This window comes from Lissotriton vulgaris, chromosome 2_1, assembly GCF_964263255.1.
Source record: "Lissotriton vulgaris chromosome 2_1, aLisVul1.2, whole genome shotgun sequence".
Classification (NCBI taxonomy): Eukaryota; Metazoa; Chordata; class Amphibia; order Caudata; family Salamandridae; genus Lissotriton; species Lissotriton vulgaris.
Genome location: NC_141687.1, coordinates 198,858,707 through 198,930,378, shown reverse-complemented (window position 1 = coordinate 198,930,378; position 71,672 = coordinate 198,858,707).

Below are 71,672 nucleotides of genomic sequence, written 5' to 3'. Positions count from 1 at the left end.
TGCTATCAATACCACCTCCTGAGCATCTTAGTGCCATTTAGCAGCCAATAACCACTGCCAAGAGGCATCATCTGCATATTTAAGGTTAACAAGGGATCCATTGTGGGTCTTGATATCCCAGTTCAGTTGGTCCTTTTGTAAAGCACTGTGTCTGGAACCTTTAGCCCAATTAGATGATGTGATGTGAACCAGGAATGCAAATCCATGAAAATACGGTATTCAAAGATACATGCGAAACATTGAAACCTGGCTTGTCTGATGACGTGGAGATATCTGGTAACCTTATCCATGGTGCACCCAATTCAAATGGTCTCATTTACTCGCTTGCCTATCTCAAGAGCTGCCATGGAGGAGTCGGCTAGGTGGCAGAGGACATTGGGTCCGCATTTTCTCAGGATTAGGAATCCGCCCTTCTCAGCTGGAGGAGGCAGAGTGTGATTCCATAGCTTTCCTATCCTTGGCATCTCACCTAAGGGGTTACATGGAAGAACATAGGGTATAGGCTCTAAATGTGCAAATGTTATCTTATGTTAACCTAATCTGCAGTGTGCTTCTGCATTTGCATGGCCTCATAGTGGTTTTGGAATCTGGGCATTCTTATCACGTGCTTCTTGAATTTTCACAATGGTGGGTGGCTGTTGTCACTGTATTTGGTATGGTTTGCTAAGTGGAGAGTGATCTTTTCGATTTATTGTGTAGTGATGGCTTCTGTTGGTTCAGTGGGATGAATACTCTTTGTCCAATTATAAAGGGATCTTTATGATGTGGTGTGTTTGAGTGTGTCTGCCTTAGGATGGGTACATTCATTTCATCCCCAAGGGTGAGCAACAGTCCATTGCCCACCTGCAAGTGTCTCGGCAGCAGCATGAACACAATCTGCGTTCTCCCATAAGCATCGCTTTGATTTACTGAGAGGAGATGGGACCTCAAGCGTTTTGTCATTGGGTAGAGTGGGTAAAAGAGTATTCACCACACAACACTCTCCCTGTCTTGAGAGTCCTCAGCAGTGACAGCACATCTCAGTGTCTATTTATTAATGGTATCTCTTCGGATCGGCACTTCGCGCTACAGCAATGACAGTTCGCAGTGACCACTGATGCAAAGCTCCAGCAACAACCATCCACAACGCCTAACCAGATCTTTGCACTACAGCAAAGGCTGTCTGCGTTGCCTGGACTGCTCTTTAAGCTACATCGATGACCATCCGTTAAGTTATCCCTTCAATTTGCAGTCCCTTCCACTGCAAACAGAACTCTTTGCGTTGGACTTTGAAGGTAACTCTTTCAGCAGGACTAACCAGGTGTCTATATCCAGGTCACACTCCATTGTGGTTAGCCTGAACGTGTGACTTTCACTTGATTTTGCAGGATCAGATAATCGTGAGTAGCACTATGTGCTTTTAAAGCGAGCACTAGGGGAGGATGGACGGAGCGCTGAAACTTTTCAGACACTCACCCCCAGTCACAGATCTGGGTTGAATCCATCATCATTTTTTAGCTCACTTCGCCACCCCAGTTCAGACACAGCTATATGCAGATCAGTCTTTACCCTGTGCTTCATGGGAACAGTCCACCCCAAACTGCCAAGCCATGTCTTCCCTGGACCGGAAACAAGCATCCTGGGACAGGTTTCGGGTTAAGAGTGTGGTTTTTTTTCTTGGGCTGTGATCTCTCTTCATTACTGTTTGAAGTGCTTAATACATACTTTACACATTGGCTCTAAGTTAAGCTTGACTCCTTTTGTGCCAAGCTACCAGAGGGTTAAGCAATGGGTTAATCGGGGTTTGCTTGTTTTGCACCCTGACAGAGATTGTGGTTGCTGCTTGAGTGAGGTTTCACCCTCCTTAACTACTAAACCAATTTACAACAGGGATGTTATATCTAGGTGAAAGTTTAAATGAACAAAACTACTGAAATTCACCATTTATAGTTATCTCAAGTAATTATAACTCATGCCATAAAGTAGCTATAGCTTGTGCCTTCGCCATGCACTACTAATGACCTCATATCACTCACGAAATGTAATGACGTCCTTGATGACATCACAGCAATATCTGAAATTACATGATTGATGAGACCACTTCACGGCGGGTGCTCGTGTTATGGTTACTTTAGGACACGAGTTATAGTTAATTGAGATAACTATAATTTGTGAATTTCAGCTGCTTTGTCAATCAATCAATCAATCCATATTTATATAGCCAGGCTTATTGCCCTGGGGGATATCCAGGTGGTGAGGAATAAAGAGTCTTAGTCAAAGAGCCAGGTCTTGAGTCCCTTCCTGAAGTCGAGTGAGAAGGAGGTTCGTAGGTGGAGTGGGAGGTTGTTCCAGGAATTGGCGGCAAGGTAGAAGAAAGAACAAATTCCGCTGGGGCCCCACCAGGTGTGCGGGATGAGTTGCCGTTGGGTGTCAGGAGGTGGCTGAGGCCGGTTGGCTGTGGGTCAAAGTATTTGTAGATGTCTGCTATCTTATTGTGGAAGTAGTCCGCTAGGGAGTCGCAGAGGGCTTGTGAAGGGCGAATTGTGGTCTGATAGAAGACGGGCAGGAGAATTCTTTGATGATACTGAATAGTTCTTTTGTGTTATTGGCACTGCTTCAATGTGGGATGATTGGTGTGTCTTTGATGGCTTTCTTGAAGCAGTGGTGGTATTTGCTGAAGGCAGATTTGAAGGTAGTGAGGTCTGAGGGATTCCAGCTTTAGCGGCACACTCTCTCCAGTCTCTTGCACTCAAGTTTGAAGGCGGGAGTTTGGGGGTGAAGCAGCTGACATGTTTGCTGGGTTTCCTGGTTTTGGGCTTTTTCATGGGTGCAATTGTGTTGGTGCAGTTACAGAATCAGCAGAGATTTTTTGGACAGCTAGCTCCAGGGAGGCATGGAGGTGGGTCATGATGAGCCTGCCATGGTGAAGTGGACGATGCTGGGGTCTGTCCTGGTGTGTTCGGTGGTGTTGCTGGATTTGATTCTATTCCTGGCTGTAAAAATTGGCTTCAGGGTGTGTCCTGCTCAGTGTGTGGGGCAGGTGATCAGCTGTCTGAGTCCGATGTTGCTAATGCTATCCAGGAATTTGGTGCGGAGTTGGTGTCATTAGGGTCGTCGAGGTGAAAGTTGAGGTTGCCGAGAAAGATGTAGTGCTTGGAGTTGATTGCCAGGGAGGCACTGAGTTTGGAGATTGCACTGTAGAAGCTGGTGCGGGGGAACAGGGGTCTGTAGGTGAAGGTTCATCTGATGGTAGAGTTCACGTTGATTCGGACTTGTAAGTTGTGGTGTTCCATGACTAATGAAATTCAGTTGTTGATTGTGGTGCATTGGAGTGTCTCCTTGTGGATAATGGCGATGCCCCCTTAATGTTTGTTGGGTTGTTCTCTGTGTATCATCTTGTAGCCCTTACAGCATTATGGTTGTTATGTATAGAGCTTAAGACGGTATGAGGCAGGTCTCTGTGATGAACATCACCTAGGGGCTGGAGGTGGTGATGGTGGCCTAGATTTTGGTGGCATGCTTGCAGTGGGATTAGACATGAAGCAGCATGTACTGGAACTGTTGCAAAGGTTTGGAGGTTGGCTGTGTAGGTGCAGCAGGGGGATCAGCGATGCAGGTGAACCAGCAGTGGTGGAAGGAGAGGGGTCTTCCCGTGTGTCTAAGAGAGGCGATGCATCAGCTGTTGTCATGGCCCATGGGTGCCAGGGCTAGGAGTTCAGAGGTGGGGATGGATGGCAGGAGAGCCAGGGTTCCTGGTGCTGTGCGTGGTCCAGGCCCAGACGGAAGCAGATAGGCTTGCAGTATTCCTCCAAGACATAAACTTGCCAAGGTTGGCGGCTGAGGACCACAAAATGTTAGAGGGAGACCTGACAGTGGGGGAAGTTATCAATCGGATCTCTATCCCTACAATCAGGAAAAAAAATGGGAACGAATGGCATACCAGTGGAGCTACTTAAATGCATGCTAGACAAAATGGCAGAACACCTTCTTGATATGTTTACGGAGGTCGGAGAGAATTTGCCGTACCCCAGTATCAAAAAGCGGCTGTGATCGTGGTCATTCCCAAAGAAGGTAAATCTCCAATAGACTGCTGATTCTACAGGCTGATCTCCCTGCTTCATTATGAAGTAAAAGTGTTGGCCAAGATCCCCTCCATACATTTATGCAAAGTGGTTATCTCTCTTAGACCAACCCGGGTATATGCCCCTTAGGTGCTCCAGTCTAAATCTCAAACTATTGCTCGGTATCCTCCAAATGACAAATTCAGGTACGTCTGATCCTGCAGCCCTTCTATCCCTGGATGCTAGTATGGCCTTTGAGAGTGTGGAATGGGGCTGCCTCTTCACCGTGCTGGGCCTCCTGGGCTTGGGTGAAACTTCTTTATCACCATCCTTTGGCAAGGGCAGGGGTCAACACCACAGTGTTGAGGGTGTACCCTCTGTCGAAAGGGAGGAGACAGGGTTGTCTACTGTCCCCAATAGTCTTTGCCTTGGCGCTGAAGCAGGTAGCGGCCTAGATGCAACAAGAACCCTTATATAGGGTATTCCGGTGGGTGGGAAATGGGAGTAACGTATTTCTCTATATGTGGAAGATATTTTCCTATATGTTCAGAAACCAAGACAACCAATATTTGATATTTAATATTTATTTACTTCTATAGTGCTGATTCACCCCTTGAGGGGTATCTCAGTGCCTAGGACAGTGTGACCCGGGACCAGACACGGGGAATCAGAAGAGAAAGGTTTTTAAAAGCTTCCTGAATAGAGGGAGGCTCTGACAATCGCAAAGATGGAGGGGCAGTTCATTCCAGAAAGTAGGGGCAAGATGTGAAAAAGCTTTGCCACCCTTGCGAGGCTTTTTAACTCTGGGAGTGCACAGAAGTAGCTTGGACCCTGATCTAAGGGTTGGCGGGGGAGTGTACTTGATGAGTTTGTCGGATAAATATGAACGCCCTTGACCATTAAGGGCTTTATAAGCAATACAGCCGATCTTGAACTACACCCACTTTGTCACAGGGAGCCAGTGGAGTTTATTAGGAAGGGGGGATGGAAGCCATTCTGGGAGGGGCATTAGCTACTAGTCGGGCAACTGTATTCTGTACAACCTGTAGCTTGTTTAAGGAGGTCTCGTTAGCCGAAGCTAAAAGTGCATTCCAATAGTCCAGGCAGCTCAATACCAGGGCTTGCGTCAACGTTTTTTTTGTTGAGGAAGGAAGTAGAGAGAAGACTCTTCTGAGTAGGCTGAGTGTATGGAAGCTGCTGCCAGCAATGGTTGTGGCGTGGGCATCGAATGTGAGATTGTGGTCAATACGGAATCCTAGATTCTTGGCTACTTCTTTGGGAGAGAGAGCCATGCCAAACTCCTCCGACCACCACCTGGGAGTCCTGCATATGTCTGCTCCTCCAAAGAGCATGATCTCTGATCTCTCGGCATTCAGTTAGAGGAAATTGGTCCTCATCCAATGATCTTCATGCCCTCAGAGGTGATTTGTATATTGGGGTTAGATTTATCGAAGGTGAGGAGGAGTTGGGTGTCGTCTGCTTAGGAGATGGGACTAAACCCAAAATTCCTTCTACGTTTGGCCAAGGGGGTAACATAAATGTTAAAGAGAGTGGGGCTCAGACATGAGCTCTTCGGTACCCCTTTGGTAACTTTGGTGGTCTTGGATCTAAAAGTTCCCAATGTGACTGTCTGGGTTCTGTCGGTAAGAAAGTCAGTCAACCATTTTAGTGCAACCTCCTGTACTCCAATGCCTTGAAGTCTCTCCAGTAGGATATGGTGAGAGATGGTGTCAAACACCACTGATAGGTCAAGCAGCACCAGCAGTGCAGTCTGACCATTATCCAGGGCCATTCTGATATGGTCCGTTACCTCAATTAAGGAGGACTCAGTGCTGTGTTTGGCCCCCCCTTCTAGAAAGAAAAATGCCCAGCAACTTGCCAGAGGCCCATTCCCATTTCTCCACCACTCTGCAAACGCACCTCCTGGTGCGCTGCTGGTTGGGGGATGAAGTTCCCTTGGCTGCTGAGGTTCCTTGGGAGCCAACAAGACCTACTGTTACCTCCAGTAAGTCCCAAACAGCAGGATTGCTGAAGACTTCTGAGGCCACGCCCCCTTTCTCTACCACTCTGCAAATGCGCCTCCTGGAACACTATGGGGCCCATTATGATGTCGGGCGGATTGCCCCCGACAGGCTTGCGGCAGCCACCGCCAGCCTGGCGTGGGCAATCTGCCCGATATTCACAATCGTTTTCGCCTCCCCGCCATATTAGTATGGCGTGGGGACCTCGGCGGACAGAAGGACCGTCTGCTGCTTTTCTGCCCCGGTCGCCTTGAGGCCGGGGCTGAAAAGGAATAATATGGTGGCGGTGTCTATCAGACACCGCCAGCCATATTATGATGGGCGTCTGTAGGTGCCTTTCCGGGGCGGTGATGCCGCCATGGAAAGGCAAGCGGTCTTCACTCTGGGGGCCCCTGTGGGCCACCAGAGTAAAGGAGAGGTGGGGGGGTGCACACAGGGGGTACCTGTTGTACCCCCCAGCATTTGCATAAACAAAGCGGCAGGCACCGCGCGGTGCCTGCCGCTTTGTTTATGCAAATGCAACAATGCATTTTGCAGAAAGCACCGCCCGCCACAATTGTAAAAATGCAGGATGTGCCCGCCACTGTGGCGGGCACATCCTAATACCCCCCACGGAACCCCCGCCCTTATGGCAGATGGTCCCACATTTCGACAGGATGGCAGGCGGACAAAGTCCGCCTGTCATCCTAATGAGCCCCTATGTGTTAGAGGATAAAATCCCCTTGACGTCTGAGAGTCCTTGGGGGGCAGAAACCCCTACTATTACCTCTAGTAAGTCCCACAATAGCTGGATTGCTGAGAGGTGGTCAGAGGCCATATCCCCTTTGCCCACCACTCTGCAAATGTGCCTTCTTGCGCACTACTAGTTGGAGGATCAAGTTCCATTGAATGCTCAGGGTCCTTGGGGGGACATTAAGCCCTCCTGTCACCTCCAATATGTCCAAAACAGCGGGACTGCTGAGAGGATGTCTGAGGCCATGCCCCCTTTGTCCACCACTCTATAAATGCACCTCCTGGTACACTGCTGGTGGAGGGATGAAGTTACCTTGGCTGCTGAGGTTCCTTTGGAGCCACCAAGACCTACTGTTACCTCCAGTAAGTCCCAAACAGCTGGATTACTGAGAGGACTTCTGAGGCCACGCCCTCTTTCGCCAACACTCTGCAAATGTGCCTCCTGGCACACTACGCGTTGGGGGATAAAGTCCCCTTGACTTCTGAGAGTCCGTGGGGGCCAGAAACCCCTCCTATTACATCCAGTAAGTCCTGCACAGTGGGATTGCTGATAGTTTTTTTGGAGGCCATGTCTCCTTTTACCACCACTCTGCAAAAGCGCCTCCTAGTGCACTGCTGTTTAGGGGATGATGTCCCCTTGGATGTTGAGGCTCCATGGGGGTCAGGAACCCCTTCTGTTACCTCCAGTAAGTCCCAGACAGCAGGATTGATGAGAGATGGTCAGAGCCCCCCCCCTTTTTCCTTCACACTGCAAACGCAATGAGTAGTTAAAAAACCATTAAAAATTCACGAAAAAAAAAACAATGATTACAGGGACTTTATAGTTAGGAATTACTATTTAAAAAATCTTTGAAATTCACACTAAAAACTAAGGTTTTTGAGCTAAATACAACCTTATACCCCCGCAATGCACTGTTTATGACTTCACATATTACATCACTAATGACATTGTCAGTGGCATCACTGATGACATTTCAAATTTCATCACTGATGACATCATCCACTGAATTACTGACGCACCCACTCACGCCCCATAGAACCTTTTATACACTGACTCCCACGCAAGCATTCATAAACCCATTCAAAGACCCATACCAGTACTTACATACCCACTCACTGATTAATAGATATACACACACATCCACTCACTCATCCATACAGCCACGCATACCCCCACTTAATTACTAATAAGCCACTGACATATCCACCCATACTTATATTCAAAGGGGAATGAATCGCTTGCATTAACAATCCAGATTGACGTTGGTGAGCGCAAGTGAGGAGAAAACTCTGCAAACTCCATGGAGCAGAGTTAACCGCTCGGCCCTAATAATATGTGAGGTCATGAGAAGTGCATTGTGGGGCCATAAGTTATAATCACCTTAGGTAATTATAACTGCTGAATTTCACTGGTTTTGTACAAGTTAAATCTGAATCTTACTTTAAATCCCTGTAATCTTTGTTTGTTTTTCAGTGAATTTCTAAGGTTTTTTAAACTTTTTAATCCTAAGTATAACCCTTCACCTTTGACAGTGACTGTGTAGATTTGTTAGTGGGTCTGTGAGTGCCTGTGTGAATGCCTGTGTGGGTCTGTGAGTCGGTATGTAAGTGCCTGTGTGACTGGGTGTGGGAGTGCCTTTGTGTGGCTGTGAGTGGGTCTCTGAGTAGTGCCTGTGAGTGGGCCTGGTAATGTTAATGTGTTTTTTTAAACTGAGCAATCACCATGAGGCTTCTTGGTGCCGTCATTATCCCTGTCTAAAACAATTTCATTAGAAGCCTGCAGGTAATGAGTTTAACCCAGATGACTATTAGCGAATTTGGCTGGAAAAAATGTTTTCAAGTCCTTCCTAAGGAAGTGATAAGACCAGAAAGAGGTGAATCACCAATAAACAGGGCTACTACCCCTTAACTAAATGAAGTACATGCTTCTTTGTTTGGTGGATATGTCCTTGTATTTCTCTACGTCAATAATGCATCCCCAAAATCGGCTGGAAATCTATTTAAGCTGTCCATTAGCACGGGAAAAGAGGGAAGATTTTTGCTTAATATTATGAAAGATTAGCCACATGGCTAGCCTCCCAGGCAGATTCCAGTCCTGGGGGCCCCATTCTATGGGACCTGCCCAAAATTCAATGGGGGAGGGAAGTCACAGGCCCCCCTCCCTGTGCTGATTTCAGGCCTGGTGATCCCATTCCAGACGGTGCCATGGCCAGGGCACCCAGTATGCATTTTGGGAACAACGGGACTCATGCCCCTACAGTTTCAGCCAGCTCACTGCCTCCTGTGGGAGCCTGCATTGCTCCTGCATGCAGGGAGCTGCTGGTAATGCAGCTCCTTGCATGTGGGAGCAATACTTTCATCTATTTCCCTGTCCAAATAGCAGTCCTTCATCCAGCATGCAGCACTTTGACAGCCCCCACTTGCTGGAAGCAGAGTGTTTGGTTTTGCTTCAAGCGAGAGCTGTCTGGAGAAAAAGCAAACAGCTATCTCCTGAGGGTGGGCGACTTAGGAATTAGCAGGAGCCCGACCTGAAGGGTGGCAGTGTACACGCAGCCACATCCTTAGTTCTATATGGGCTGGTCATGGGGTGGTGGTGGTCCCTGGGGCCATATATGGCCAGAGAGGGGGGGTGCCCTCTTTTTTAAAAGATTTGGCCCTGGGTAGGTGGTGGTCCCAGCATGAGCTGGCCATTATTCGGTTCAGTGACTTAATATCGAGGGACATAATATAGAATGCCATAAATATCGACTCTAAGGACAAAATATAGAATCCCTATCTACAAACAGGTAAGTACTAAAATATAGAATCAAAAATATAGAATGTTAAAAATATAGTTAACTAAAATATTGAATTTTTAAAATATATTAAACATAATATAAAAGTAATTCAATATTAAAACAATTAAATAAAAAACTTAAAATAGTGTAAAAAATCTTAAAATATAAACATAATAAATGTAATGTAAAAAAAAAGAGAATTTGTTGGATAGCAAGAGGGTAAAAATTATTATTCCCACATTCTAGTGAGTGCAATAGTAGGCAAAGCGTTGGATAGCGTAGGGGTAAAAATTACTATTCCCGCTCCAAAGAGTGCAACAGTAGGGAAAGCGTTAAATAGCGGAGGGGTAAAAATGACTATTCCCACTCCAGTGAGTGCAACAGTAGGGAAAACTTTGGATAGCATAGGGGTAAAAATTACTATTCCCACTCCAGTGAGTGCAACAGTAGGGAAAGCGTAGGATAGCGGGGGAGGGGAATTACTATTCCCACTTCAGAGAGTGCAACAGTAGGGAAAACGTTTGATAGCGGGTGGGTAAACATTTCTATTCCCACTCCAGTGAGTGCAACAGTAGGGAAAACGGATTGCATAGGGGTAAATATTACTATTCCCACTTCAAAAAGTGCAACAGTAGGGAAAGCGTAGGATAGCGGGTGGGAGTTAAAATTACTATTCCCACTCCAGTGAGTGCAACAGTAGGGTAAGCGTTGGATAGAGTTGGGGTAAAAATTACTATTCCCACAGTAGGTAAAGCTTTGGAATGTGTAGGGGTAAAAATTACTATTCCCACTTCAGAAAGTGCAACAGTAGGGAAAGTAGGGAAAGTAATAATTTATTATTAAAATAAAATGTAATTAATTATCAATACCAATAAAAAAAGAATTAAAAAGAATTACCAATTAATAAAAATTAATTGGCAATTAAAAAAATTGAATTACCCATTCATACTTAATTATCAATTAATTATCAATACATATAAATAACAATAAGTATTTACTTTATTACAATTAATTTACTTCCCACCATATTCCCCTGTAAACCCACAACCTGCTCCAAATAAAATACAATTAACATAATTATCACACGGAATTAAATTACACAAAAATTAAATTACAGAACATTCATTACTTGAAAAAAATTAACTTACATTACAAAATTAATAGATAATTGTAATACATATACTACCATACATAACACTAAAAATAAAAAAATCGATTTTTTAAATTCGATATTATGGAATTAGATATTTCATAAGCTAAATTTGATATTCTGGGCAGTCTATATTTTAGTAATTCGATATTCTTGGATGTCTATATTTTGGCCAGTCTATATTTTGGATTCGATATTTAGGGTGTTCACTCCATTATTCATGACCACTTCACAGGCCCGGATATACAAATTTGGATTTCCTTTAATATCTCCAAAACTACTGCATGGATTTACACCAATTATCAAAAAGCATGAACTCTAGAAAAAAATCTAATTTTTTGACAAATTTGGTGTAATTCCATCCAACAGTTTACCTGCAGGCGTGTCTAAAGATTTTATGGTACTTGACATGGAGAACACACTTTTTATGACCCCCTTTTCCTCTGTCCATGCTTCATGAATCAACCAGAACTTTCACATGCACACCAAGAGCCAACTTGCCACTCTACGGGACAACTAACTCAGCTCTTATAAATGCACATTCCCTCACCAAACATAAATATGAAATACTAAATCTCTTAGAAAACTACAAACTTGACCTCCTATTCATAACAGAAACCTTGGGTGATCCATCCTCCAGACCAGACTTCTCCACAGTAATCCCGGACAGCTTCTGTGCCTGTAGATTCGACAGATCCACCAAAAAAGGTGGTGGACTTGCACTCACCTACTGAGATAATTACTTTGAAAGGACAGAACTAATCCCCACCAAAAGCTGTGAAGCCTTTATTTTCACAATTTCACTCACTCATACTCTGTCAAAGGCATCCTTTAGTACCGCCCACCGGGGCCACAAACTGAATTTCTCTCAACCATAGGTCACCTTTTAGAACCTTTAGCTGGAGAAGCTAACTTTACCATACTAGGAGACTTCAATTTTCATCTTGAATCCTGCAAAGACCACAACACTTCAGTGCCCTCCTATCAGAACTCGAGGCAATAGGACTCCCCCAACTAGTAACAAAACCTACCCACTTGGCCGGTCACACTCTAGATGGACTGTTTAGCAACAATAAGCAAATCGTCCTACGAAAAGTCCCCCCCGCCTGGACGGACCACAGTGTGGTCCTCTTCAATATTCAGATAGAAAACTGCACCCCCACCCACGCAAGTTCCCTTCTACCCAAACAATTCAAGGCTTGGGCAATATTTCCCTTCATGTCCTGAAATCACACTTGCTGTACACTTAGCAAGACCCACCGTACGATCCTGAACTGGCAGCCACGCACTACACCCAATGGCTCCATTCAGCATTCAACACCATGGTCCCTTTAAAAAATATTTAAAAAAACAGAAAAACACCATCTGCCCCATGGTTCTTAGTGGCACTAAGACTCAAAAAACAAAAATGTAGAAACATAGAAAGACATTGGCGCTGAGACTACGACATCCCAGAGAAAACACGCTACAAGGAATCACTGACTAAATGTAAACATCTCCTAATCACAGAGAAAAGTATATACTACCTCAACCAAATTGAAAAAGCACAAGACTCCGCTAAACAGTTGTCCTAAGCAGTAACCAGGTTATCAGGACCAAAGACCAACCGCCCCCCAAAACTCCCATGCAAGCACTCTGTTATTCCCTGGCCACATTCTTTCAAGAAAAAGTCAGCCACATCTACAATAATTTTTCAGCCAACTCCTCAACCGATAATCTGATCACCGGGCCCACATACAACAATAATTCTTCCAATCCCTCCGAACTCTGCCCCACCAAGGATAATCACACCTCAACTCCTTCAGAGTTCACCCAAGTCATGGCAGACCAGATTAACGATCTCATATCTACCATCAAATCCAGATCCCCCGACGATCCATGCCCCCCACCATACTAAAACTGATACCCTACATCATAGCCCCCAAACTAGCCAATATGTGCAACTCAATGTTCACCACAGGAACATACCCTTCCATCTGGAAAAAAACTGTAATCAAGCCACTACTAAAGAAACACAACCTTGACCTCACAGAGACCAAGAACTACAGACCAATTGCCTGCCTCCCCTTTCCTGCTAAAATCTTCGAAAAAGTTGATAAACACTCAGTTGACTCAATTCATCAATATATTCAACCTCCTGGACGACACTCAATTCAGCTTCAGGAAAGGCCACTGCACTGAAACAGCCCTCATCAAGGCTTCTGATGAAATCAGGATGATTCTTGACCAGCGAGGAGCCACAGCTTTGGTGCTGCTGGATCTTTCAGCAGAATTTGACACTGTTGACCATGCAACCCTAGTCAAACGTGTCTCAGCCATAGGCATCAAAAACAAAGCCGAGGCCCTCCTAACCTCCTTCCTCTCAAACTGCACACAACTAGTAACGCTCAGTGACTTTAAATCCCCATCCTTCGCTCTCCCTTGCGGGGTCCCGCAGGGATCCTCGCTGAGGCGGACCTTATTTAATATATATGAGTCCGACTTGGCGAGGGTCATCAATTCCTAAGGCATGTGACTTACCACATACGCCGATGACACACAGCTAGTGCTCGAGACTCACAATGACAGAGAGAAAGTCGCAGCAAACTTCCAAGAGAGAATGCTTGCAATATGCACCTGGATGGCAAACAATTGCCTCAAATTAAATTCTGACAAAATGGAGGTGATGATCTTCGGCGACCTCTCTCTCAGCTGGTCTCCATCCTGCTGGCCAGCAGAGTTAGGCCCACCTCCGTCCCCCATCAAAAAAGTCAGAAACTTAGGTGTAGTTTTCGATGACAAGCTACCATTTATACACCATGCCAACACCATCGTCTCCTCAGACCTTTATACCAACAGGATGATAAAGAAACTTCTAGCCTACCTTCCACCAAGCACAGGACTCTCATAAGCACACTAGTCATGTCCAGGGTAGACTATGGTAATGGTACACTCATTAACGCACAGGAAAGATTCCTAAATAAACTGTGAAAAACACAGCAGCAAGGATTCTGACAGGCACCCCCAAGTTTCAAACCTACATCCAAAGTTATACGACAGCTTCACTGGCTAACCCATTAGGAGCCGAATAAGGTTCAAGGCCCTATGCATTGCCTGCAAGGCAATCCACAACACAGGACCTGAGTTCCTTAAAAGTATGTTATGCTCCTACAAGCCAACTAGACCCCTATGCTCCCCAGCAGATAACTTGTTAACTGTTCCCAGAACTAAAAAGGCCTCCTGGTGTGACAGAAGATTAACCGTCGCCACCGCTAGACTATGGACCACATTCCCCCTTTGTATCAAGACTATCTCCACTCTCCTCTCCTTTCGGAAACACTTGAAAACTTGGTTGTTCAATCAATAAATTACCAGCATCCACTCTCTCTCTTCCCAGCCGTTTGTAGTGCTGAGACACCCAAGGGTAGTTGTGCGCTCTACAAATTGCATAAATAAATACATAAATAAATGTATTTGGAAAATTTTGCAAATACCAATCAAACAGCACCAAAGTTATAGACAAGTCAAAAAATGCTTTTCTATTGAAACATTGCCTGAACTATACCTACCTACTGGTGACTACCAGTAGGTAATATGAATATATCTCAAAAGGCCTTGGCTGACGCCAGTCTAAAATTTAGTCAGTGTACATTTTAATAAGCTGCCCAACTTTAGTTTAGGCAATTATATTGTAAATGTAATTATATAGTGTGTTGGAAGGAAATATGTAACACCAATATCTCCGCTCCTTTAACATAAAAATGTGCCTAATATTCCCTCTGTTGCACATTTGCACTTGGTTAGTGCTGTGACAAAAGAGGTATGGAAAAAAATGATTGCAATTTTCTTTTCTTATGCCACCTTAATTCTATTTTAAGACAGAAATGATTGAAATTGTTCCAGGGAGAATTTGGTGCAAAGAAATTGATGGGGGGCATTATCGCTATGTAAAGGAGTATGCCTAACTTAAATTCAATTGCAAATTACTTTTGAAGGGCTTGATTGCAGAGGAAGCAGGTTATACTTCAAATAACCTAACAAGAACTACTAAATGGAACACTAACTGTTAAAGTTTTGCAGATAACATTAATTTAGGGCTAAATTGAGAAATATGTTTTTTGTTCTGTCTACTGCCTCTTCTAAAAGTTTTGTAAAAGTGTTAAAATGCAGTGTTGAAAATGATGTTTTATCAATAGGTTTAAACAGTTTTTAAGATGATTTTCTAGAATTACTTCTGAAAAAAATCTAAATGTCACTCACCAAAATTGCCAGTGCTTTACTACAACTGTGGATAAGCACATACATTTTCCCATTTAGTTCATTCATATAATATATATGGAGAGATGTCAGTGCACATGATGGTTTGCATCCTAATACGGTCGGCTTACCTGTCATAAGCACTGACAGCAGTGCCCACCACTCCTGCTCCCCCTGATACAGTGCTGTGCCCCAACCCAAGACTCAGTTACGGGAGGAAAAATAATAAAATGGTCATCATTTTATTTTTAGTTTGCCTCTGCGGGCAGGGGGTGAGGCTCCTCCTGAGGAGCCACCGCTGACAGTTACATTGACAGACGTAAAAGGTTATAGTACCTGATTGTTCCTACCAGCCCAAAATTATAGAAGTCTCTGCTGAGCTACCTTGCTGACAATCCTGAACACATGATGATCCCGTCCGCTGTGCCAATCTGGAGCCCTCAGGCATCTCTGAACTTGCTCCTGTCACTGGGGTACTGTGGTTCGCCCACTCAGCGTCACTCCTAGTGAGGGCCGTTTCTACCATTAGGCAAGCCTAGGCGGCTGCCTAGGGCGGCAAAAGGGGGAGGGCGGCAAAAAACATGAGTTTGGCCCTTGACTCCATAGGCTCTGAGATCACAGAGACATTTCTGATTTCCGACGTCACTGCTTGTGTGATCTTCGTCCAAGAGAGTGTAAAACAAAGCAGCGCCTTCTTTGAATGGCTCAAATGAGGGACTTAATTGGGGGCCAGTGACGTTCATGCCAGAATGAGACACAGCAGCAGATCCCAGTGCATAGGGTTCATGGATGAGACGCCCCCACACTGCTCCTATGAGACAGTCAGTGATTTATCACCTGGAGGAAGAGATGGGCAGGAATGGGGGCCCTGGGTCAAGGGAGGGGGGGGCGGAGCAGCCTGTCACCGCATGCTTCTTTCCAGAGCCCAGTGGGGCCAAGCTGTTCCCCGAAGGATGGGCGCAGCCCAGGCCTCTCTTACAGCCGGTACCAGGCCGGCACAGCGCTTCAGCCTGTGTGCGCTGCTGTCCAACAGCTATAAAATATTGGTGCCTGAAAAGGCCTTTGCATGGAGACTGGGCGCAGGAGAAGGGGGTGATGTTCATTGGCCAAAGGGGTATTCAAATCTGCCGTATTGGACCAGCTGACATTTAATAAAAGACCGAGAGGCTGGCTGCCTTTTCCTGCACTCCTAAGTCCTAACATGCAGTTAAAGCACACAGTAGGCTGCAAACGTTGTCATTGTCGTGATATTGATGTAATATTTGCAGCGGATGCTTAATCTAGGCAACCATCTCATAACTGTGCCAACCCCCCCATCCCCCTGCTCCCTCTCCACCGCTTCACTCTTCACTCCACTCACTCTTCGCCTCTGAGGGCACTAATGCCATCTAATCATCAGTCCACTCACTCCTTCGCAAGTCGAGATAACCTAGCACCACAGACATCTTCCCCCTGCTGGTTTATTCTTCTCAGCCTCACAGCAGCTCTCGAGCCAGCAAGATAGGGATATATGATGTTAGCACGCATACTTTTAGCACGCATACCATTACCACGCATTTTTTACAACGCAGGACCTTTTACAACGAATACCTTTACAACGCATTACACTACAATGCAGATACTATTACAACGCATACCATTACAACGTAAGTATAGGTAAGTATATAATATTTTTAAATAATGTAATTATTAATTCTTTAAATATTTTATTAATTATTAAATATTTTATTAAATATTTTAATTAATTATATTAATTTTTATTTAATAATTTGTAAATATATATGTTAAAAATACCCCTGTACCCCAAAACCCAAACCCAACCCTGAACCCTAAAAATACCCCTGTACCCCAAAACCCAAACCCAGCCCTGAAACCTAAAAATACCCCTGTACCCCAAAACCCAAACCCAACCCTGAAACCTAAAAATACCCCTGTACCCCAAAACCCAAACCCAACCCTGAACCCAAACCCAACCCTGAAACCTAAAAATACCCCTGTACCCCAAAACCCAAACACAGCCCTGAAACCTAAAAGTACCCCTGTACCCCAAAACCCAAACCCAACCCTTAAACCTAAAAATACCCCTGTACCCCAAAACCCAAACCCAATACCCCTAATAAATGTTTTAAAAAAAAGATAAACTTACCTATACTTACGTTGTAATGGTATGCGGTGTAATAATATCTGCGATGTAGTGTAATGAGTTGTAAAGGTATTCGTTGTAAAGGGTCCTGCGTGGTAATAGTTTCGTTGTAACAGTATTTCGTGCTAAAAGATGCGTGGTAACAGTTACATACCGCAAGATAGATCTCACTTATTAACTGAGATCCTCTTTGTGCACTCATCCTAACCCACCGTCAGTCCCATCATTCTCTCAGTGCCCTCAGGTCCCCACCCCCCCCACCCCAAAATGATCCAGAGTCTAATTCACATAATCCGTCAAGGATTATTCTGGCTTTTTTTTTAAAGTTCAAATCCTTCACCATTACTACCCCCCTCGTTAGCATCTTTTATTCTCTTCTGCCGAGTCTTCAGTTCTCCCCCTTTGACTCACACAACCTTTGTCAGCCTCCCTCGTTTCCCTACAATCTCTGATCCTCCTGAGATGCGAACACTGCATAGCAGCAATGCAGAGTTTCACTCTATCATCCACTCCACTGAAGTCTTACTTTGAGACACAGATATTCCCCATCTACTTAATAAAGCAAGCATTGGCAAAGCCAATGGGTATAGCTTGCATTTTGAAACCTGACTGATGTATTTTTAAAATGCCTATAGTAGTGCAAAACAAAGAAAAAACAATTGCTTTTCTTATACAATGCATTAGGAGAAAATTAATTTAATATGACATGATTCAGAGATGTGAAATAGTCCCTTATGCATTGCCAAGCAAACATGACATAGGAGTGGAAAGGATACAGCCAATAGCATGAGTTGAGAGAAAGACTTATCTGACTGAAGCTTACTGTATGGGTAATTTAAAGAATGACTATAAATGGTTGTAGAGACAGCTGAGTCGACAAGCCAGAACTAAACAAGGAACCCCTGGTCATTATTTTATTGTCGCCGTCTTATTTCTCCCAAAGTTAGTGGTCGGATTTTAAAAGTCTGATCCTATCTCTCATCGAATAACATTTTTCGCCCTCTAGTTGCATTTGCCATGAATGTATGCTACAGAAGGGGTGCTCGTTCACACCTCCCGCCCCCTCACCACAGCCCACCACGGCCATCTGTGCCTATATCCTGCCTCCTTGGCCTGTGCTCTGGGTTTCATATCTACCCCTTACCTTTCCTGGGTGTCCCTAACTGTTACCCCATCAGTTCGCCTCTTACTTATTTACCTGTTTCTTTTTGTTTTCCGACTGCCCACCTATTCCACACACACAGACACCCACAGTTCCCTCAGCAGAACTCCCAGCCCTCATACACACATCCTTAGTTATCAGATACCACAAAACATGCATAAAATGACATGTTTTATCAACACTCCATACAATAATGTTTGTTTACCTTTGTCACATTGCGAAGCAGAAAACCTTTGCAAATTCTTACAGAAGGAATATTGTGCCCTTCGTTCTTTAACTCTCTTTAGTAATAGAATTCCAGTTCTCTACAGGTATCCTACTACATTAAAACCAGAGTTACCTCCAACATTAATACACTATGTAATGTAATTACATTCTTTATCATCTGTTAAATGCCACCAATCCTTTCGAGTCAGTGAACTTTAACTATAACCTTTTATGTAGGAGCCTCATGTATGTTTCAGACAGAGACAGGTTTTGCTTCCTACTGTTGTTGTTTCAAATAGGGTAGGGTTGTCAAAAAGCACAGTGCCTGTCGCGTGGAGTGCGCTCGGTGTGATCTGGGCCCAGTCGGTGGGCCGAGGAGGAGGGAGGGAGATGGGCGAGTGAAAGCATGCCAGTGGGATGTGGCTTTGGATGTTGTAGGTACACACACTCTTTGCCACCCAAGCTGACGACTGCAAAAAGAACAGAAGATGGACGTAATGCTGAGCCAATCAAACATTGCCCCAATCAGTCACAGATCTGGGTTAAATCCATTGTTTTTTTGCATGCCACGCCATTCCAATTTAGACACAGCCACATGCAAATCAGTCTTGACCCTGTGCCTCATGGGAACAGTCCAGCCCGAACTGTCCTGCCAGGTCCTCCCTGGACAGGAAACAAGCCTCCTGGGACCTGTTTCGGGGCATCACCCCTCAGTAGCCAGGATAGCTTGAATCTGGTGGCGTAGCGAGCATGCAACTCACGTATGGGCATACCCTTCCCACTTAGGTTGACAGTTGCAAAAAGAAAATGATGGATGGAATGTTGGACAATGCAAACATTCACCCCCCAGTCACAGATCAGGATTCAAGCTAGGCTGGCTGATGAGGGGTGAAACCCTGAAACAGGTCCCAAGGTTCATGTTTCTGGTCCAGGGAGGACCTGGCCTGGCAGTTCGGGCTGGACTGTTCCGAACAGGGGCAAGACAGATTTGCATATGGCAGGGTCTAAACTGGGGTGGCACAGTGAGCCAAGGATCATCAAATTTAACCCAGATCTCTTGACTTGGGTGAATGTTTTAATTTATTCAGCATTCTGTCCATCATCTCGGCAGTAGGGCCTTGAAGGTAGGGACAGGTTCCTTGGAGAACAGCACTCTCAAAACCGTAACAGGGCTTAGGCCGCACTGAGAGTTCAGAAACACAGTACATTCGGAGACTCTCCTTAACACCCAGCCTGTGTTCTCAGACCTCCCATCGCCTAGTGGCTCTGGCCTTCTTGGAGCTCGCTGCCTCAAGCAGTCCGCTGCCCTTTGGACCATCCAGTGCCCCGGAGAGTCTCCCAGAGCTACCACCAGCCATCTCACTGACCCCTTCCTCTAGCTGGCGCGCCCCTCAGTCCTCCCAGAGCCTATGTCTCCTTGCAGCCCGTCCTCTTAGTTCCCGTCCTCAAGCAGTGCTGGTCTTCTTGAAACCCTTTTTGTCTGTACAGCTCCTGTCCTGGCCGTTAAAGATCCCACCGTCTAGCAGCACCAGTCTTATCAGAACTCCCTACCCCCTGGCAGCCCGGGCCTTCCCCGGAGCCCTCTGCATTCTTAGCTCCTGTAACAGAGCTTCCGGTCCCTCAGACCTCTCATCCACTGGCAGCCTCGGCACCTTCAACTCTCGTCCTTTAGCAGTCCCAGCCCTCTTAGTGCCCTCGTCCCCTAGCAGCGTCAGTCATCACAGAGCTCCAGTCCCGAGCTCCCAGGCCATCTTCACCCCAAAATATGCTGTTTAAATATTTACTTTTATACTGAAAAGCCTGGATAAACGGGGGAGAGAGTGATGGTAGTAAAAGGGAGGGACGCGCTGCTCCCCCGCCGAAAGAAGCCCCAGTGAAGACGTGGCCTCACAGCAGGAAACCGGTCAGTGCGGGCGTCTCGGGCGGCGGTCTCCGAGGGAAGTGTAGAGCGGCCCCGTCTGGCAGCGGGCAGCTCCCCGGTGCAGGGGCGCATTTTTGATTTATAGTCCACAAGGGCTTTGGGGGAATTTTCATTATTCGAGTCCCCCGAGCGGGGCTCCAACGTTGGGACACATTTTTTGGTTAAGAGGCCCAGTGGGGGTCTCCACGGCCAGTGGTGCCAATGCCTGATTGATGAGGGGCATGATTGTTTGATGAGCCAGTGTGCTCCCCGCGGCATATGTTGGATGTTCAGAGCCTGTGTGGCTCTGACTGGTCTATATGTATTAAAAAGCCATGGGGGCCCCCCCATATGTATGTCCAGAGCCTAGAAGGCTTCCAGTTGGCGCAGTTTTGGTCCCTGAGGGCTAATGAGGGCCCTGCCGCAGTTCTGCTTCACAGCTGCCCAGCAATTAGTGGGCAGCTGCACCGTTTAGGCGCAATGTGAGTGAAAGTCCCTGTGTGGGACAGAGATGGCGCAGTGGTGCCAGGCCTTCCACAGCTGCGCAGCACTTAGTGCCAGATGCAACGTTTAGGCCCTGTTGGTGTTTCCAGCTGCCCACCAATTAGTGGGCAGCTGCAACGTTTAGGTTTGCGCCGGTGGCGCACCCCTGACTGGCGCTGCATTGGCAGCGCACCCTGACATTCTGGGCACAGGGCTTTTTGAGTCCCCTTGTTGGATGGCCAGTTGGCCAGGGGGCTGGTATCTGATTTCTGCTCAATGTGATTTTACTATGTGTTGATAGTAATTGTCTAAGGTGATGTTTGAGCAATGTTACTATGAGGTTATTTGACCTATGTAGGTTTATGCTAGTGAGAGTTTATTTCACTATGTGAGTTACACCCCTGAATGTGAGTTATGCTTAGGGGGAGAGTCTAATGTGTTTAGACTAGTGAGAGTTTGCCTACTGTAGTTTTTACTGGTTAGGCCCAAATGTGAATTATGCGTAATGTGCTATGCCATTATGCCTGTGACACCACTGAATGTGTTTTATGCATTATGTGTCTTACCTACACCTCTAAATGTTTTTATGCATCATGTGTTTTTCCTGTGCTGCACCTCTGAATGTGTTTTGATGCAGTTCGGGCTGGACTGTTCCGAACAGGGGCAAGACAGATTTGCATATGGCAGGGTCTAAACTGGGGTGGCACAGTGAGCCAAGGATCATCAAATTTAACCCAGATCTCTTGACTTGGGTGAATGTTTTAATTTATTCAGCATTCTGTCCATCATCTCGGCAGTAGGGCCTTGAAGGTAGGGACAGGTTCCTTGGAGAACAAGCACTCTCAAAACCGTAACAGGGCTTAGGCCGCACTGAGAGTTCAGAAACACAGTACATTCGGAGACTCTCCTTAACACCCAGCCTGTGTTCTCAGACCTCCCATCGCCTAGTGGCTCTGGCCTTCTTGGAGCTCGCTGCCTCAAGCAGTCCGCTGCCCTTTGGACCATCCAGTGCCCCGGGGAGTCTCTCAGAGCTACCACCAGCCATCTCACTGACCCCTTTCACTAGCTGGCGCGCCCCTCAGTCCTCCCAGAGCCTATGTCTCCTTGCAGCCCGTCCTCTTAGTTCCCGTCCTCAAGCAGTGCTGGTCTTCTTGAAACCCTTTTTGTCTGTACAGCTCCTGTCCTGGCCGTTAAAGATCCCACACTCTAGCAGCTACAGTCTTATCAGAACTCCCTACCCCCTGGCAGCCCGGGCCTTCCCCAGAGCCCTCTGCATTCTTAGCTCCTGTCCCAGAGCTTCTGGTCCCTCAGACCTCTCATCCACTAGCAGCCTCGGCACCTTCAACTCTCGTCCTTTAGCAGTCCCAGCCCTCTTAGTGCCCCCGTCCCCTAGCAGCGTCAGTCATCACAGAGCTCCAGTCCCGAGCTCCCAGGCCATCTTCACCCCAAAATATGCTGTTTAAATATTTACTTTTATACTGAAAAGCCTGGATAAAAGGGGGAGAGAGTGATGGTAGTAAAAGGGAGGGACGCGCTGCTCCCCCGCCGAAAGAAGCCCCAGTGAAGACGTGGCCTCACAGCAGGAAACCGGTCAGTGCGGGCGTCTCGGGCGGCGGTCTCCGAGGGAAGTGTAGAGCGGCCCCGTCTGGCAGCGGGCAGCTCCCCGGTGCAGGGGCGCATTTTTGATTTATAGTCCACAAGGGCTTTGGGGGAATTTTCATTATTCGAGTCCCCCGAGCGGGGCTCCAACGTTGGGACACATTTTTTGGTTAAGAGGCCCATTGGGGGTCTCCACGGCCAGTGGTGCCAATGCCTGATTGATGAGGGGCATGATTGTTTGATGAGCCAGTGTGCTCCCCGCGGCATATGTTGGATGTCCAGAGCCTGTGTGGCTCTGACTGGTCTATATGTATTAAAAAGCCATGGGGGCCCCCCCATATGTATGTCCAGAGCCTAGAAGGCTCCCAGTTGGCGCAGTTTTGGTCCCTGAGGGCTAGTGAGGGCCCTGCCGCAGTTCTGCTTCACAGCTGCCCAGCAATTAGTGGGCAGCTGCACCGTTTAGGCGCAATGTGAGTGAAAGTCCCTGTGTGAGACAGAGATGGGGCAGTGGTGCCAGGCCTTCTACAGCTGCGCAGCACTTAGTGCCAGCTGCAACGTTTAGGCCCTGTTGGTGTTTCCAGCTGCCCACCAATTAGTGGGCAGCTGCAACGTTTAGGTTTGCGCCGGTGGCGCAACCCTGACTGGCGCTGCATTGGCAGCGCACCCTGACATTCTGGGCACAGGGCTTTTTGAGTCCCCTTGTTGGTAGGCCAGTTGGCCAGGGGGCTGGTATCTGATTTCTGCTCAATGTGATTTTACTATGTTTTGATAGTAATTGTCTAAGGTGATGTTTGAGCAATGTGACTATGAGGTTATTTGACCTATGTAGGTTTATGCTAGTGAGAGTTTATTTCACTATGTGAGTTACACCCCTGAATGTGAGTTATGCTTAGGGGGAGAGTCTAATGTGTTTAGACTAGTGAGAGTTTGCCTACTGTAGTTTTTACTGGTTAGGCCCAAATGTGAATTATGCGTAATGTGCTATGCCATTATGCCTGTGACACCACTGAATGTGTTTTATGCATTATGTGTCTTACCTACACCTCTAAATGTTTTTATGCATCATGTGTTTTTCCTGTGCTGCACCTCTGAATGTGTTTTGATGCATCATGTGCCTTGTTCTTACACCGCTGAATGTATGTTTTATGCATCATGTGTTTTCCTTCCCTACACCTCTGAATGTTGTGATGCATCATGAGTAATGTGTTCTTGCTTATACCCCTAATTGTATTGTGATACTTAGGTGGTTGTTCTTTCTAGTACAGGTGGCCCTAGTGAGGTCCTGGTTCCCTGCGTGACATTCTCCTAAGGTGGTTAGGGTTGCATAGGTGGTACTTACCTGTTACCAGTGGTTACTGGTTGTGTGCTATATTTGCTAAATTGTGCTACAATGATTTTATATCCTATATTCTATTTTCTACTAAGTGCTGATTCTGACAGTGGCCCACGTGGCCCTGTCCTGTGTAAATAATCCCTTGTGAATATTGCCCGTGCCAGGTGGCATCATGTATATTGTGTGATTACTATCTGATGTGTTTTGACAATACAAACGTTATTTTTATATAACCTTGTGTAGAGTTCCTTTTGTGGTGTGCCTAGGATGTTGTTGCTGTTGTGTGCATGCGCAAATGCTTTACACATTGCCTCCGGGATAAGGCTGTCTGCTCGTGCCAAGCTACCAAGGGGGTGAGCAGGGGTTATCTTGGCGTTGGATACCCTTGCCCTGACTAGAATGGTGGTTTCTGCCTAGCTTTGGCGTTAGCCTTAGCCTACCTGAAATAGCCAGTTCTAACATGTATTGTACGAGTTTGTTCGCCACCCGGACCCCACCTCACCTTTGCATAGTTGTTTTGGTGCAATCTGATCATTTGTTCAAAGAGGTTGGCCGGTAATCCTTGGCTATTAAGTGATTTCCATTGCAAATGTCTGGGGATGAGATCAAACGCAGCTCTTAAATATACAAACGCCACATATAAATGGCCCTTCTTTAAGTTTACATATTTCCAACACATACAGCAAAACCTAAACACCTGGTCTATAGTACTAGTTTTAATTCTGAATCCTGCCAGGAAAGTTGTTAGAACTGCGTTTTCATCGATCAAAAAATTATTATGATTTAAAATGTGCTTTGCATAGATTTTTTGTAAAATGTCGATTAAACTAATTGGGCCATAGTTTGCAGGATCACTTCTATCGCCCTTTTTAAAAATTCAAATGATTTCTGCTCCCCTCCATGTCTCTGGTATATCAGCTCCGGCTGCTACAGAATTACACTGATAGTTAATGTAGGGGCCCCAGACACTAGTATCATGTTTGTATAGATCTCCAGGGATCTTATCTATTCCAGGGGCTTTACTAGCTTTAACTGAATTAATAGCCGTAATCGTTTCTTGTACATTGAATTCTAAATTCCCTTCGCTCGAGCTAAGTAATAGCCCGTCGTTTTAAGAGCTTACAGGCTCCGGAGCTGTGTACAACCTTGTAAAATGGTCTATCCAAGTAGTTTCATCCAAATAAACTTCTCTGGAACCCTTTTCATTTCTGTTTCCATTGGCAACGATATTCCAAAATCCCATATGGTCCCTGTTTTTAGCTGCTACCAACATTTGTAACCTTATTTCGTCGTCCCATGATGTTTTAGTGTTCTCTATTACTCTCTTATATTTTGACCTGGCTTCCCTAACTATCAACCCTTTGTTATTTTTGATGGCATGTACTAGTTCTGCTTTTGCACTACGACAGTCTTTGTTATACCAAGGTTTCCCCATCTGTTTTTGGCTTCCATTTTTTTGCCTATTGTAGCTTTTTTTGTTACCAGTGGGGCAATTGCCTTTAAAAAGCCCCTATGTAGTTCTAAGAATATGTCCCAATCCACTTGGTCCGTAGCATGATTACCAAAAGTATTCGCAAAGATATCATAAATATTTGCCAACTTCTCGCCATGTTCCAACATGTGTGCCCATTTAACTGAACACCGATTGTTGCTAACTATAACATTGTCAATATGATTACAAGGAATACTACTACCGTCCAATGGACTGGGCATAAACCTACTTTCTAAGACAAGTTCAAGCGGACGATGGTCACTCTCCACCCTTGGCTTAACTTTAAAGTCTACTGCATATTGCCATATATCAAAAGATAACATTATGTAATCTATTTTACTTTGGCTAATTCCTCTGCAAAATGTAGGATACTTTCCTACATCCGATGGAAAGCGACCATTACATGTCCTTAGGCCGTGAGTCACTGTTAATCTCATTATTTGGAGTGCTAGAGCAGCACACGGGACAGGTTTGAGGCTAGATAAAACAGGGATCTTTTTGGCCAAATCTTCATCTTCTAAAATCGTTTCAAGCACTTTGATGGGTTCATATTTACAGTTAAGGTCTCCACATATTACTATGCCTACACCCAAGTCTACTAAGTTTAAAATGGAGTCCAATTGATCAATTGTTTTTGACTCCTTTGATCCCAACCCTGGTCGGTTGTAAACATTATATATATGCAGCACCCTCTTTTCCTTGGTCACTATTTTGATACCAAGTATATCTTGAGAATCCATCACTAATTGTTTTACACTAATGTTAAGGCTAACTTTTATCCAAATTACTAGACCACCAGAGGGTCTTCCTCTTATAGACGGAACAGCTGCTGCATAAAAACTTTTATAGCCAACCCTATGTAAGATCTTAGTTGACCAGGTTTCCTGTAGTATACAATATCACTTGTTTCAATGAATTTATTCCACTCAGGGTCCCTAGTATTCTTTTTTAATCCCGCAATGTTCCATGAGATGATTTTCAAATCTGCGCTGGCTTTATAGTTTAGATCTCTCATAGGTTCTTCACTAAAAATGTAATTAATACCATTTAATAAAGTTGGTTCGTTTTTACTCTCACAACTGTATACATCCCCTCCACCCACTTCACCAAAAATCCCAGTGTGTTCTTTGCTCATCCTCTCTGCTTCTCTATCTGATATGTTAGGTGCATCTAACTGTTGCAGTCAATCTACTTCTTTCAGTAAGGACAATTCCTTAAATCTATTAAACGTTTCTGGGACTAGAAAATTATTTAATGTTTTGTTCGCTCCATTTTCTAAAGGTTTATCAAAATATCCCAATGGTAGCGTGTGGAAATTTGTTTTTCAGGTGAATGTTTCCTCGTGTGCTCTCAAAAGAGAACGGACTACATGGGGATGTCTGAAATGTACAACAATACAATCTCCCTGTATGTCTTTCTGAGAACTCCCCACCCACCCTACCCTACGTACCATCAAGATCTCGCTAGTTTTATTTGGGTTACATTTTTTATATTTAGATAACCAGTCTACAACTTTGTTCCTTAGGTTTTGACAGGTTTCTTTTTGGTCCCTTTTCAATACAGGGACACCAGCTAAAACTAAAATGTATGGACATGTAGCAGGGTATAAGTTCAAAATATCTGGGTTGGGAATCAAATCTGTCCCCTTCGGACTATACATAACTTCCCTGCCACTATGAAGCTCCGGGTTAGATACGATATTATCAGAAGAGACAGAGGCTCTCTTCATTTGCTCAGGCACCCCTGTAGCCTCTGCCCCGTTCCTTAACTGAACTCTATCTGGGCATCCTACACCTACTTGACAAGGAGTTCTTTCCCCAACATCACATGCGATGTTGTTCCTTGTAAGTGATTTTAAATCAGCTATTAATTTTGCCCCTTCTGCAATTATCCTATTTCCTTCTACTATATTTTTACCTAAATGGTGAACTGCATCATTTAATTGGACAATCTTGTTGTCCATGGCCCTTAATTTACTATCCATACAATCATTTATTTGTATCTGAATGGAAGTTAAGGCAGTTTTAAAAATGCCTGCCACTGTTTGTTCCAGGGCTCCTATTACCTCATTGTCCCTGCCTACTCCAATTTGATCAACAACATCTGTTTGTATCCCAATTGATCTCGAACTACTACCTTTTTTTCTAGTGCATTTGAATACCCATTACAAAGGTTCCCTTTCTCCCCTACTTTTCCTTTTTTTTATTAGCTTTTTTCCCCTTCCGGGATTTTTCACTTTTTTCCTCAATCGATGTTCCCGCTGTCGCCACTGTTTTTTGTACTCGTAGTCTACTTGAAATCCCAGGGCTTGCCTGCACATTTGTATCAAGTGATTTCATTGAGATCTATTATTGAATTGTTCACGGTTGATTGCATATTACCGTTATCGTGTTGCATATCTGTGCCTAAATTTAAACACAAGCTATTGCTGGGGACTGTCCTCTAGTTACTGTATATGTAGGAAGTTTAGAGGGGTCTAACTAGAGTCTTCTTTGTGCAATTTCTATCTCGTGGGATAAAACGAGTTCTGCTTGTGTAATAAAACCATCTACTCATCCGTTCCCTTCCTTTTACTCATTGTTAAATCTGACATGGTCGAACAATAATACAAAGCCAAAACAGGAAGGTATATGGTAACTAAAGCAATAAGCAATAATTCATTACAATCCAATTCGCACTAGTAGAAATGTGTAATTTATAATTACGCCTTTCTTTGTGATTTTTTACAATAGCCAAATGCCTTACATTTGCCAGAATTACTAATTAATAACTACAAGAAGCGGTATCAGAATAGCTTCAATCGTCCTGAATATATTTCAGAGATATCTTAAGCTAAGCCCAAACCAAGAAAGTGGGCCCGGCCTCTTCTGGCCTATGACGGCCGCAGACGGCCCCGCCCTTGTCCCGGGCTTCTCCCGGCACCTGCCCGTGCGCGTCCCACGCAGCGGGTACCGCGAGTTGTTTTAAAGCAGCTGTGGGCCAATTCAGAGCAGGTGAGAGCAGTCCTGGGGCTCCTGGGAGATTGAGTCCTTCGGGAGCGGCAGAGAGTCCAGCAGAAATTCTTCAAGAAGCGGGACCCGAGCAGCGGGTTCCGCAAGCTGTTTTAAAGCGGCTGTGGGCCAATTCAGAGCAGGTGAGAGCAGTCCTGGGGCTCCAGGGAGATAAAGTCCTTCGGAAGCGGCAGAGAGGCCAGCAGCAATTCTTCACGACCGATATCATGAACACTGTATTTTGGAACATTGATACTAAAACCACAATATTATGCTAGATCCCCCCTCCAAGTGGACTGGCATGCTTGGCAGTCGTACACCGTGCCTTGATCTGTTAAACTCTTCACCTTCATCTAAGTTCCAGCCTCTGCCTCTCCCATCCACTCCAATTGAAGCAAAGAATGTTCATCTCTGCACTGCAGCCCATCAAACCACCTTTAGGTTTATGCCTCACACCCAGATCCATCCCTCTTCGCCACCCCCGCCACCCACACAACCACCCACCATTCTATGCGGTTCTGGTACCCTGAGAATCCAGAAGCCATGCTGGCGGGGAGAATCTCTCACCATCTCCTGCTTCAAGATCTTCCCACCTTTGGGCCTCCTGGAGCAGTACATTCTCAGGTGGAGGAAGATTGAGAGTTTTACTATACATTGTAAGAAATCGGGTAGAATCAGGAAGAAGCATCACACAACCTCAAGAGCAAAACAGAGCGAGCTGTATGGGAGAGAGCCAGCAGAGAGTACAGGAGGGTACAGATGTACACTAGACCCTCATGCATCTCAAGGCGCGGACTCAAGTGGACGCAGACGCATACACTCCCACAGTCAATAGCTTTAGGCGAGAAACGAGTGCTGCACAGGCCTGCACCAATGTGATCAACAAAGTCACAAGCGAATGGCTGAAAGAGGCTGGATCAAGTAATCCAAGGGTTAAAAGGGGAGGACCCAAAGCCCACTGCAATGCCAAAACCGAGCCCACTGCAATGTGAAAAACAAGAATTTATCGCCTCCTGACGTAAGCATTATGAGCTGGGCTTGTCACTTTGCTTTATGCAAATTAAAGACTGCCCTATTTGGAAGGAAATGCTCACAGGTAACTGTGTGATGTCACCAGCTAACCTCTGTATCTATCTGCGCAGCTGGTGATTGCTACAGCCACCAACCCAGTGTCTATTCAAGGACAACTAGCTGTCCTGTTGACCTGGTATTAAGGAAAGACAGCAGTCCATATTAACAGAAGTGTTTCAAATGATCACAAGGGAGATACATTGGCAGGTGAAGACCCTTTCCTTTTGTTTACTTGTTATGTTTATTCTTTGAAGTAAAATATTGAAATGCTTTGGTAACTGCTGTTATTGATAGGAAGCTTGCACCGCCGCTGTACATGCAATGCTTATGCTGAGTGTCTGCGAGTGAAGGTGTAGGAGAGTAGGGTCTGCAATCCTATGATCACCCGGATTTTTTGCTTTTGTTTCACTGGTTTACGACTTTCTCTGGCTGTGGGCCTGCTAATCAGACCCACAGCCTGGCTGTTCTCTTTCTAAATTACGATATGTACCCTAGGTGCATTTACCAATTGGTACTGGGCCGCCTTATCAGACCCCGTAACGCAGGGCATAGGTGTACCCAGGGCCGCCAGGGGCTGCAGCATGTATTATGCCACCCCTGGCTGGCCTCTTAAATTTGACACAACTGGCTGCACGACAGCTGGGGCGAAGACGTGTAACCACCCTTCGCTTTAGGTATAGTAGCTCTATATCTAACCATACAATGGACACCCGAGTTCCTATCAGTCACTCCTATGGCAGGCCTTAACAATCCTGAAGGCAGAGTGCGTGGGCTCGTGTGAGCTAGGTTCAGGCCCGAGCCGAGCCGGTTGCAGCTTGCGGAATCAAGACCCAATGGCTGTTCCATGATAACGCGTACCACATCGGTAACTTCGGTGTCGCGTTATCAAGACATGTCGAGTAAGGTGTCATACGAATCGGGATGCTGCCCTCTCACCAACCCTGGCGACGAGGTTAACATTCCGCCCTTCTAGAGGGACACGACATGTACGTAACTGTGAACCCCGGTTAAAGTTAACTGAAGCCTCAGCTCCACAAAATGGATGCTGCCACCACAGACACAAGTCTGACCTCCTGCTGCTGGGAGTCCTTCCAGCGAGGAGCACTTGGACAAAGGGTTTCCTGTCGAGGGCGCTGTTCGCACCGTCCCAGACAGGGTTTGTGTATTCTGGGTAGGTAGGGCTTTGGCGAGAAGGTGACTGCGGAGTGGCACCCCGGTGCTCACTACGCATCTGCCGGTTAGAACCAGTTCCAGGGGCGACAGCCCTGGCCTGGGGAAAGTCCGGCAGGGGAGAGGGGCGTAACTACCCCCCTTCCTGGTCCCACCCTTAGGGCAGGACCTAGTCATGTACCCACCCCTTTCTTTAGGATAAAGACCGGAGCGGGGACCCTTCCAAATTAGATCATCTTTGAATCAAGAACTACTTTCTACGAAAGGACACTCAAGACTCTTCTCAAGATTTCTCCCTTGTGACTAAGGAGTAGTCACCCTGCATCAGCAGGCACCATCTAAGAACTCTGCGGTTTGCTGCAAGTCCTTCCTCAAGGATCCGACGGCCCAGCTCGACGAGAACCGGCTTCCCTGGCACCTCTGACCTCTACCCACGTCATCAGCTCAGCTGTGATCTGTGGGTGCGACGAGACCTCGAGGGACCGGCCATCATCAGAACCTGCACGCTCTTAAAAACCAGCACGACCATCGAGGTAACTCTCTGGTGAGTGCTCTGGGGTCCGAGAAACCCCGACCCTGAGCCGCTCTAGCACTGAAGTGCAGTCTCCCAGCATCTCCACGATCTGCGTGGGGCCCTTCTGCTCGCTGCTCAGCACGTTGTCTGGTCACTCGCCGCTGGCTTGTGCCCTTCTGTGACGACATCCGAGAATCATCACTGCTGGTCTGGTTGCTCCAGACTGGCCCTTGCTTCCATCTTTGCGAGAAGCACCCCGGACCCTCCTGGTCCACTCAAGACGCCATCTTAGGCCCACCCCGTGGCCCCGAGATCTGCCATGGCTTGTTGCCCCATCCTGGGCCCAGCGACGCCGACAGCATCATCCTTCGTGGGACAGCTCGCACCTCCACCGTGGTCGCCGACAACGCCTCCTGGTCCGTGAGACTGCAGAGCCTAGCGTCGCCCACTCACCTGGTCGAGGTGACGGCCAACCGGTGCCTTCCTGGTACCCTCTGACTACTGGCTAGTAGTACGAACTTGGTCCCCTCTGCTTTCAGGTTTCATCAATCTCCGATCCAGGCTTGGATCTCTACGAACTATTCAGCACTGGTCGCCGGCCAGCAACTTCTTCCTTCCGGCTCCTGGCTCGTCAGCGAAGACCCCGACGCCTGTAAGACTTGTGCAGCCGCAGCCCTCGTGGCTAGGTAACTCGGCATTTCGGTGCCTGCATAGCCTCCTTACTCTAGGGTCCCGAGTCCCTCGCTTCCGACTTGCCTTATCGGGTCCGCCCGAGACCTTAACCTTTCCGTGTCCTCAGACACTTGTTTTTAAACTGTGCACTTGAAGTATTTGCTAAAGAGATTTGGTCTGTGCTTAGTACCCTGTCCTCATAAAGAGTACAGGGCTGTTGTGATTCTTAATAAATATCCTGTTTATTTTCATAACACTTGTGTGGTGTCCTTTCACTGGGTATTCAAGGGGTACATGTGTGGTAAACAGCTGGCTTAACACGCCCTCTCGAGTCTTTAGCCTTAGACTGCTCGTATCCACGCTACTAGGATAGCTGGTCTATAGGTTGACTTACAACCAAACACCATAAGGGTCAATGGAACGATACATAGCGGTCGCTAGAATAGCGAACGTTGCATATCGGGCCAACTTCCCACATTGGTGAGCAGCGGTTGGGATTTGAGCTTGCTGTTGTTTTGCCACACGTATCCTAAGAATATCTTGTTGAAAGATCGCACAAGTACTGTTAGTACATATAACCAAAGCTTAGAATACTCTGAGTTCTACTGAACCAGCTGTTGTAGCTCCTCAAGGCTTAGCACACCTTGGCTACAACTCTTAGCAAGGGTACAGTAGGTAAACACGTAGTGTAGGTAAGTGCACCACTTACACCACACTAGAAACAGTATGTCGGACAAAGGAGGAAACTCTGGGTCTCCCCTTATGTCAGTTGACCCTCCACAGGTCATCCCTTCAGGATATACTGTGCTGAGCTTCAAGGAGTTAAGACGACTGTGTCACTCCAGGAAGATTCAGCAGGGGTCTAACCCCACAACGTCCTTTCTGATTGGTCTCTTGGAGACTTATGATGCCAGAAGAGCTGAGAAACTGCGTAGCTCTTCTAATCCATAAGGAGACATGCCTCCCCTCGAGGGAACCCGGGACGATCCTGACCTCATCCACCTCGCAACTGAGAACGAAGATGTGGAGGAGGATGAGGATGAGGATCTCTCTGGGGATGAGGCAGATAAGGGACAGGTAGAAGTCGTCAGACTAAGCAGGTCCAACTTAAGCAAACATGATAGCGGCACTGGGGGACCCCTGGGGCCACTATCAGGTCAGCTTAACATTGGGAATGGACGAGCCAGATCTCTGTCAAGAGGCTCTGGCAGATCCCTTCAAACCAATGGCTCTCACAACTCGTCTCAGAGAGGGATGACGTCCCCTCAGAGGAGAGTGTACGAAGCTAAGGAAAGGGCAGCTAATCTAAGGATCGAAAGGGAAGAACTTGCCCTGGCCAAAGAGAGGCTTGCCTTTGCAAGAGAGCAACAGTTAAGTGGGGTAGTCCCCACTGGTGGCAGCAATGTACCTAGTAATAGGGAAAAGAGTTTCGATACGAAACACCTTGGTAAGATAGTGCCCCCCTTTAAACAAGGGGACGACATCCACAAATGGATTACTGCGTTGGAGAGGGCCTGCACTGTGCAGGGCGTTCCCCAGAGTCAGTGGGCAGCTATCTTGTGGCTCTCCTTTGAAGGAAAAGGAAGAGACAAGCTCCTCACCACAAGGGTGAAGGATGCTAACAATTACCAAATCTTGAAAAATACACTCGTTGAAGGGTTCGGCCTAACCACTGAGCAGTACAGGGTGCTGTACAGGGATACCCAGAAAACGCAGTCTCAAGATTGGTCTGATTTTGTCGATTGTGCCACTAAGGCTTTTGAGGGCTGGTTGCTGGGCAGTAAGGTTACTGATTACGAAGGATTGTATAATTTGATGATGAGAGAGCAAATTTTAAACAATTGTCAGAACCAGTTGTTGCATCAGCATCTTGTCGACTCGGATCTGACCTCTCCCCAAGAATTGGGAAAGAAGGCAGACAGATGGGTTCGTACAAGAGTTAAACAGAACCAGGGCCAGAATCAAGGTGGTCAGAAGAAAGCAGACCAAAAGGGTAAAGATTCTAAAGGGGAACAAAGTGACCAGAAGTCTTCGACAGGTCCCCAACAACCCAAAGAGGGTGGGGGTCAGGCTCCCCAAAAGAAGAAAGAAGGCCAATCCAAAAGATGGTGCCAGTACTGTAAAAGTAAATCTCACTGGTTTAGTGAGTGCACCAAGAAAGGAGGAGGGCAGACTCCTGCCACTGCAGCCCCTAAGGCACCTGTGCCCCCTAGTACAGTCAGCAGTGGTAGTGCGCCTCCCAAGGGTTTAGTAGGGTTAACCCTGGGTTCTGAGGGGCGTGACAACTTAGTTGGCACACTCACTCAGGCTGTCCTTGTCAGTACAGGGGACGTGGACGTGTCCCCTGACGTAAGCCCCAATTCTTTGGGCAAATACCGACAGACGCCTTTCATAAATGGAAAGATGGCTCAGGCCTATAGGGACACTTGTGCCAGCGTCACCATGGTGACGCCTAACTTTGTGGACCCTGGACAGATCATGCCAGGTACAGAATTCCTGGTGACCAATGCAAGCAATGTCACTACCAATCACAGTATGGCAATTGTAGCTTTCTCCTGGGGAGGGGTAACTGGCCAAAAGAAGGTTGTAGTTAGTCCAGACCTCCCAGTGGATTGTTTGTTGGGCAATGATTTGGAGTCGTCACAATGGTCAGAAGTGGAGCACCGGACTCACATGGAAATGTTAGGTTTGCCAGCACATGTGTTCGCTGTGACTAGGTCACAGGTCAGGAAATGCCCCACTGAACAGGTGCTGGATCCTGGAACAACGGACCAGACACCTCCCAAGAAAAAGAGCAGTAGGGTTAAGGCTGCGCCTTCCCCCTTGCCCCAGGTCGAGGATCAAGTCTCAGAGGAGGCTGACCTACAGGAATTGCGGGAAACTGAGCCTAGGGAATTCGAACTTGATCAAGTTGAATTCTTGGGTTCAGGGGGACCCTCAAGGGAAGACCTGGGGAAGGACCAGTTAGACTGCCCTTCTCTTGAACCCCTCAGACAGCAAGCTGCTGCTGAGGCTGCTGGGAACGCCACAGGTACCCACAAGGTATACTGGGAAGATGGACTCCTGTACACTGAGTCAAGAGACCCCAAGCCTGGCATGACCAGGAGGCTGGTTGTACCCTTGTCTCAGCGTGGTTTCCTACTTACCTTGGCCCACGAGATTCCCTTAGCAGGTCACTTGGGCCAGACGAAAACGTGGGACAGGCTTGTCTCACACTTTCACTGGCCACACATGAACGAAGATACCAAGGAGTTTTGCCGCTCCTGTGTCACCTGCCAAGCCAGTGGTAAGTCAGGTGGCACGACAAAGGCCCCCCTTATACCCATGCCGGTGGTGGGGGTACCCTTTGAACGGTTGGGGATCGACATTGTCGGTCCCATGGAACCACCTACAGCATCAGGGCACAAGTTTATACTGGTGGTAGTGGATCATGCCACCAGGTATCCTGAAGCTATTCCCCTTAGGACCACTACAGCACCTGTTGTGGCAAGAGCCCTAGTTGGAGTGTTCTCCAGAGTGGGCTTCCCTAAGGAGGTCGTCTCCGACAGAGGTGCAAACTTTATGTCGAGCTACTTAACTGCTATGTGGAAGGAATGTGGTGTTAACTACAAGTTCACTACACCCTATCACCCACAATGCAATGGGCTTGTTGAGAGATTCAACAGGACCCTAAAAGGGATGATTCATGGACTACCTGAAAAGCTTCGGCTTAGATGGGACGTCCTGATCCCCTGCCTCTTGTTCGCCTACAGAGAAGTCCCACAGAAGGGGGTTGGCTACAGCCCTTTTGAACTTTTATACGGGCATCCTGTAAGGGGACCCCTGTGTTTGGTGAAGGAAGGATGGGAGAGACCTCTCAAAAAGCCTGCAACCAACATAGTGGACTATGTGCTTGGCCTCCGCTCGCGGATGGCTGAGTACATGGAAAAGGCATCTGAAAACCTTAAGGCCAGCCAAGAACTCCAAAAAGCTTGGCATGACCAAAAGGCTGTCTTGACTGTTTACCAGCCCGGACAGAAGGTGTGGGTGTTGGAGCCAGTGGCCCCAGCAGCACTCAAGGACAAATGGTCCGGCCCCTACACCATCCTGGAGAAAAAGGGAGAGGTCACCTACCTGGTCGACCTGGGAACTCCCCGGAGCCCCCACAGGGTGCTTCATGTCAACAGGCTTAAAGCATATGTCGACAGGAAGGACATGAGTTTGCTCATGGCCATAGATGAGGGACAGGAGGAGGAGAGTGACCCTCTCCCCGACCTGCTCACTCAGAATCCTGACGATGGATCGGTAGATGGTGTTGTCTTTTGTGGCAGCCTCTCCGAACATCAACAGAGCGACTGTAAACAGGTTCTTCAGTCGTTCAGACATATGTTTTCTCTAACACCCAGCCAGACCGATTGGTGCACCCATGAGGTTGACACTGGTGACAGCTTGCCCGTTAAGAGTAAAATCTACCGGCAGCCTGATCACGTTAGAGACTGCATCAAGAGTGAAGTGCAGAAAATGTTGGAGCTGGGAGTCATTGAACCCTCGGATAGCCCTTGGGCTAGTCCCGTAGTTCTAGTGCCGAAACCTCACACCCAGGGTGGTAAGAGAGAGATGAGGTTCTGCGTAGACTACAGGGGTCTCAATGCAGTCACTAAGACTGACGCCCACCCAATACCGAGGGCAGACGAGCTTATCGATAGATTGGCTTCGGCCAACTACCTAAGTACGTTTGACCTAACAGCTGGGTATTGGCAAATCAGGTTAGCTGAGGACGCCAAGCCCAAAACCGCATTTTCAACCCCTGGTGGGCATTATCAGTTCGTGGTGATGCCCTTTGGTCTGAAGAATGCACCTGCCACCTTCCAAAGGTTGGTGAATCAAGTCCTTACTGGGCTGGATGACTTCTGTGCGGCGTATCTTGACGATATTGCTGTCTTTAGCTCCACCTGGGAGGATCACCTGGTCCACCTGCGGAAAGCGTTGGAGGCCCTGCAAGCAGCAGGCCTCACTATCAAGGCCACCAAGTGCCAGATAGGGCAGACACAGGTTGTATACCTGGGCCACCTTGTCGGTGGAGGCCAGGTTCAGCCACTGGAGAGCAAGATACAGTCAATCAGGGACTGGGCTCCTCCAACCACCCAGACTCAGGTTCGAGCTTTCTTGGGCCTGACTGGATACTACCGGAAGTTTGTCAGGAACTATGGTTCCATTGTGACACCATTAAACGAACTGACAAGTAAGAAAATGCCAAAAAAGGTTCAGTGGACAGCGAGCTGTCAAAAAGCATTCGATGACCTAAAGCAGGCCATGTGCACGGCGCCTATCCTCAAGAGTCCAGACTACTCCAAACCATTCATTGTCCAAACAGATGCTTCTGAGTTGGGTGTGGGAGCTGTTCTTTCTCAACTGAATTTTGATGGTCAAGACCAGCCCATTGCTTTTATAAGCAGAAGGCTGACCCCTAGAGAGAAGAATTGGTCAGCTATTGAGAGGGAGGCCTTTGCTGTGGTTTGGGCCCTGAAGAAGCTGAGACCATACTTGTTTGGCACTCACTTCAAGATTCAGACCGACCATAAGCCCCTCTTGTGGCTAAATCAGATGAAGGGTGAAAACCCCAAACTGCTTAGGTGGTCCATTTCCCTACAGGGGATGGACTTTACAGTGGAACATAGACCTGGTACTGATCATGGCAATGCCGATGGGCTCTCCAGATATTTCCACTTAGAACAAGAAGACTCACCTGGTCAAGGTTAGCTTATTGTTCCGACGTTTTGGGGGGGGTCATGTAGGAGAGTAGGGTCTGCAATCCTATGATCACCCGGATTTTTTGCTTTTGTTTCACTGGTTTACGACTTTCTCTGGCTGTGGGCCTGCTAATCAGACCCACAGCCTGGCTGTTCTCTTTCTAAATTACGATATGTACCCTAGGTGCATTTACCAATTGGTACTGGGCCGCCTTATCAGACCCCGTAACGCAGGGCATAGGTGTACCCAGGGCCGCCAGGGGCTGCAGCATGTATTATGCCACCCCTGGCTGGCCTCTTAAATTTGACACAACTGGCTGCACGACAGCTGGGGCGAAGACGTGTAACCACCCTTCGCTTTAGGTATAGTAGCTCTATATCTAACCATACAATGGACACCCGAGTTCCTATCAGTCACTCCTATGGCAGGCCTTAACAATCCTGAAGGCAGAGTGCGTGGGCTCGTGTGAGCTAGGTTCAGGCCCGAGCCGAGCCGGTTGCAGCTTGCGGAATCAAGACCCAATGGCTGTTCCATGATAACGCGTACCACATCGGTAACTTCGGTGTCGCGTTATCAAGACATGTCGAGTAAGGTGTCATACGAATCGGGATGCTGCCCTCTCACCAACCCTGGTGACGAGGTTAACATTCCGCCCTTCTAGAGGGACACGACATGTACGTAACTGTGAACCCCGGTTAAAGTTAACTGAAGCCTCAGCTCCACAAAATGGATGCTGCCACCACAGACACAAGTCTGACCTCCTGCTGCTGGGAGTCCTTCCAGCGAGGAGCACTTGGACAAAGGGTTTCCTGTCGAGGGCGCTGTTCGCACCGTCCCAGACAGGGTTTGTGTATTCTGGGTAGGTAGGGCTTTGGCAAGAAGGTGACTGCGGAGTGGCACCCCGGTGCTCACTACGCATCTGCCGGTTAGAACAAGTTCCAGGGGCGACAGCTCTGGCCTGGGGAAAGTCCGGCAGGGGAGAGGGGCGTAACTACCCCCCTTCCTGGTCCCACCCTTAGGGCAGGACCTAGTCATGTACCCACCCCTTTCTTTAGGATAAAGACCGGAGCGGGGACCCTTCCAAATTAGATCATCTTTGAATCAAGAACTACTTTCTACGAAAGGACACTCAAGACTCTTCTCAAGATTTCTCCCTTGTGACTAAGGAGTAGTCACCCTGCATCAGCAGGCACCATCTAAGAACTCTGCGGTTTGCTGCAAGTCCTTCCTCAAGGATCCGACGGCCCAGCTCGACGAGAACCGGCTTCCCTGGCACCTCTGACCTCTACCCACGTCATCAGCTCAGCTGTGATCTGTGGGTGCGACGAGACCTCGAGGGACCGGCCATCATCAGAACCTGCACGCTCTTAAAAACCAGCACGACCATCGAGGTAACTCTCTGGTGAGTGCTCTGGGGTCCGAGAAACCCCGACCCTGAGCCGCTCTAGCACCGAAGTGCAGTCTCCCAGCATCTCCACGATCTGCGTGGGGCCCTTCTGCTCGCTGCTCAGCACGTTGTCTGGTCACTCGCCGCTGGCTTGTGCCCTTCTGTGACGACATCCGAGAATCATCACTGCTGGTCTGGTTGCTCCAGACTGGCCCTTGCTTCCATCTTTGCGAGAAGCACCCCGGACCCTCCTGGTCCACTCAAGACGCCATCTTAGGCCCACCCCGTGGCCCCGAGATCTGCCAAGGCTTGTTGCCCCATCCTGGGCCCAGCGACGCCGACAGCATCATCCTTCGTGGGACAGCTCGCACCTCCACCGTGGTCGCCGACAACGCCTCCTGGTCCGTGAGACTGCAGAGCCTAGCGTCGCCCACTCACCTGGTCGAGGTGACGGCCAACCGGTGCCTTCCTGGTACCCTCTGACTACTGGCTAGTAGTACGAACTTGGTCCCCTCTGCTTTCAGGTTTCATCAATCTCCGATCCAGGCTTGGATCTCTACGAACTATTCAGCACTGGTCGCCGGCCAGCAACTCCTTCCTTCCGGCTCCTGGCTCGTCAGCGAAGACCCCGACGCCTGTAAGACTTGTGCAGCCGCAGCCCTCGTGGCTAGGTAACTCGGCATTTCGGTGCCTGCATAGCCTCCTTACTCTAGGGTCCCGAGTCCCTCGCTTCCGACTTGCCTTATCGGGTCCGCCCGAGACCTTAACCTTTCCGTGTCCTCGGACACTTGTTTTTAAACTGTGCACTTGAACTATTTGCTAAAGAGATTTGGTCTGTGCTTAGTACCCTGTCCTCATAAAGAGTACAGGGCTGTTGTGATTCTTAATAAATATCCTGTTTATTTTCATAACACTTGTGTGGTGTCCTTTCACTGGGTATTCAAGGGGTACATGTGTGGTAAACAGCTGGCTTAACACGCCCTCTCGAGTCTTTAGCCTTAGACTGCTCGTATCCACGCTACTAGGATAGCTGGTCTATAGGTTGACTTACAACCAAACACCATAAGGGTCGTTGGAACGATACATAGCGGTCGCTAGAATAGCGAACGTTGCATATCGGGCCAACTTCTCACAGAAGGTTTCACTGTTGCTACTGTCAGCAGTCACCTGCTCTATGACAGTCTCCAGTGAGCCCTCACTGCTGCTTCTCAGTGTGCACATTAGGGAAACCTACGCTCCCTTGCTCAAACTGCATGCATTTCAGTAATAGAGACAACTGTAAAAACGCTGTTTGTGTGAAAACGGTTGGGGCTGTGGTCACAACCATCGCAAGACAACATCTTAACGTTTTAAGGTTATTTCCATAAGATTACTGCCTTCTCTTTGGAACGGGATACTTTCTCAGATGACTTAGTAGGAGTTAGGAATTGTCAGACTAAACAGAAATTAGGCACTGCAAAAACATAAAAAAATAAATACAGTTAAGTGTCTTGTTTACTATCTCGATGTTTATTCGAAAATAGATATGATTCAGGGGAACTTTACAAAGAGTTGAAGTATCTCCTGCAACAATATTTTCAAGAAATTAGAAGTTACACATTGATTCCAACCCTGGCACGAACTGTATAGGATTTAAATACATATTCACAGGATGTCTGGATTAGTACCACCATTACTCAGAACTAGATAGGATTTTAAGGTACCTTTACAGTGTATCCGGACAGCTTCATTTCTCAGCGTAGGATTTAAATAAACATTTACAAGGAGTCTGGACTAATATAATAACTCAGAATTTGGTAGGATTTAGGCCATTTACAGGGTGTCTGGGGTAGTATAGTTACAATTAATTTAATTACTCAGAACTGTACATGACTAGTATTATTACACCGCAAGGGTTAAGTTTTAAAAACTGTAGTAGAAAGCTTACTCAGAACTAGGTAGGATCTAAAGATATTTACATTGTGCCTGGACTAGTATAGTTACTCAGAACTGGATAAGGTTTACAAACACGTTTACAGGGTGTCTGGACTGGAATTATTACTCAGAATTGGTTAGGTTTTAAAGACTCGTTTGCAGTGTATTTGGAGTAGTTTAATTACTCAGAGCTGGATAGGATTTAAATACATTGACAATGTGTGGGTGGGCTGCCTTTTAAAGACAAATGCCTAGCGGAGTGGGTTAAGTTACACATTTGAAATGAAAAGAGATAAAAGAAAACGTTCCAAATACTTAGGTGCTAAATTGCAGTAGTACAGTACAAAAACAGTGCTTAATCACATAGAATAGCAACTAAATAAAAATAATCCTCAGATGCTTTGAAAAAGATATTTTACATGCTTAAAAGAATATAACCAATTCACAAAAGTGAACTTTAACATTGAAAACACTAGGCAATGAGAGAGCTGATGATTTTGCCCCCCCCCCCTAACTTAGGGGGAGGACCAAGCAGATGCCTTGAACACAAAGAGCATAAACAAAAAGCAAATTTTGTTGAACTTCAGTGGTGGTCCCATCCTCTTAGGACCACACCAAGCACAGTTATTGGCAAAAAACTATCCCAACCAAAGGCCCCGCAAAGCATTATGGGACGAGATTAGCAGTGGGCAGTGAATATTATAGTATCCAATATCAAAATAATTCTACAAAGAGCTGCAATTCACCTAGGGCCTCATTTATGAAAGCCTTGCGCCACAGGTGCGTCACTTTTAACATGGGAAAAAGTGACGCACCGATGGCGCAAGGCTTTCATAAATGAGGCCCCTAGTCTTTACTAGATGTCCCTCATGAGTGAAATGCAAAGCATTGAAATTATTCTTATATCAAGCTGCAGTTCCACTAGTCATTACCAGATGTCCCTCACGAGTCAAATGCAAAACCATTGAGACCCTTTCATCAAGCACTTGCAATTGACTCGTGAGGGACATCTAGTAACCACCAGTTGAACTGCAGCTCTTTGTAGAATTTTTTTGATATTAGATAAAAATATAATATTCACTGCCCACTGCTAATCTCATCCCATAATGCTTTGCAGGGCCTGTGGTTGGGAATGTTGTTTTTGCCAATAACTGTACTTGGGGTGGTCCTAAGAGGATGGGACCACCACCAAATCGTTCAATAAGATGTTCTTTTTTGTTTTCAAGGCATCTGTTTGGTACTCCCCCTAGGTTAGGGAGGATCCCAAAATCATTACCTGTCTCACTGCTTGCTGATTTTTCAGTTTCACTTTTGTGAAAGTACTATTTGCACTTTAACATACAAAGCTATAGATACTTGTTTTATCATACCTGGCACTGTGCGGGATGCCATTTGCAATTATTTTGCAATTTTTTTGCAATTTTTTTCACAGTGCAGACAAGTACACAGTGTCATTAACTACGTGTACTATGTGAAGTTCAAAGTATAGTACGTGAAGCTAGTCGTAGTGCTGCTACGCAAACTACGTCCAGGTTTAGTAGAGAGGTAGAGGTAGTGAGGTAGCAAGAGATAGATAAGTAGATAGAGGTAGAGAGGTAAAGCCGAAGAGTGGTAGAGAGAGGTAGAGAGAGGTAGGTAGAGGTAGATAGAGAAGTAGAGAGGTAGAGAGGGAGGAAGAGAGAGGTAGAGAGAGAGGTAGGGAGAGAGAGGTAGAGAGAGAGAGGTAGAGAGGTAAACAGGTAGAGGTAGAGAGAGGTAGAGAGGTAGAGAGAGGTAGAGAGAGAGATAGAGAGAGGTAGAGAGACAGAGGTAGAGATAGAGGTAGAGATAGAGGCAGAGAGAGAGAGATAGAGAGAGAGGTAGAGAGAGGTAGAGGTAGAGTGGTAGAGAGAGTTAGAGAGGTTTAGAGAGGTGTAGAAAGGTAGGGAGGTAGATAGAGAGAGGTCGAGAGTGGTAGAGAGGCAAAGAGAGGTAGAGAGTAGGAGAGAGAGGTAGAGAGAGAGAGGGAGGTAGGGAGCAAAAGGTAGAGTGAGAGATAGAGAGAGAGGTAGAGAGAGAGGTAGAGAGAGAGTTAGAGAAGTAGAGAGAGAGGAAGAGAGGTAGAGATATAGAGGGAGAGGTAGAGGGGGAGAGGTAGAGAGATAGAGAGAGATAAAGGTAGAGTGGTAGAGAGAGAGAGGTAGAGAGGTAGAGAGTGGTAGAGAGGTAGTGTTGGAGAGAGAGATAGACAGAGAGAGGTAGAGAGAAAGGTAGAGTGAGAGAGAGGTAGAGAGAGAGGTAGGGAGAGGTAGAGAGAAGTAGAGCGAGGTAGAGAGAGGTAGAGAGGTAGGGAGAGGTAGAGAGGTAGTGAGAGGTAAAGAGGTAGAGAGTGGTAGAGAGAGATAGAGGGAGAGAGAAAGGTAGAGAGAGAGGCAGAGAGAGAGAGGTAGAGAGAGGTAGAGAGAGATGTAAAGAGAAGTAGAGGTAGAGAGGTGGAGGTAGAGAGGTAGAGGTAGAGAGAGAGAGGTAGAGAGAGAGAGGTAGAGAGGTAGAGAGATGTAGAGAGGTAGAGAGGTAGAGATAGAGAGAGAGGTAGAGGTAAAGAGACGTAGAGAGGCAGAGAGAGGTAGAGGTAGGGAGAGAGGTTGAGAGGTAGAGGTAGAGAAGTAGAGAGAGAGCTTGAGAGGTAGAGAGAGGTAGAGAGTGGTAGAGAGGTTGGGGTAGTGAGGTAGAGAGAGAGGTAGAGAGGTAACGAGACAGAGGTAGAGAGAGGTAGAGAGGGAGAGAGGTAGAGAGGTAGAGAAAAAGGTAGAGAGAGGTAGAGAGGTAGAGAGAGAGAAGCAGAGAAGTAGAGGGTGGGAGAGAGAGAGGTAGAGAGAGAGAGGTAGAAAGAGGTAGAGAGGTGGGGAGAGGTAGAGAGGTAGAGAGAGTTAGAGAGAGGTAGAGAGGTTGAGATAGAGAGAGAGGTAGAGAGAAGTAGAGAGGCAGAGAGAGGTGTAGAGGAAGAGAGAGAGGTAGAGAGGTAGAAGTAGAGAAGTAGAGAGAGGTCGAGAGACAGGTAGAGAGGGTAGAGCGAGGTAGAAGTAAAGAGGTAGAGGTACAGAGGTAGAGAGGCAGAGGTAGAGTGAGGTAGAGAGACAGAGGTATAGAGAGAGGTAAAGAGGTAGTGAGACAGAGGTAGAGAGAGGGAGAGATGTAAAAAGAGGTAGAGAAGTAGAGGTAGAGAGAGAGGTAAAGAGAGAGGCAGAGAGAGAGGTAGAGAGAGAGAGAGGTAGAGAGAGTGGTATAGAGGTAGAGAGACAGTGGTAGAGAGAGAGGTAGAGAGAGGTAGAGAGGTAGAGGGTTGTAGAAAGAGAGGTACGGAGGTAGAAATAGAGATAGAGAGGTAGAGAGATAGAGAGGTAGAGAAGCAGAGAGAGCGATAGAGAGAGGTAGAGAGACAGAGGTAGAGATAGAGGCAGAGAGAGAGAGAGATAGAGAGAGGTAGAGAGAGGTAGAGGTTGAGCGGTAGAGAGAGGTAGAGAGAGGTAGAGAGGGAGAGGGGTTTAGAGAGGTGTAGAGAGGTAGAGAGGTAGATAGAGAGAGGTAGAGAGTAGTAGAGAGGCAAAGAGGGGCAGAGAGTAGGAGAGAGAGGTAGAGAGTGGTAGAGAGGCAAAGAGAGGCAGAGAGTAGGAGAGAGAGGTAGAGAGAGAGAGGTAGAGAGATAGGTAGAGAGAGAGTTCGAGAGGTAGAGAGAGAGGGATAGAGGTAGAGACATAGAGGGAGAGGTAGAGAGATAGAGAGAGAGAGAGAGGTAGAGAGGTAGAGAGAGGTAGAGAGGTGGAAAGAGGTAGAGAGAGGTGGTGAGAAGTAGAGAGGTAGAGAGAGAGGCAGAGAGGTAGAGAAGTAGGGAGAGATAGAGAGGTAGAGAGAGGTAGAGAGAAGGTAAGAGAGGTAGGGAGAAAGGTAGAGAAGTAGGGAGAGGTAGAAGGTAGTGAGAGGTAGAGAGGTAAAGAGAGAGGCAGAGAGGTAGAGACATAGAGGTAGAGGTAAAGAGATAGAGAGATAAGGGTAGAGTAGTAGAGAGAGAGAGGGGTAGAGAGGTAGAGAGAGATAGAGAGGTGGATAGAGGTAGAGAGAGGTAGAGAGAAGTAGAGAGAGGTAGAGAGAGAGAGGTAGACAGGTAGAGAAGTAGGGAGCGGTAGAGAGGTAGAGAGAGGTAGAGAGAAGTAAAGAGAGGTAGAGAGAGAGAGGTAGAGAGTTTGCAAACTCCTTGCACACATATGGTAAAAGATTTGTGTGGCTGCATGTTTTCCCTTTCCATATTTATTTTTGCGGTATATGCTTACAATAAAAAAAAGCATTGGCATAGCCAATAGGTCTCACCTTTGGGACCTTATAAGTGTTTAGCCATGCAACAATTGATGTTCTTGCACCAAGGATATTGTACTGGATAACTGAACACTTATAAGGTCCCAAAAGGGAAACCTCTTGGCTATGCCAATGCTTCTTTTTTTTAAACGACAGGCAGTGCTATCAGGCTCCAGCTGCCACTTAGTCTACCGCATCCCACATAGACGCTGCAGCCATTTTTGAGAGAGGTAGAGAAAGAGAGAGAGGTCGAGAGATAGAGAGAGGTTGAGAGGTGTAGAGAGGTAGAGAGAGCGGTAGAGAGAGGTAGAGAGGTAGAGAGAGCTAGTGGTAGAGAGCGGTAGAGAGAGAGAGAGAGGTAGAGAGAATAACCCTGGGCCTAATACTATGCTAATGGAGCATGCAAAGTTCGTGCTAAATTGCAGTAGTACAGTACAAAAAAAGTGCTTAATCACATAGAATAGCAACTAAATAAAAACAATCCTCAGATGCTTTGAAAAAGATATTTTACATGCTTAAAAGAATATAACCAATTCACAAAAGTGAACTTTAACATTGAAAACACTAGGCAATGAGAGAGCTGATGATTTCCCCCCCCCCCTAACTTAGGGGGAGGACCAAGCAGATGCCTTGAACACAAAGAGCAAAAACAAAAAGCACATTTTGTTGAACTTCAGTGGTGGTCCCATCCTCTTAGGACCACACCAAGCACAGTTATTGGCAAAAAAACAATCCCAACCAAAGGCCCCGCAAAGCATTATGGGACGAGATTATCAGTGGGCAGTGAATATTATAGTATCCAATATCAAAATAATTCTACAAAGAGCTGCAATTCACCTAGTCTTTACTAGATGTCCCTCATGAGTGAAATGCAAAGCATTGAAATTATTCTTACATCAAGCTGCAGTTCCACTAGTCATTACCAGATGTCCCTCACGAGTCAAATGCAAAACCATTGAGACCCTTTCATCAAGCACTTGCATTTGACTCGTGAGGGACATCTAGTAACCACCAGTTGAACTGCAGCTCTTTGTAGAATTTGTTTGATATTAGATAATATTAAATATTCACTGCCCACTGCTAATCTCATCCCATAATGCTTTGCAGGGCCTGTGGTTGGGAATGTTGTTTTTGCCAATAACTGTACTTGGGGTGGTCCTAAGAGGATGGGACCACCACCAAATCGTTCAATAAGATGTGCTTTTTTGTTTTCAAGGCATCTGTTTGGTACTCCCCCTAGGTTAGGGAGGATCCCAAAATCATTACCTGTCTCACTGCTTGCTAATTTTTCAGTTTCACTTTTGTGAAAGTACTATATGCACTTTAACATACAAAGCTATAGATACTTGTTTTATCATACCTGGCACTGTGCGGGATGCCATTTGCAATTATTTTGCAATTTTTTTGCATTTTTTTCACAGTGCAGACAAGTACACAGTGTCATTAATTACGTGTACTACGTGAAGTTCAAAGTATAGTACGTGAAGCTAGTCGTAGTGCTGCTACGCAAACTACGTCCAGGTTTAGTAGAGAGGTAGATGTAGTGAGGTAGCAATAGATAGATACGTAGATAGAGGTAGAGAGGTAAAGCCGAAGAGTGGTAGAGAGAGGTAGAGAGAGGTAGGGAGAGGTAGATAGAGAAGTAGAGAGGTAGAGAGGGAGGGAGAGAGAGGTAGAGAGAGAGGTAGGGAGAGAGAGGTAGAGGTAGAGAGAGGTAGAGAGGTAAACAGGTAGAGGTAGAGAGAGGTAGAGAGGTAGAGAGAGGTAGAGAGATAGAGAGGTAGAGAGAGAGAGATAGAGAGAGGTAGAGAGACAGCGGTAGAGATAGAGGCAGAGAGAGAGAGATGGAGAGAGAGGTAGAGAGGTAGAGAGAGGTAGAGGTAGAGTGGTAGAGAGAGTTAGAGAGGTTTAGAGAGGTGTAGAGAGGTAGGGAGGTAGATAGAGCGAGGTCGAGAGTGGTAGAGAGGCAAAGAGAGGTAGAGAGTAGGAGAGAGAGGTAGAGAGAGAGAGGGAGGTAGGGAGCAAAAGGTAGAGAGAGAGATAGAGAGAGAGGTAGAGAGAGAGTTAGAGAAGTAGAGAGAGAGGTAGAGAGGTACAGATATAGAGGGGGAGGTAGAGGAGGAGAGGTAGAGAGATAGAGAGAGATAAAGGTAGAGAGAGAGGTAGAGAGGTAGAGAGTGGTAGAGAGGTAAAGTTGGAGAGAGAGATAGACAGAGAGAGGTAGAGAGAAAGGTAGAGAGAGGTAGAGAGAGAGGTAGGGAGAGGTAGAGAGAAGTAGAGCGAGGTAGAGAGAGGTAGAGAGGTAGGGAGAGGTAGAGAGGTAGTGAGAGGTAAAGAGGTAGAGAGAGGTAGAGAGAAATATAGAGAGCGAGGGAGAGAGAGAGAGGTAGAGAGAGTGGTTGAGAGAGGAAGAAAGGTAGAGAGAAATAGAGAGGTAGAGAGAAGTAGACAGGTAGAGAGAGATAGAGGGAGAGAGAAAGGTAGAGAGAGAGGCAGGGAGAGAGAGGTAGAGAGAGGTAGAGAGAGATGTAAAGAGAAGTAGAGGTAGAGAGGTGGAGGTAGAGGTAGAGAGAGAGGTAGAGAGAGAGAGGTAGAGAGGTAGAGAGATGTAGAGAGGTAGAGATAGAGAGAGAGGTAGAGGTAGAGAGACGTAGAGAGGCAGAGAGAGGTAGAGGTAGGGAGAGAGGTAGAGAGGTAGAGGTAGAGAGTGGAGAGAGAGCTTGAGAGGTAGAGAGAGGTAGAGAGTGGTAGAGAGGTTGGGGTAGTGAGGGAGAGAGAGAGGTAGAGAGGTAGCGAGACAGAGGTAGAGAGGTAGAGAGAGGTAGAGAGGGAGAGAGGTAGAGAGGTAGAGAAAAAGGTAGAGAGAGGTAGAGAGGTAGAGAGAGAGAGGCAGAGAAGTAGAGGGTGGGAGAAAGAGAGGTAAAGGAGAGAGGTAGAGAGAGAGGTAGAGAGAGAGAGGTAGAGAGGTAGAAAGAGGTAGAGAGGTGGGGAGAGGTAGACAGGTAGAGAGAGTTAGAGAGAGGTAGAGAGGTTGAGATAGAGAGAGAGGTAGAGAGAAGTAGAGAGGCAGAGAGAGGTGTAGAGGAAGAGAGAGAGGTAGAGAGGTAGAAGTAGAGAAGTAGAGAGAGGTCGAGAGACAGGTAGAGAGGGTAGAGCGAGGTAGAGGTAATGAGGTAGAGGTACAGAGGTAGAGAGGCAGAGGTAGAGAGAGGTAGAGAGACAGAGGTAGAGAGAGAGGTAAAGAGGTAGTGAGACAGAGGTAAAGAGGTAGAGAGAGGGAGAGAGGTAAAAAAGAGGTAGAGAAGTAGAGAAGTAGAGGTAGAGAGAGAGGTAAAGAGAGAGGCAGAGAGAGAGGTAGAGAGAGAGAGAGGTAGAGAGAGTGGTATAGAGGTAGAGAGACAGAGGTAGGGAGAGAGGTAGAGAGAGGTAGAGAGAGGTAGAGAGGTAGAGTGTTGTAGAAAGAGAGGTACAGAGGTAGATAGAGAGGTAGAGAGAAGCAGAGAGAGCGATAGAGAGAGGTAGAGAGACAGAGGTAGAGATAGAGGCAGAGAGAGAGAGAGAGAGGTAGAGAGAGGTAGAGGTTGAGTGGTAGAGAGAGGTAGAGAGGGAGAGGGGTTTAGAGAGGTGTAGAGAGGTTGAGAGGTAGATAGAGAGAGGTAGAGAGTAGTAGAGAGGCAAAGAGAGGCAGAGAGTAGGAGAGAGAGGTAGATAGAGAGAGGTAAAGAGTGGTAGAGAGGCAAAGAGAGGCAGATAGTAGGAGAGAGAGGTAGAGAGAGAGAGGTAGAGAGATAGGTAGAGAGAGAGTTCGAGAGGTAGAGAGAGAGGGATAGAGGTAGAGACATAGATGGAGAGGTAGAGAGATAGAGAGAGAGATAGAGGTAGAGTAGTAGAGAGAGAGAGGTAGAGAGGTAGAGAGAGGTAGAGAGGTGGAAAGAGGTAGAGAGAGGTAGTGAGAAGTAGAGAGAGGTAGAGAGAGAGGTAGAGAGGTAGAGAAGTAGGGAGAGATAGAGAGGTAGAGAGAAGTAAAGAGAGGTAGAGAGAGAGGTAGAGAAGTAGGGAGAGGTAGAAGGTAGTGAGAGGTAGAGAGGTAAAGAGAGAGTTTAGTAGGGTTAACCCTGGGTTCTGAGGGGCGTGACAACTTAGTTGGCACACTCACTCAGGCTGTCCTTGTCAGTACAGGGGACGTGGACGTGTCCCCTGACGTAAGCCCCAATTCTTTGGGCAAATACCGACAGACGCCTTTCATAAATGGAAAGATGGCTCAGGCCTATAGGGACACTTGTGCCAGCGTCACCATGGTGACGCCTAACTTTGTGGACCCTGGACAGATCATGCCAGGTACAGAATTCCTGGTGACCAATGCAAGCAATGTCACTACCAATCACAGTATGGCAATTGTAGCTTTCTCCTGGGGAGGGGTAACTGGCCAAAAGAAGGTTGTAGTTAGTCCAGACCTCCCAGTGGATTGTTTGTTGGGCAATGATTTGGAGTCGTCACAATGGTCAGAAGTGGAGCACCGGACTCACATGGAAATGTTAGGTTTGCCAGCACATGTGTTCGCTGTGACTAGGTCACAGGTCAGGAAATGCCCCACTGAACAGGTGCTGGATCCTGGAACAACGGACCAGACACCTCCCAAGAAAAAGAGCAGTAGGGTTAAGGCTGCGCCTTCCCCCTTGCCCCAGGTCGAGGATCAAGTCTCAGAGGAGGCTGACCTACAGGAATTGCGGGAAACTGAGCCTAGGGAATTCGAACTTGATCAAGTTGAATTCTTGGGTTCAGGGGGACCCTCAAGGGAAGACCTGGGGAAGGACCAGTTAGACTGCCCTTCTCTTGAACCCCTCAGACAGCAAGCTGCTGCTGAGGCTGCTGGGAACGCCACAGGTACCCACAAGGTATACTGGGAAGATGGACTCCTGTACACTGAGTCAAGAGACCCCAAGCCTGGCATGACCAGGAGGCTGGTTGTACCCTTGTCTCAGCGTGGTTTCCTACTTACCTTGGCCCACGAGATTCCCTTAGCAGGTCACTTGGGCCAGACGAAAACGTGGGACAGGCTTGTCTCACACTTTCACTGGCCACACATGAACGAAGATACCAAGGAGTTTTGCCGCTCCTGTGTCACCTGCCAAGCCAGTGGTAAGTCAGGTGGCACGACAAAGGCCCCCCTTATACCCATGCCGGTGGTGGGGGTACCCTTTGAACGGTTGGGGATCGACATCGTCGGTCCCATGGAACCACCTACAGCATCAGGGCACAAGTTTATACTGGTGGTAGTGGATCATGCCACCAGGTATCCTGAAGCTATTCCCCTTAGGACCACTACAGCACCTGTTGTGGCAAGAGCCCTAGTTGGAGTGTTCTCCAGAGTGGGCTTCCCTAAGGAGGTCGTCTCCGACAGAGGTGCAAACTTTATGTCGAGCTACTTAACTGCTATGTGGAAGGAATGTGGTGTTAACTACAAGTTCACTACACCCTATCACCCACAATGCAATGGGCTTGTTGAGAGATTCAACAGGACCCTAAAAGGGATGATTCATGGACTACCTGAAAAGCTTCGGCTTAGATGGGACGTCCTGATCCCCTGCCTCTTGTTCGCCTACAGAGAAGTCCCACAGAAGGGGGTTGGCTACAGCCCTTTTGAACTTTTATACGGGCATCCTGTAAGGGGACCCCTGTGTTTGGTGAAGGAAGGATGGGAGAGACCTCTCAAAAAGCCTGCAACCAACATAGTGGACTATGTGCTTGGCCTCCGCTCGCGGATGGCTGAGTACATGGAAAAGGCATCTGAAAACCTTAAGGCCAGCCAAGAACTCCAAAAAGCTTGGCATGACCAAAAGGCTGTCTTGACTGTTTACCAGCCCGGACAGAAGGTGTGGGTGTTGGAGCCAGTGGCCCCAGCAGCACTCAAGGACAAATGGTCCGGCCCCTACACCATCCTGGAGAAAAAGGGAGAGGTCACCTACCTGGTCGACCTGGGAACTCCCCGGAGCCCCCACAGGGTGCTTCATGTCAACAGGCTTAAAGCATATGTCGACAGGAAGGACATGAGTTTGCTCATGGCCATAGATGAGGGACAGGAGGAGGAGAGTGACCCTCTCCCCGACCTGCTCACTCAGAATCCTGACGATGGATCGGTAGATGGTGTTGTCTTTTGTGGCAGCCTCTCCGAACATCAACAGAGCGACTGTAAACAGGTTCTTCAGTCGTTCAGACATATGTTTTCTCTAACACCCAGCCAGACCGATTGGTGCACCCATGAGGTTGACACTGGTGACAGCTTGCCCGTTAAGAGTAAAATCTACCGGCAGCCTGATCACGTTAGAGACTGCATCAAGAGTGAAGTGCAGAAAATGTTGGAGCTGGGAGTCATTGAACCCTCGGATAGCCCTTGGGCTAGTCCCGTAGTTCTAGTGCCGAAACCTCACACCCAGGGTGGTAAGAGAGAGATGAGGTTCTGCGTAGACTACAGGGGTCTCAATGCAGTCACTAAGACTGACGCCCACCCAATACCGAGGGCAGACGAGCTTATCGATAGATTGGCTTCGGCCAACTACCTAAGTACGTTTGACCTAACAGCTGGGTATTGGCAAATCAGGTTAGCTGAGGACGCCAAGCCCAAAACCGCATTTTCAACCCCTGGTGGGCATTATCAGTTCGTGGTGATGCCCTTTGGTCTGAAGAATGCACCTGCCACCTTCCAAAGGTTGGTGAATCAAGTCCTTACTGGGCTGGATGACTTCTGTGCGGCGTATCTTGACGATATTGCTGTCTTTAGCTCCACCTGGGAGGATCACCTGGTCCACCTGCGGAAAGCGTTGGAGGCCCTGCAAGCAGCAGGCCTCACTATCAAGGCCACCAAGTGCCAGATAGGGCAGACACAGGTTGTATACCTGGGCCACCTTGTCGGTGGAGGCCAGGTTCAGCCACTGGAGAGCAAGATACAGTCAATCAGGGACTGGGCTCCTCCAACCACCCAGACTCAGGTTCGAGCTTTCTTGGGCCTGACTGGATACTACCGGAAGTTTGTCAGGAACTATGGTTCCATTGTGACACCATTAAACGAACTGACAAGTAAGAAAATGCCAAAAAAGGTTCAGTGGACAGCGAGCTGTCAAAAAGCATTCGATGACCTAAAGCAGGCCATGTGCACGGCGCCTATCCTCAAGAGTCCAGACTACTCCAAACCATTCATTGTCCAAACAGATGCTTCTGAGTTGGGTGTGGGAGCTGTTCTTTCTCAACTGAATTTTGATGGTCAAGACCAGCCCATTGCTTTTATAAGCAGAAGGCTGACCCCTAGAGAGAAGAATTGGTCAGCTATTGAGAGGGAGGCCTTTGCTGTGGTTTGGGCCCTGAAGAAGCTGAGACCATACTTGTTTGGCACTCACTTCAAGATTCAGACCGACCATAAGCCCCTCTTGTGGCTAAATCAGATGAAGGGTGAAAACCCCAAACTGCTTAGGTGGTCCATTTCCCTACAGGGGATGGACTTTACAGTGGAACATAGACCTGGTACTGATCATGGCAATGCCGATGGGCTCTCCAGATATTTCCACTTAGAACAAGAAGACTCACCTGGTCAAGGTTAGCTTATTGTTCCGACGTTTTGGGGGGGGTCATGTAGGAGAGTAGGGTCTGCAATCCTATGATCACCCGGATTTTTTGCTTTTGTTTCACTGGTTTACGACTTTCTCTGGCTGTGGGCCTGCTAATCAGACCCACAGCCTGGCTGTTCTCTTTCTAAATTACGATATGTACCCTAGGTGCATTTACCAATTGGTACTGGGCCGCCTTATCAGACCCCGTAACGCAGGGCATAGGTGTACCCAGGGCCGCCAGGGGCTGCAGCATGTATTATGCCACCCCTGGCTGGCCTCTTAAATTTGACACAACTGGCTGCACGACAGCTGGGGCGAAGACGTGTAACCACCCTTCGCTTTAGGTATAGTAGCTCTATATCTAACCATACAATGGACACCCGAGTTCCTATCAGTCACTCCTATGGCAGGCCTTAACAATCCTGAAGGCAGAGTGCGTGGGCTCGTGTGAGCTAGGTTCAGGCCCGAGCCGAGCCGGTTGCAGCTTGCGGAATCAAGACCCAATGGCTGTTCCATGATAACGCGTACCACATCGGTAACTTCGGTGTCGCGTTATCAAGACATGTCGAGTAAGGTGTCATACGAATCGGGATGCTGCCCTCTCACCAACCCTGGTGACGAGGTTAACATTCCGCCTTTCTAGAGGGACACGACATGTACGTAACTGTGAACCCCGGTTAAAGTTAACTGAAGCCTCAGCTCCACAAAATGGATGCTGCCACCACAGACACAAGTCTGACCTCCTGCTGCTGGGAGTCCTTCCAGCGAGGAGCACTTGGACAAAGGGTTTCCTGTCGAGGGCGCTGTTCGCACCGTCCCAGACAGGGTTTGTGTATTCTGGGTAGGTAGGGCTTTGGCAAGAAGGTGACTGCGGAGTGGCACCCCGGTGCTCACTACGCATCTGCCGGTTAGAACAAGTTCCAGGGGCGACAGCTCTGGCCTGGGGAAAGTCCGGCAGGGGAGAGGGGCGTAACTACCCCCCTTCCTGGTCCCACCCTTAGGGCAGGACCTAGTCATGTACCCACCCCTTTCTTTAGGATAAAGACCGGAGCGGGGACCCTTCCAAATTAGATCATCTTTGAATCAAGAACTAATTCTCAAGATTTCTCCCTTGTGACTAAGGAGTAGTCACCCTGCATCAGCAGGCACCATCTAAGAACTCTGCGGTTTGCTGCAAGTCCTTCCTCAAGGATCCGACGGCCCAGCTCGACGAGAACCGGCTTCCCTGGCACCTCTGACCTCTACCCACGTCATCAGCTCAGCTGTGATCTGTGGGTGCGACGAGACCTCGAGGGACCGGCCATCATCAGAACCTGCACGCTCTTAAAAACCAGCACGACCATCGAGGTAACTCTCTGGTGAGTGCTCTGGGGTCCGAGAAACCCCGACCCTGAGCCGCTCTAGCACCGAAGTGCAGTCTCCCAGCATCTCCACGATCTGCGTGGGGCCCTTCTGCTCGCTGCTCAGCACGTTGTCTGGTCACTCGCCGCTGGCTTGTGCCCTTCTGTGACGACATCCGAGAATCATCACTGCTGGTCTGGTTGCTCCAGACTGGCCCTTGCTTCCATCTTTGCGAGAAGCACCCCGGACCCTCCTGGTCCACTCAAGACGCCATCTTAGGCCCACCCCGTGGCCCCGAGATCTGCCAAGGCTTGTTGCCCCATCCTGGGCCCAGCGACGCCGACAGCATCATCCTTCGTGGGACAGCTCGCACCTCCACCGTGGTCGCCGACAACGCCTCCTGGTCCGTGAGACTGCAGAGCCTAGCGTCGCCCACTCACCTGGTCGAGGTGACGGCCAACCGGTGCCTTCCTGGTACCCTCTGACTACTGGCTAGTAGTACGAACTTGGTCCCCTCTGCTTTCAGGTTTCATCAATCTCCGATCCAGGCTTGGATCTCTACGAACTATTCAGCACTGGTCGCCGGCCAGCAACTCCTTCCTTCCGGCTCCTGGCTCGTCAGCGAAGACCCCGACGCCTGTAAGACTTGTGCAGCCGCAGCCCTCGTGGCTAGGTAACTCGGCATTTCGGTGCCTGCATAGCCTCCTTACTCTAGGGTCCCGAGTCCCTCGCTTCCGACTTGCCTTATCGGGTCCGCCCGAGACCTTAACCTTTCCGTGTCCTCGGACACTTGTTTTTAAACTGTGCACTTGAAGTATTTGCTAAAGAGATTTGGTCTGTGCTTAGTACCCTGTCCTCATAAAGAGTACAGGGCTGTTGTGATTCTTAATAAATATCCTGTTTATTTTCATAACACTTGTGTGGTGTCCTTTCACTGGGTATTCAAGGGGTACATGTGTGGTAAACAGCTGGCTTAACACGCCCTCTCGAGTCTTTAGCCTTAGACTGCTCGTATCCACGCTATTAGGATAGCTGGTCTATAGGTTGACTTACAACCAAACACCATAAGGGTCGTTGGAACGATACATAGCGGTCGCTAGAATAGCGAACGTTGCATATCGGGCCAACTTCTCACAGAAGGTTTCACTGTTGCTACTGTCAGCAGTCACCTGCTCTATGACAGTCTCCAGTGAGCCCTCACTGCTGCTTCTCAGTGTGCACATTAGGGAAACCTACGCTCCCTTGCTCAAACTGCATGCATTTCAGTAATAGAGACAACTGTAAAAACGCTGTTTGTGTGAAAACGGTTGGGGCTGTGGTCACAACCATCGCAAGACAACATCTTAACGTTTTAAGGTTATTTCCATAAGATTACTGCCTTCTCTTTGGAACGGGATACTTTCTCAGATGACTTAGTAGGAGTTAGGAATTGTCAGACTAAACAGAAATTAGGCACTGCAAAAACATAAAAAAATAAATACAGTTAAGTGTCTTGTTTACTATCTCGATGTTTATTCGAAAATAGATATGATTCAGGGGAACTTTACAAAGAGTTGAAGTATCTCCTGCAACAATATTTTCAAGAAATTAGAAGTTACACATTGATTCCAACCCTGGCACGAACTGTATAGGATTTAAATACATATTCACAGGATGTCTGGATTAGTACCACCATTACTCAGAACTAGATAGGATTTTAAGGTACCTTTACAGTGTATCCGGACAGCTTCATTTCTCAGCGTAGGATTTAAATAAACATTTACAAGGAGTCTGGACTAATATAATAACTCAGAATTTGGTAGGATTTAGGCCATTTACAGGGTGTCTGGGGTAGTATAGTTACAATTAATTTAATTACTCAGAACTGTACATGACTAGTATTATTACACCGCAAGGGTTAAGTTTTAAAAACTGTAGTAGAAAGCTTACTCAGAACTAGGTAGGATCTAAAGATATTTACATTGTGCCTGGACTAGTATAGTTACTCAGAACTGGATAAGGTTTACAAACACGTTTACAGGGTGTCTGGACTGGAATTATTACTCAGAATTGGTTAGGTTTTAAAGACTCGTTTGCAGTGTATTTGGAGTAGTTTAATTACTCAGAGCTGGATAGGATTTAAATACATTGACAATGTGTGGGTGGGCTGCCTTTTAAAGACAAATGCCTAGCGGAGTGGGTTAAGTTACACATTTGAAATGAAAAGAGATAAAAGAAAACGTTCCAAATACTTAGGTGCTAAATTGCAGTAGTACAGTACAAAAACAGTGCTTAATCACATAGAATAGCAACTAAATAAAAATAATCCTCAGATGCTTTGAAAAAGATATTTTACATGCTTAAAAGAATATAACCAATTCACAAAAGTGAACTTTAACATTGAAAACACTAGGCAATGAGAGAGCTGATGATTTTGCCCCCCCCCCTAACTTAGGGGGAGGACCAAGCAGATGCCTTGAACACAAAGAGCATAAACAAAAAGCAAATTTTGTTGAACTTCAGTGGTGGTCCCATCCTCTTAGGACCACACCAAGCACAGTTATTGGCAAAAAACTATCCCAACCAAAGGCCCCGCAAAGCATTATGGGACGAGATTAGCAGTGGGCAGTGAATATTATAGTATCCAATATCAAAATAATTCTACAAAGAGCTGCAATTCACCTAGGGCCTCATTTATGAAAGCCTTGCGCCACCGGTGCGTCACTTTTAACATGGGAAAAAGTGACGCACCGATGGCGCAAGGCTTTCATAAATGAGGCCCCTAGTCTTTACTAGATGTCCCTCATGAGTGAAATGCAAAGCATTGAAATTATTCTTATATCAAGCTGCAGTTCCACTAGTCATTACCAGATGTCCCTCACGAGTCAAATGCAAAACCATTGAGACCCTTTCATCAAGCACTTGCAATTGACTCGTGAGGGACATCTAGTAACCACCAGTTGAACTGCAGCTCTTTGTAGAATTTTTTTGATATTAGATAAAAATATAATATTCACTGCCCACTGCTAATCTCATCCCATAATGCTTTGCAGGGCCTGTGGTTGGGAATGTCGTTTTTGCCAATAACTGTACTTGGGGTGGTCCTAAGAGGATGGGACCACCACCAAATCGTTCAATAAGATGTTCTTTTTTGTTTTCAAGGCATCTGTTTGGTACTCCCCCTAGGTTAGGGAGGATCCCAAAATCATTACCTGTCTCACTGCTTGCTGATTTTTCAGTTTCACTTTTGTGAAAGTACTATTTGCACTTTAACATACAAAGCTATAGATACTTGTTTTATCATACCTGGCACTGTGCGGGATGCCATTTGCAATTATTTTGCAATTTTTTTGCAATTTTTTTCACAGTGCAGACAAGTACACAGTGTCATTAACTACGTGTACTATGTGAAGTTCAAAGTATAGTACGTGAAGCTAGTCGTAGTGCTGCTACGCAAACTACGTCCAGGTTTAGTAGAGAGGTAGAGGTAGTGAGGTAGCAAGAGATAGATAAGTAGATAGAGGTAGAGAGGTAAAGCCGAAGAGTGGTAGAGAGAGGTAGAGAGAGGTAGGTAGAGGTAGATAGAGAAGTAGAGAGGTAGAGAGGGAGGAAGAGAGAGGTAGAGAGAGAGGTAGGGAGAGAGAGGTAGAGAGAGAGAGGTAGAGAGGTAAACAGGTAGAGGTAGAGAGAGGTAGAGAGGTAGAGAGAGGTAGAGAGAGAGATAGAGAGAGGTAGAGAGACAGAGGTAGAGATAGAGGTAGAGATAGAGGCAGAGAGAGAGAGATAGAGAGAGAGGTAGAGAGAGGTAGAGGTAGAGTGGTAGAGAGAGTTAGAGAGGTTTAGAGAGGTGTAGAAAGGTAGGGAGGTAGATAGAGAGAGGTCGAGAGTGGTAGAGAGGCAAAGAGAGGTAGAGAGTAGGAGAGAGAGGTAGAGAGAGAGAGGGAGGTAGGGAGCAAAAGGTAGAGTGAGAGATAGAGAGAGAGGTAGAGAGAGAGGTAGAGAGAGAGTTAGAGAAGTAGAGAGAGAGGAAGAGAGGTAGAGATATAGAGGGAGAGGTAGAGGGGGAGAGGTAGAGAGATAGAGAGAGATAAAGGTAGAGTGGTAGAGAGAGAGAGGTAGAGAGGTAGAGAGTGGTAGAGAGGTAGTGTTGGAGAGAGAGATAGACAGAGAGAGGTAGAGAGAAAGGTAGAGTGAGAGAGAGGTAGAGAGAGAGGTAGGGAGAGGTAGAGAGAAGTAGAGCGAGGTAGAGAGAGGTAGAGAGGTAGGGAGAGGTAGAGAGGTAGTGAGAGGTAAAGAGGTAGAGAGTGGTAGAGAGAGATAGAGGGAGAGAGAAAGGTAGAGAGAGAGGCAGAGAGAGAGAGGTAGAGAGAGGTAGAGAGAGATGTAAAGAGAAGTAGAGGTAGAGAGGTGGAGGTAGAGAGGTAGAGGTAGAGAGAGAGAGGTAGAGAGAGAGAGGTAGAGAGGTAGAGAGATGTAGAGAGGTAGAGAGGTAGAGATAGAGAGAGAGGTAGAGGTAAAGAGACGTAGAGAGGCAGTGAGAGGTAGAGGTAGGGAGAGAGGTTGAGAGGTAGAGGTAGAGAAGTAGAGAGAGAGCTTGAGAGGTAGAGAGAGGTAGAGAGTGGTAGAGAGGTTGGGGTAGTGAGGTAGAGAGAGAGGTAGAGAGGTAACGAGACAGAGGTAGAGAGAGGTAGAGAGGGAGAGAGGTAGAGAGGTAGAGAAAAAGGTAGAGAGAGGTAGAGAGGTAGAGAGAGAGAAGCAGAGAAGTAGAGGGTGGGAGAGAGAGAGGTAGAGAGAGAGAGGTAGAAAGAGGTAGAGAGGTGGGGAGAGGTAGAGAGGTAGAGAGAGTTAGAGAGAGGTAGAGAGGTTGAGATAGAGAGAGAGGTAGAGAGAAGTAGAGAGGCAGAGAGAGGTGTAGAGGAAGAGAGAGAGGTAGAGAGGTAGAAGTAGAGAAGTAGAGAGAGGTCGAGAGACAGGTAGAGAGGGTAGAGCGAGGTAGAAGTAAAGAGGTAGAGGTACAGAGGTAGAGAGGCAGAGGTAGAGTGAGGTAGAGAGACAGAGGTATAGAGAGAGGTAAAGAGGTAGTGAGACAGAGGTAGAGAGAGGGAGAGATGTAAAAAGAGGTAGAGAAGTAGAGGTAGAGAGAGAGGTAAAGAGAGAGGCAGAGAGAGAGGTAGAGAGAGAGAGAGGTAGAGAGAGTGGTATAGAGGTAGAGAGACAGTGGTAGAGAGAGAGGTAGAGAGAGGTAGAGAGGTAGAGGGTTGTAGAAAGAGAGGTACGGAGGTAGAAATAGAGATAGAGAGGTAGAGAGATAGAGAGGTAGAGAAGCAGAGAGAGCGATAGAGAGAGGTAGAGAGACAGAGGTAGAGATAGAGGCAGAGAGAGAGAGAGATAGAGAGAGGTAGAGAGAGGTAGAGGTTGAGTGGTAGAGAGAGGTAGAGAGAGGTAGAGAGGGAGAGGGGTTTAGAGAGGTGTAGAGAGGTAGAGAGGTAGATAGAGAGAGGTAGAGAGTAGTAGAGAGGCAAAGAGGGGCAGAGAGTAGGAGAGAGAGGTAGAGAGTGGTAGAGAGGCAAAGAGAGGCAGAGAGTAGGAGAGAGAGGTAGAGAGAGAGAGGTAGAGAGATAGGTAGAGAGAGAGTTCGAGAGGTAGAGAGAGAGGGATAGAGGTAGAGACATAGAGGGAGAGGTAGAGAGATAGAGAGAGAGAGAGAGGTAGAGAGGTAGAGAGAGGTAGAGAGGTGGAAAGAGGTAGAGAGAGGTGGTGAGAAGTAGAGAGGTAGAGAGAGAGGCAGAGAGGTAGAGAAGTAGGGAGAGATAGAGAGGTAGAGAGAGGTAGAGAGAAGGTAAGAGAGGTAGGGAGAAAGGTAGAGAAGTAGGGAGAGGTAGAAGGTAGTGAGAGGTAGAGAGGTAAAGAGAGAGGCAGAGAGGTAGAGACATAGAGGTAGAGGTAAAGAGATAGAGAGATAAGGGTAGAGTAGTAGAGAGAGAGAGGGGTAGAGAGGTAGAGAGAGATAGAGAGGTGGATAGAGGTAGAGAGAGGTAGAGAGAAGTAGAGAGAGGTAGAGAGAGAGAGGTAGACAGGTAGAGAAGTAGGGAGCGGTAGAGAGGTAGAGAGAGGTAGAGAGAAGTAAAGAGAGGTAGAGAGAGAGAGGTAGAGAGTTTGCAAACTCCTTGCACACATATGGTAAAAGATTTGTGTGGCTGCATGTTTTCCCTTTCCATATTTATTTTTGCGGTATATGCTTACAATAAAAAAAAGCATTGGCATAGCCAATAGGTCTCACCTTTGGGACCTTATAAGTGTTTAGCCATGCAACAATTGATGTTCTTGCACCAAGGATATTGTACTGGATAACTGAACACTTATAAGGTCCCAAAAGGGAAACCTCTTGGCTATGCCAATGCTTCTTTTTTTTAAACGACAGGCAGTGCTATCAGGCTCCAGCTGCCACTTAGTCCACCGCATCCCACATAGACGCTGCAGCCATTTTTGAGAGAGGTAGAGAAAGAGAGAGAGGTCGAGAGATAGAGAGAGGTTGAGAGGTGTAGAGAGGTAGAGAGAGCGGTAGAGAGAGGTAGAGAGGTAGAGAGAGCTAGTGGTAGAGAGCGGTAGAGAGAGAGAGAGAGGTAGAGAGAATAACCCTGGGCCTAATACTATGCTAATGGAGCATGCAAAGTTCGTGCTAAATTGCAGTAGTACAGTACAAAAAAAGTGCTTAATCACATAGAATAGCAACTAAATAAAAACAATCCTCAGATGCTTTGAAAAAGATATTTTACATGCTTAAAAGAATATAACCAATTCACAAAAGTGAACTTTAACATTGAAAACACTAGGCAATGAGAGAGCTGATGATTTCCCCCCCCCCCCTAACTTAGGGGGAGGACCAAGCAGATGCCTTGAACACAAAGAGCAAAAACAAAAAGCACATTTTGTTGAACTTCAGTGGTGGTCCCATCCTCTTAGGACCACACCAAGCACAGTTATTGGCAAAAAAACAATCCCAACCAAAGGCCCCGCAAAGCATTATGGGACGAGATTATCAGTGGGCAGTGAATATTATAGTATCCAATATCAAAATAATTCTACAAAGAGCTGCAATTCACCTAGTCTTTACTAGATGTCCCTCATGAGTGAAATGCAAAGCATTGAAATTATTCTTACATCAAGCTGCAGTTCCACTAGTCATTACCAGATGTCCCTCACGAGTCAAATGCAAAACCATTGAGACCCTTTCATCAAGCACTTGCATTTGACTCGTGAGGGACATCTAGTAACCACCAGTTGAACTGCAGCTCTTTGTAGAATTTGTTTGATATTAGATAATATTAAATATTCACTGCCCACTGCTAATCTCATCCCATAATGCTTTGCAGGGCCTGTGGTTGGGAATGTTGTTTTTGCCAATAACTGTACTTGGGGTGGTCCTAAGAGGATGGGACCACCACCAAATCGTTCAATAAGATGTGCTTTTTTGTTTTCAAGGCATCTGTTTGGTACTCCCCCTAGGTTAGGGAGGATCCCAAAATCATTACCTGTCTCACTGCTTGCTAATTTTTCAGTTTCACTTTTGTGAAAGTACTATATGCACTTTAACATACAAAGCTATAGATACTTGTTTTATCATACCTGGCACTGTGCGGGATGCCATTTGCAATTATTTTGCAATTTTTTTGCATTTTTTTCACAGTGCAGACAAGTACACAGTGTCATTAATTACGTGTACTACGTGAAGTTCAAAGTATAGTACGTGAAGCTAGTCGTAGTGCTGCTACGCAAACTACGTCCAGGTTTAGTAGAGAGGTAGATGTAGTGAGGTAGCAATAGATAGATACGTAGATAGAGGTAGAGAGGTAAAGCCGAAGAGTGGTAGAGAGAGGTAGAGAGAGGTAGGGAGAGGTAGATAGAGAAGTAGAGAGGTAGAGAGGGAGGGAGAGAGAGGTAGAGAGAGAGGTAGGGAGAGAGAGGTAGAGGTAGAGAGAGGTAGAGAGGTAAACAGGTAGAGGTAGAGAGAGGTAGAGAGGTAGAGAGAGGTAGAGAGATAGAGAGGTAGAGAGAGAGAGATAGAGAGAGGTAGAGAGACAGCGGTAGAGATAGAGGCAGAGAGAGAGAGATGGAGAGAGAGGTAGAGAGGTAGAGAGAGGTAGAGGTAGAGTGGTAGAGAGAGTTAGAGAGGTTTAGAGAGGTGTAGAGAGGTAGGGAGGTAGATAGAGCGAGGTCGAGAGTGGTAGAGAGGCAAAGAGAGGTAGAGAGTAGGAGAGAGAGGTAGAGAGAGAGAGGGAGGTAGGGAGCAAAAGGTAGAGAGAGAGATAGAGAGAGAGGTAGAGAGAGAGTTAGAGAAGTAGAGAGAGAGGTAGAGAGGTACAGATATAGAGGGGGAGGTAGAGGAGGAGAGGTAGAGAGATAGAGAGAGATAAAGGTAGAGAGAGAGGTAGAGAGGTAGAGAGTGGTAGAGAGGTAAAGTTGGAGAGAGAGATAGACAGAGAGAGGTAGAGAGAAAGGTAGAGAGAGGTAGAGAGAGAGGTAGGGAGAGGTAGAGAGAAGTAGAGCGAGGTAGAGAGAGGTAGAGAGGTAGAGAGGTAGGGAGAGGTAGAGAGGTAGTGAGAGGTAAAGAGGTAGAGAGAGGTAGAGAGAAATATAGAGAGCGAGGGAGAGAGAGAGAGGTAGAGAGAGTGGTTGAGAGAGGAAGAAAGGTAGAGAGAAATAGAGAGGTAGAGAGAAGTAGACAGGTAGAGAGAGATAGAGGGAGAGAGAAAGGTAGAGAGAGAGGCAGGGAGAGAGAGGTAGAGAGAGGTAGAGAGAGATGTAAAGAGAAGTAGAGGTAGAGAGGTGGAGGTAGAGGTAGAGAGAGAGGTAGAGAGAGAGAGGTAGAGAGGTAGAGAGATGTAGAGAGGTAGAGATAGAGAGAGAGGTAGAGGTAGAGAGACGTAGAGAGGCAGAGAGAGGTAGAGGTAGGGAGAGAGGTAGAGAGGTAGAGGTAGAGAGTGGAGAGAGAGCTTGAGAGGTAGAGAGAGGTAGAGAGTGGTAGAGAGGTTGGGGTAGTGAGGGAGAGAGAGAGGTAGAGAGGTAGCGAGACAGAGGTAGAGAGGTAGAGAGAGGTAGAGAGGGAGAGAGGTAGAGAGGTAGAGAAAAAGGTAGAGAGAGGTAGAGAGGTAGAGAGAGAGAGGCAGAGAAGTAGAGGGTGGGAGAAAGAGAGGTAAAGGAGAGAGGTAGAGAGAGAGGTAGAGAGAGAGAGGTAGAGAGGTAGAAAGAGGTAGAGAGGTGGGGAGAGGTAGACAGGTAGAGAGAGTTAGAGAGAGGTAGAGAGGTTGAGATAGAGAGAGAGGTAGAGAGAAGTAGAGAGGCAGAGAGAGGTGTAGAGGAAGAGAGAGAGGTAGAGAGGTAGAAGTAGAGAAGTAGAGAGAGGTCGAGAGACAGGTAGAGAGGGTAGAGCGAGGTAGAGGTAATGAGGTAGAGGTACAGAGGTAGAGAGGCAGAGGTAGAGAGAGGTAGAGAGACAGAGGTAGAGAGAGAGGTAAAGAGGTAGTGAGACAGAGGTAAAGAGGTAGAGAGAGGGAGAGAGGTAAAAAAGAGGTAGAGAAGTAGAGAAGTAGAGGTAGAGAGAGAGGTAAAGAGAGAGGCAGAGAGAGAGGTAGAGAGAGAGAGAGGTAGAGAGAGTGGTATAGAGGTAGAGAGACAGAGGTAGGGAGAGAGGTAGAGAGAGGTAGAGAGAGGTAGAGAGGTAGAGTGTTGTAGAAAGAGAGGTACAGAGGTAGATAGAGAGGTAGAGAGAAGCAGAGAGAGCGATAGAGAGAGGTAGAGAGACAGAGGTAGAGATAGAGGCAGAGAGAGAGAGAGAGAGGTAGAGAGAGGTAGAGGTTGAGTGGTAGAGAGAGGTAGAGAGGGAGAGGGGTTTAGAGAGGTGTAGAGAGGTTGAGAGGTAGATAGAGAGAGGTAGAGAGTAGTAGAGAGGCAAAGAGAGGCAGAGAGTAGGAGAGAGAGGTAGATAGAGAGAGGTAAAGAGTGGTAGAGAGGCAAAGAGAGGCAGATAGTAGGAGAGAGAGGTAGAGAGAGAGAGGTAGAGAGATAGGTAGAGAGAGAGTTCGAGAGGTAGAGAGAGAGGGATAGAGGTAGAGACATAGATGGAGAGGTAGAGAGATAGAGAGAGAGATAGAGGTAGAGTAGTAGAGAGAGAGAGGTAGAGAGGTAGAGAGAGGTAGAGAGGTGGAAAGAGGTAGAGAGAGGTAGTGAGAAGTAGAGAGAGATAGAGAGAGAGGTAGAGAGGTAGAGAAGTAGGGAGAGATAGAGAGGTAGAGAGAAGTAAAGAGAGGTAGAGAGAGAGGTAGAGAAGTAGGGAGAGGTAGAAGGTAGTGAGAGGTAGAGAGGTAAAGAGAGAGGGAGAGAGGTAGAGACATAGAGGTAGAGGTAAAGAGATAGAGAGATAAGGGTAGACTAGTAGAGAGAGAGAGGGGTAGAGAGGTAGAGAGAGATAGAGAGGTGGATAGAGGTAGAGAGAGGTAGAGAGAAGTAGAGAGAGGTAGAGAGAGAGAGGTAGACAGGTAGAGAAGTAGGGAGTGGTAGAGAGGTAGAGAGAGGTAGAGAGAAGTAAAGAGAGGTAGAGAGAGAGAGGTAGAGAGTTAGAGAAGTAGGGAGAGGTAGAGAGGTATTGAGAGGTAGAGAGAGAGGTAGAGAGGTAGAGAAGTAGGGAGAGGTAGAGGTAGAGAGGTAGAGAAAAAAGTAGAGAGAGGTAGAGAGAGAGAGGTACAGAGGTAGGGAAATAGTGAGAGGTAGAGAGGTAGTGAGAGAGGTAGAGAGGTAGGAGAGCAAGAGAGGTAGAGAGAGGTAGAGGGAAAAGTAGAGAGCGAGGTAGAGAGAGTGGTTGAGAGAGATAGACAGGTAGAGAGAGGGAGAGAGGGAGAGAGGTAGAAAGAGGGAGAGAAGTAGAGAGGTAGAGGTAGAGAGAGGTAAAGAGAGAGGCATAGAGAGGTAGAGAGAGGTAGAGAGAGAGAGGTAGAGAGAGAGTGGTATAGAGGTAGAGAGACAGAGGTAGGGAGAGAGGTAGAGAGTTGGAGAAAGAGAGGTACAGAGGTAGAAATAGAGATAGAGAGGTAGAAAGAGGTAAAGAGAGAGAGGTATAGAGAGAGATAGAGAGGTAGAGAGAGAGAGAGAGAGAGATGTATAGAGAGGGAGGTAGAGTGGTAGAGAGAGAGGTAGAGAGGTAGAGGGAGGTACAGAGAGAGGTAGAGAGGTAGGGAGATGTAGAGAGGTAGAGAGAAAAGTAGAGAGAGAGGTAGAGAGAGGGAGGTAGATAGAGTGGTTGAAAGAAGTAGAAAGGTAGAGAGGTAGAGAGAAGTAGAGAGGTAGAGAGAAGTAGAGAGGTAGAGAGAGATAGAGAGAGAGAAAGGTAGAGAGAGAGAAAGGTAGAGAGAGAGGGGCAGAGAGAGGTAGAGAGAGGTAGAGAGGTAGAGAGAGGTAGAGAGAGATGTAAAGAGAGGTAGAGTTAGAATAGTGGAGGAAGAGAGGTAGAGGTAGAGAGAGAGGTAGAGAGAGAGGGGTAGAGAGGTTGAGAGAGGTAGAGAGAGGTAGGAAGGTAGAGAGAGGTAGAGAGAAGTAGAGAGGCAGAAAGAGGTAGAGGTAGGGAGAGAGGTAGAGAAGTAGAGATAGGTAGAGAGAGAGTGTGAGAGGTAGAGAGAGGTAGAGAGGTAGAGAGCGGTAGAGAGAGGTAGAGAGGTAGAGGTAGTGAGGTAGAGAGAGAGGTAGAGAGGTAGCGAGATAGAGGTAGAGAGGTATAGAGAGGTAGAGAGGTAGAGAAAGAGGTAGAGAGAGAGAGAGGTAGAGAAGTAGAGGGTGGGAGAGAGAGAGGTAAAGGGAGAGACGTAGAGAGAGAGGTAGAGAGGTGTAGAGGTAGAGAGAGAGGTAGAGAGAGGTAGAGAGGTAGAAAGAGGTAAAGAGGTAGGGAGAGGTAGGGAGAGGTAGAGAGAGGTAGAGAGGTAGAGATAGAGAGAGAGGCAGAGAGAAGTAGAGAGGCAGAGAGAGGTAGAGAGACAGGTGGGGAGGGTAGAGAGAGGTAGAGGTAGAGGTAGAGAGGTAGAGAGATAGAGGTAGAGAGACAGAGGAAGAGGAAGAGAGAGAGGTAAAGAGGTAGTGAGACAGCGGTAGAGAGAGAGGCAGAGAGAGAGCGGTAGAGAGAGAGGTAGAGAGAGTGGTATAGAGGTAGAGAGATAGAGGTAGGGAGAGATGTAGAGAGAGGTATAGAGAGGTAGAAAGAGGTAGAGAGAGGTAGAGAGTTGTAGAAAGAAAGGTACAGAGGTAGAAATAGAGATTGAGAGGTAGAGAGAGGGGTGGAGAGGTAAAGAGGTAGAGGTAGAGAGGTAGAGAGATAGAGAGGTAGAGATTGATAGAGATAGACAGAGAGAGAGACAGAGGTAGAGAGATAGAGAGGTAGAGAGAGAGAGAGAGAGAGAGGGAGACAGAGAGAGAGAGAGAGGTAGAGATAGAGGCAGAGAGAGAGAGAGAGAGAGAGAGAGAGAGAGAGAGAGAGAGAGAGAGAGAGAGAGAGATAGAGAGAGAGGTAGAGAGAGGTAGAGGTAGAGTGGTAGAGAGAGGAAGAGAGGTTTATAGAGGTGTAGAGAGGTAGATAGAGAGAGGTAGAGAGTGGTAGAGAGTCAAAGAGAGGTAGAGAGTAGGAGAGAAGTAGAGAGAGAGGGGGGTTGGGAGCAAAAGGTAGAGAGAGAGGTAGAGAGAGTGGTAGAGAGAGAGTTAGAGAGGTAGAGAGAGAGGTAGAGACATAGAGGGAGAGGTAGAGAGATAGAGATAGATAGAGGTAGAGTGGTAGAGAGAGAGAGGTAGAGAGGTAGAGAGCGGTAGAGAGGTGGAGTTGGAGAGAGAGAGGTAGACAGAGAGAGGTAGAGAGAGAGGTAGAGTGAGAGAGGGGTAGAGAGGTAGAGAGAAGTAGAGAGAGAGAGAGAGAGGAAGAGCGGTAGGGAGAGGTAGAGAGGTAGGGAGAGGTAGAGAGGTAGAGAGAGGTAGAGAGAAAAGTAGAGAGAAAGGGAGGTAGAGAGAGTGGTTGAGAGAGGTAGAATGGTAGAGAGAAGTAGAGAGGTAGAGAAAGGGAGAGAGGTAGAAAGAGGGGGAGAAGTAGAGAGGTAGAGAGAGAGGTAAAGAGAGGGGCAGAGGGAGAGGTAGAGAGAGAGAGAGGTAGAGAGAGTGGTATAGAGGTAGAGAGACAGAGGTAGGGAGAGAGTTAGAGAGAGGTAGAGAGTGGTAGAGTGTTGGAGAAAGAGAGGTACAGAGGTAGAAATAGAGATAGAGAGGTAGAGGGAGGTAAAGAGAGAGATAGAGAGGTAGAGAGAGGTAGAGAGAGAGAGCGAGAGAGGTAGAGAGGTAGAGAGAGAGGTATAGAGAGGGAGTGAGAGAGGTAGAGAGAGAGAGAGAGAGAGAGAGAGTGAGAGAGAGAGGTAGAGAGGTAGAGGGAGGTAGAGAGGTAGAGCAAGAAAGGTATAGAGGTAGAGAGAGAGAACAAGAGGTAGAGAAAGAGGCAGAGAGAGGTATAGAGAGTGGTAGAGAGGTCGCCAGAGGTAGAGAGGTAGAGAGGAAGAGAGGGAGGTAGAGAGAGTGGTAGAGTGAGAGAGAGGTAAAGAGAGACAGGTAGAGAGGTAGAGTTAGAGAGGTAGAGAGATAGAAGGAGAGGTAGAGAGAGAGAGGTAGAGAGAGAGGTAGAGATGTAGATAAAGAGAGGTAGAGAGGTAGGGAGACATAGAGAGGTAGAGAGAGGTATAGAGGCATAGAGATAGGTAGAGAGAGGTAGGGAGAGATAGAGAGAGGGAGGTAGAGCGAGAAGTAGAGAATTAGAGAGAGGTAGAAAGGTAGAGAGGTTGAGGGGTAGAGAGAGGTACAGAGGTAGAGAGAAGTAGAGAGGTAGAGAGAAGTAGAGAGGTAGAGAGAGGGAAAGGTAGAGAGAGAGGCGGAGAGAGAGAGGTAGAGAAAGAGGTAGTGAGGTAGAGAGGTAGAGGTATAGATGTAGGGAGGTAGACAAAAGTAGAGAGAGCGAGAGAGAGAGAGAGGAAGAGGTAGAGGTAGAGTGAGGTAGAGAGAGAGAGGTAGAGATAGAGGTAGAGAGGTAGAGAGAGGTAGAGAGGTAGAGAGAGGGAGGTAGAGAGGTAGAGAAAGAGGTAGAGAGAGAGAGGTAGAGGAGGGAGGTAGAGAGAGAGTTAGAGAGGTATGGAGGTAGAGAGAGAGGTAGACAGAGAGGTAGAGAGAGAGGTAGAGAGAGAGAGAGAGAGAGAGAGGTAGTCTTCCTTATCCGAGTTGTCTCCTCTCTCTCTGGACATTCAAGAATACTGGTGACCGAACTATGTCACTCTCACCTTTTTCTTTTATTGCTCTCTCCCCCTCCGCTCCATACCATGTCCTATTATTTTCCGTAGTTTGCTTCCCTACTGCCTACTATGTAATGTAATATTGTTCTGCTGTTTACTGTGTATATGTAAAGCATTCTGATACTTATGGGTCAAGCTAGCGTCATATAAAACTTTTAAAATAAAATAAAATTGTGGCGATTCTGAAATCCCGAGGGCGGAATTCCAGATATGCAGTGAAAACAGGTAGAGTTCTTCTAACTAAAAGTCCCAGACTGCCCTGGGATTTCCTCGTGGGACATAAGCCCTTCCTCTCCAAGGGGAAGGTGCTTGTCAATTAACCTGTTGGAGAATCTAGGAAGGGCGGATGGTGTTCCCCGCTGGATCCCAGCGTGAAGAGTACAGCCTTTTGGAAGCCTGTTTGTCCTGGATTTCGAGTTATTGCATACCGGCTGGTATTGTAACCACATTCTGTTTGTTTATGTGAGGAAAGCGCGGGCTCGCCTTTCCTCTCCATGTACTGTGATCCTCGAACATTGGATACTTTGTTTCCACTCGTTAGTTAGTGTAGCCGCGGTGTCAGTGTGAGGTGAGAGACGCTTCTATTCTACTAAGCATGGGCGAATTTTGCGAATCTCGCGTTCGCGAATTTTGCGGATTTGCGAACTCGCAATCCGCAAAATACGCGAATTCCCGCGAATTTGCGGATTTTTTTTTTTTTGTGTTCGCGCGTGTTTCTGCCAGTTCGCGAGGGTTTCTACAATTTCGCAATTTGCGAACTTACCTGTCGGGTCGCAAGTTTTGCGAACTTGTTGTTTCTACGTGTCCAGCCTGTTTGGGACACTCTTCTTCATCACTGCCACTCTCTGTCACCACTGCCACTCTCTGACTACTCATGCCACCCTCTGGCCCACCCATGCCACCCTCTGTTTCATCACCACACCCTCTGGTTGTCCAGTGTACATTATTTTCGGCAAAGCAAAGCACACCTTCCCTGCCTCAAGTGACCTGAATTAATTTGGGGCTGATTAATGTGTCACAGAATATTTTTTTAGCTGGCACCTGCTTCCTTAGTGCTTCCTGATTAGTGATCTTTTGCACTTGCTAAGTGCTTTCATTGTTGCAAAATTAGTTACAACACCTGCCCTGCCCCAACTGACAATAAAGAATTAGGGGCTGATTAATGGATTTTAACTTCCAGCCTGGCTCCTGCTTGTCTCCCTTAGCTGTAATTCAGGACCTTTGTGGCATATGTGTAACTATTCTGAGGTTCAGAGCAGGGTCACATAATAGTTGCAACTGGCAACTGAACTCTGGAGGGGCCCCTCAGGAAGCACTACAGGAAATGGCTACTAATGATGAGCCTGAACTTTTGAACCTGGTAAGTAGTTTCAGTTTTGCTAAGATCGTATTTCTGCAATTTAGCACTTACTCGCGGGGTGCGAAGTTGTACCGGCAAGCCGCGAACTCACGCGAACAGTGCGAGCAAGCCATAAAATCCGCTGCTCGCGGATTTGCGGATTTTGCGGGAGATTCGTGGATCTCGCGGATTGCGAATTTACCGAAAATCCGCAAAATCCGCGAGCGAAACGGATTTTCCGCCCATGCTTATATTCTACCCGCGAGAAAATTAAAAGCGTGTCAATTTCTAAAACGCGACCGGATCCCGGACGCGCTCAGGGAAAACGCTTTCAGTGTGTAGAGAGGTTCTTTTTGTGTGCATTAAGCAGGTACTGAAAAAAGAAGTAAATCCGCCTGCTCTTTTTCTCCGAGACATTTTGCAGTTCTCAGTAAGCCAACATTAACTTTTCTTTGTGCCGGAGACACTGAATCTGGTTGTGGGTGATTAAGTCCCTGTATTGTGTGAGTAACAATACCAGGGAGCAAGAGGAAAAGAGAAGTGCCTTTCGTGAATGAGACTAGTACTGTGGAGAGGCTCGTGTTTTGGTATTAGCCTCCTGAACCTGCATTTTTGGAGTTTCTGATTTTGGCATAACAAAAAAGAAGACTGGGTTTATTCTGGAATTCTAAAGGAAGGGAATAGAGGAATCCTGGTGAGTGAAGGAAAGGCATGTGCACAATACAGTGAACAGGGGTCATTGAGTATAAGAGTAATTGTGTGTTTTGTCATCCCACCTACAGCCTTGAAGGTATACTAGACCCAGCCCAGAGTGTAAAGCAAGTCCCTGAGAGAAGTCGGGGGAACACACCTTCATCCTCTTTCCCTTTTTTCCTCTGGGGCGCGGAGTCTGACAGAGTATTTTATATTCTCTGCTGGGGTTCGTGTTGTGAGGAAATAAGGGACTTAGCATCAGATATCGTCTCTGCTTGGCCACAGGATAAGGTTAGTGGTGTTCTTGGTTCTTGCACTACTGCCAGTCACGACAGATTGACAAGCCCAAGTGTACAAGCCCGGCCTAGACGATGAATATAGAAAGTGTGTTGAATTCTGTGGTAGAGAGCCTTGCGGCTCTGCAACAGGAGGTCACTACTTCTAGAACTGAGAATCAGGTGTTATATAAGGAAGTGGGTGTGCTTCGGAAAGAAGTGGCAGGGTTAGCACGTAAAAACACGGGAGGGGCGTCTTACATAAAGCCAGCCACGTTGCAACCCCCTTCATCTACGGTTACTCAGGGAGCTGAAGGGGGGGGTTCTCTCTATCCTCCTCAGACACTTCCTCACCTTCTGACACTGTACCCACCGTTCATGTGATACAAAACACTGGTATTCCTCTAGCGCCCCCTGAAAGGTTCTACGGGGATCCCCGTAAGTTTGAGACCTTCTTGAACCAGTGTAGGTTGCACTTTCTGTGCAAACCGGGGGTGTTTCAGGAGGATGCTGCAAAAACGGCGTTCATGATGTCGTATATGGGAGGCAATGCATCAAGTTGGACGATCCCCTTGGTGGAGAGAAATGATCCTGTGCTACACAATTTCGAGGACTTTTGTTTAGAACTACGAAGGCTTTTTGATCGGAAGCTACACATGTTGTCCTTGGATAGAGAACTATTAACATTGCGCCAAGGGTCTCAAGACTTGCTTTCCTACATCACATTGTTTAATCGACTAGTGGTCGAAACAGAGTGGCCCACGGCAAAAAGAATATCCATCTTCTATCAAGGGCTAAGAGGGGAGCTTAAAGACGTGTTGGCCCAGGTAGTGCAGCTCCCTTCTACCTGTGAGGAACTGATCGACCTGACAGTCCAATTAGACCACCGACTCCTGGAGAGAAGGGGTGATCGGAACAGAGGAGAAGGACGTTTCTTCTATCCCCGGTTCAAGAGTACCACAGAGGAGCAACCGAACATGCCTGATGGGGTAGAGCCTATGCAGATCGGAGGTATACGGGGACCCCTCTCTAAGGAAG